The sequence below is a fragment of the Oratosquilla oratoria genome, chromosome 36 (genome assembly GCF_046742065.1).
Source record: "Oratosquilla oratoria isolate Oo_2021 chromosome 36, ASM4674206v1, whole genome shotgun sequence".
NCBI classification, from domain to species: Eukaryota; Metazoa; Arthropoda; class Malacostraca; order Stomatopoda; family Squillidae; genus Oratosquilla; species Oratosquilla oratoria.
In genome coordinates, this window is record NC_134812.1 from 32,057,875 (window position 1) to 32,123,434 (window position 65,560).

The 65,560-nt window shown below is 41.5% G+C and overlaps 2 protein-coding genes across 3 annotated transcripts; both read right to left on the minus strand.

The window, feature by feature from the left end:
• Nucleotides 1-32,498: 32,498 nt before the first annotated feature.
• On the minus strand, nucleotides 32,499-53,108 carry LOC143018934 (arginine-hydroxylase NDUFAF5, mitochondrial). 2 transcript variants are annotated; one of them, XM_076174526.1, is made up of 10 exons: nucleotides 52,823-53,108; nucleotides 52,604-52,719; nucleotides 49,772-49,895; nucleotides 48,288-48,392; nucleotides 46,772-46,929; nucleotides 45,195-45,345; nucleotides 44,809-44,895; nucleotides 42,041-42,185; nucleotides 41,723-41,802; nucleotides 32,499-40,452 (listed from the first exon to the last, which is right to left on the minus strand). In XM_076174526.1, exons 2-10 carry the CDS (start codon nucleotides 52,711-52,713, stop codon nucleotides 40,297-40,299), a joined length of 1,116 nt encoding a protein of 371 aa, XP_076030641.1. In that variant the 5' UTR covers nucleotides 52,714-52,719; nucleotides 52,823-53,108; the 3' UTR covers nucleotides 32,499-40,296. The 2 variants fall into 2 exon arrangements, with proteins under 2 accessions (XP_076030641.1, XP_076030642.1); XM_076174527.1 differs by having other exon boundaries at nucleotides 52,604-52,745; nucleotides 52,823-53,076.
• Atg2 (Autophagy-related 2) lies at nucleotides 52,897-59,618 on the minus strand. Its single transcript, XM_076174525.1, has one exon. The coding sequence runs from the start codon at nucleotides 59,546-59,548 to the stop codon at nucleotides 53,114-53,116; it is 6,435 nt and encodes a 2,144-aa protein (XP_076030640.1). The 5' UTR covers nucleotides 59,549-59,618; the 3' UTR covers nucleotides 52,897-53,113.
• Between the last annotated feature and the right edge of the window lie 5,942 nt (nucleotides 59,619-65,560).

A 65,560-nucleotide genomic window follows, 5' to 3' on the forward strand; every position in this document is an offset into this window, starting at 1 on the left:
GAAATGCAGAACAGTTATCTGTATTGTATTTGTACTACAGAGTTTGAGAAGTTGTGTGAAAGAAGGAAGCTGAAGATAAATGTGGGCAAAAGTAAGGTGATGAGATGTACAAGGGGAGAGAGTGACAGCAGGCTGGAAGTGAGCATAAAGGGTGAGAGACTGGAGGAAGTGGATAATTTTAGATACTTAGGGGTGAATGTGGCAGGAAAGGGAGGAGTGGGGGTGGAGGTAGAATGTAGATTGAGAAAAGCGAGTAAATGCCTTGGTGGATTAAAAAGTGTAATGAGAAATAGACATCTGGGAATGGATGCTAAGAGGAGGTTATATGAAGGAGTGATTGTGCCAACAGCACTGTACAGGGCAGAAACATGGAACATAAGAGAGGAAGAGAGGAGTTTGAATGTGTTTGAGATGAAATGTCTGAGAAGTATGATAGGGGTTACTAGGCTAGATAGAGTGAGAAATGAGGAGGTGAGGAGTGGAACAGGGGTGGAAAGGGAGCTGGGAGATAGGGTTGATGAAAGAGTATTAGGATGGTTTGGACACATGGAAAGAATGAGTGAAGAAAGATTAGTAAAAGAGGTGTGGAAGGCAGAGGTGGAAGGAGTGAATATGAGGGGGCATCCTTGGATGAGATGGATGGATAGGGTGAAAGGGACATTACAAAAGAGAGGATTGTCTGTTGAGGAAAGACAGAAGACAGGGGTGAATGGAGAAGGGTTGTGTATAGATGATGCTGTGATGCATGAGGGGGAGTGGGTGGGGGATGTGGGGTGAGAAAGTATGTATGAGAAAAAATTTGATGCAGCCCGAAGGAATTTCTCCCTGTCTTCTCCTTTTCTGCATGAGGGGACGGAGAGGGTGGGTTGCCGAATTTATGAAGCGGCCTTGCTGTGGATGTGCTGTGTCTTGTGACACTGCTTCTGACCCAGGGCAGTGGACAGGATGCAGGGATGACCCGTCATCCAGGAGGTGCCAAGATAAGAGGGAGGGAGGAGGGTGGAGGGGAGTGGAATGTGTAGGGAGTGGAATGGTTGGGAGTGGTTTCTGTACCTTTTTCTTTTTGGCTACCCCCCTGTGTAAGGAGGAAAAAGCCTTTGGTATTGGTATGGTATACTACTGTGGGTCTGTTTTTTGTAAGTAGAAAGAGGGGGAGCAGGATGGAAGCATTCACCAGCTTTTAGATATCCTTATGTTAAAAAGTGGTGGAAAAATATTTTTAAATTATTAGAGATCCAGGACCTGATATAAAAACTGAGTGCCAGACCCTTAGGGTTTAAGATAAGGGTGTCAGGTTTTGAGGATAAACAGCAAGGAGATAGCTCTCTTTGTCATTCATCCCACAGGACCACAGTGTACAAGTACCCATCATTGGTCCCTGTAACTACATTGACAAAGTTAATAACTGCAATAACTACATCCTTTACAAGAAAAGGCCTGTGTGCATAATTGTATGCTAACATGGTGAATGTGGCATGGGCACAATGATTTTCTAGCTTTTACTTCATTGCTTCTACTATAGCCATTGTCATTTTTCCCTGTGTACCCATAGACCCATAGTTGAGGTGAAGTTTTTATCCCAATTTTCCCAGTATAGGGTAAAGTCAATAATGGTTTAGCACACACAAACTTGAATGCTGAGCCAAATTATAAAAAAAAATCAACCTAAAAAGGGAAACAAAAAATAAAGACTTTACACCAGTGGTGTTTATCCACAAAGTTCACATTCGTCCTATATACTCAGACCCAGAGCTCATGAAATTACTAGTAATCAGTGGGGAGTGAACACATGTCTACATAGTTATGAGGAGTGTGAAATTTGCCACACCATGATAGATGATAAGCTAAAAGCCCCAAAATAGCTGTGGGTTCATAAGTACATATCCGCAGGGGTAATGAATGTTGGTTTAATTAAGGAAACAAAGTGAAGGGCAGCCAGCTAGACATGCAAGAATTTGCAGTACTACGGGTCCACAGGATTTTTATAATGTTTATATACTAGGTTGTGGCCCCAAAACTGCCGCACAAAGTGCTATATTTACAGTCAGTCCATATTCTCATCTATCATGATGAGCCATCGTACTGGAGCTATGCCTGCCCCAACTCATGATGGAAACAACAGGCAACATGAAATCCAGTTCATCAGTAACACCAATAAATTACCCATAGTGGTTATACAGGACTGAAAAAGAATCTTGGTAATGTATCATTCTATTTCAATTTTCTGCATTCAAATTTACATCAGCCTTTGAATTCTCGAGTTCCTCGCATGTCTCAAGAGTCAGAGGCTGAGATTGTGGTATGTGTGACACCCACACAAAACTTATCCCATCCATTTTTCCAAAATGTTTGGAGGGGATGGAGTGACTGTGCTTATAGCCAAAAGGCATGACAGGAGAGGTCCCAGCCAGCACTAGGGCCTTTATGATGACACTCTTGCCTGCCACCAGCAGCTCCCCTATGGCTAAGTTGCATCAAAAGCCAGAGGTTGCTTTATTTTATGATCAGTATTATGTTTTGTAATTATATTTTAAGAGACTGTCATATGAGAAATATAATCAAAAGATGATAACTTTGTTTTCTTTGACTGTTCCCACTTATGACTTTTCTTGCCATCATTTGCCATAACTAGAAGTTACCCACCAATCACTATTAAACCAGTCTGTGGAACTGTTGTGCCACCCTTTTTATCTTTCAGAACTATGATTCATTCAGCCCATGCAATATATGCCCTGTTTTGTCTTTACTTAATTGGGGAACTGTACACAACAAAATAAAGAATAAGATAAAACAAATTGGTAAGCTACTAAGAAAACTCAAACAACAGGAGGTGTACAAGGAAGGTTATTGAAATGGATGGAAGATTTCTTGAATGGGAGAAAAATGAGGTTGGTACTTAGAGACACAATCTCGACATGGGAAGAAATAAGTGGAGTCCCACAAGGTTCTGTATTAGCTCTGGTAATGTTTGCCATATATATAAATGACATGGATGAAGGTATAGAATGTTATATAAACTTCTTTGCAGATGACACAAAACTACTAATGAAAGTAAGTACAGAAAAAGACTGTGAATCACTTCAGAGAGACCTGGACAAAGTCTGGGAATGGAACCAAAAATGGGAAGTGAACTTCAACATCAAGAAATGTAGTATAATGGAGTTTGGAAAAAGTAAAAATAGAATATCAGAGCAATACAAAATTGGTACAAAGGAAGTAAAAAAGTTAGCTCAGAAAAGGACCTAGGAATAATTATTAACAGACATGTCACCAGACAAGCATATTAACAAAATAGTTGGAGAAACCTTCAATTTACTAAGATCAATAAAGGTGGCCTTTAACTACTTGGATGAGACTTTTGACCGAGGAGGCTCCTAAGGGAATCACCCATGGGCCCAGCTGCATGAATCATGTGCTGTTTGGCCGCGTGACTCAACCAAAGCTTCCGAGAGGACCATGGGTTGGAGAAACCCATGGTTTGCCTGAAGAGATGCCACACCACACAATGGAGCGGGAGTATTAGGGAGCTGTCGGAGCTGTAGGAAGGATATGTTATCCAGGCGGAGGTGATGGAGTTCTCCGTCATTAGTTTGGGAGGCTGCGATGAGTGCATAGTTGATGGATCGGTGCTCAGGGATGACGCTACAGGTAATCCTGGACAGGGCATCAGCAGCATGGCTATCTTTTCCCTTGATGTATTTGATGTGAGTGTCAAATTGGGACAAGAATGGCAGCTGCCGAGAGGCTCTCCGTGAGTGGTGGTCAGATACCCTGTCCAGTGCGTTGGTGAGAGGCTTGTGGTCGGTAAGGATGGGGAAAGAGACGTCCTTCTAGAAGGTAGAGGAAGTGTTTGACGGCCGAAACAATGACCAGAAGCTCTCTATCAAAGGCACTGTAGCGCATCTGGGAAATGTCCAACCGTTTGGACAAAAATGCGATTGGCTGGAGCTGTCCGTTGACTCTCTGCTGGAGTACTGCACCTATGGCTGTAGAGAAGGCATCAGTGGTGAGGACGGTAGGAGCATTACCCATCGGATAGGACAGGCAGGTGAAGTTTGCTGTTGCAGCCTTAATCTGCCTAAATGCTTGGGTTGATTCAGGAGACCACCTAACGGGTACAACCGACCGTTTGGAATGGTTCTTGGTGAGGTTGTTCAGGTTTAACTGCAGGTCATCCGGCACCTTGGAGAGATGTATTGACCGAAGAAGTTCCTTGGGAAGGTGCACCTTTGTACGAGCATTGAGTGTAGCCATTCTCCTGAAAAGCACTGATGGTCGGTTGTCCCCGTGTTGGATTTGCTGTATTCCCTGGTAAAGTTCCTCGTCAGATCTAGCGTAGTGGTTCAGCAATGCCGCCTTGAGGGCGTTACATTTCCGTTCCGTTGGTGGTGTAATGATAACGTTCTGGAGGGAGATAACTTCCGTCGGTGGTGCGGCTATATACGCTCCGAAGGCTTGCTGATCGGTCACCCCAGTCTGAGTGGCCAAATATCCTTGTGCGTGGGTTGGACCGGCCAGGGAAGCAGACAACTCTGGTGTGGCCGACGTCGGCGGTTGAGACGTCACCACAAGATGTTTTTCATCTCGACCCAAGTGTGCCAGTAACAGGGTAATTATGGCGATTTGTTACTACTAAATAAAACTAATGATTCTTTACACAAGTTAGATACAATATTTTAGATGGTTTACACACTGTATAAAAACGAAAGCTTCACTACAAGTATCACTAAGAACAAACCAATCCGTTCCAGCAAGTGACGTTTTTTTTTTTTTGTACTTATTCCTATACTGCACTTCCTATCTATTGTTTTCCCTTTTGTTATATTTATCCTATGTAATTTCTGTCTTATTTACTTATTATTTCTCTTGTTTTTATTTTTTAAGCCTATCTGATGAATTTGATAAATAAATATATATCTCATTTGTTTTTCATAATGTTGAGAAAAGGCCATTTAGTATTATTGCAAGAGAATCTAGCCCCATCATTTAGCAATCTGTGTATATTCTGTACGTGAATTATATGATTGTTGGTGGACAGTTATCATAAGCTTTCTTCTCCTGTCTTCCTCTCCATACGTGTTCTATATGTTATAACATATTATTACCCTCCGCCTATTATCCCCTATTATTTTCTTCCTAATCGTGTCTTTCCCTTAATAGTGCTTTCTTCATTTTCACAATTCCTAAATATTATATTAAATAGCCTGCGGTACTATCCATCAAACACAATGACGATATATGAAGAATGAACAAAATTTATGATGTCTCTGCTAAGGAGATGGTGTCACGGTTTTATGCGAATGGCTAAAGCAGTTGTGAGGATAAAATCAGTAATTTCAAATTGCAACAGATAGAGATAGAGAGCCTGGGATGCCCTCCACTGCAATCCCACACCAGTCGGGCACACGGGATCCCGGCCACAGGCATAAACGTCAAAAGGCACAACTTTGGGGGGCTCTCAGCGCCACACCCTTGGTCTGACGATTCTCCTGCCTACGCTGCCCTGCACCCTATCCCACCCTCTACTTGTGGCGCAAGTTTGGACCAAATCGCCCACCTTCGGATTTCCCCCCAAATTCCATGGGGCCCCCCCTTTGAGTTTTTTTGGGTTTTGGGTCATTATGGTCACCTCCACCGATTTACCCGCTATCACACCCACAGGTCCGGCAAGGCCTGGGATGCCCTCCACTGCAATCCCACACCAGTCGGGCACACGGGATCCCGGCCACAGGCATAAACGTCAAAAGGCACAACTTTGGGGGGCTCTCAGCGCCACACCCTTGGTCTGACGATTCTCCTGCCTACGCTGCCCTGCACCCTATCCCACCCTCTACTTGTGGCGCAAGTTTGGACCAAATCGCCCACCTTCGGATTTCCCCCCAAATTCCATGGGGCCCCCCCTTTGAGTTTTTTTGGGTTTTGGGTCATTTTGGTCACCTCCACCGATTTACCCGCTATGACACCCACAGGTCCGGCAAGGCCTGGGATGCCCTCCACTGCAATCCCACACCAGTCGGGCACACGGGATCCCGGCCACAGGCATAAACGTCAAAAGGCACAACTTTGGGGGGCTCTCAGCGCCACACCCTTGGTCTGACGATTCTCCTGCCTACGCTGCCCTGCACCCTATCCCACCCTCTACTTGTGGCGCAAGTTTGGACCAAATCGCCCACCTTCGGATTTCCCCCCAAATTCCATGGGGCCCCCCCTTTGAGTTTTTTTGGGTTTTGGGTCATTTTGGTCACCTCCACCGATTTACCCGCTATCACACCCACAGGTCCGGCAAGGCCTGGGATGCCCTCCACTGCAATCCCACACCAGTCGGGCACACGGGATCCCGGCCACAGGCATAAACGTCAAAAGGCACAAATTTGGAGGGCTCTCAGCGCCACACCCTTGGTCTGACGATTCTCCTGCCTACGCTGCCCTGCACCCTATCCCACCCTCTACTTGTGGCGCAAGTTTGGACCAAATCGCCCACCTTCGGATTTCCCCCCAAATTCCATGGGGCCCCCCCTTTGAGTTTTTTTGGGTTTTGGGTCATTTTGGTCACCTCCACCGATTTACCCGCTATCACACCCACAGGTCCGGCAAGGCCTGGGATGCCCTCCACTGCAATCCCACACCAGTCGGGCACACGGGATCCCGGCCACAGGCATAAACGTCAAAAGGCACAACTTTGGAGGGCTCTCAGCGCCCCACCCTTGGTCTGACGATTCTCCTGCCTACGCTGCCCTGCACCCTATCCCACCCTCTACTTGTGGCGCAAGTTGGACCAAATCGCCCACCTTCGGATTTCCAAATGAGAAGTATACTGGTAGTGACATGCTTATATGCTTATGCATGCCTAAACATTTGTAGTGAAATATTAAGATCAAATTGATAACTGATTAAACTGTAATAAGATACTGGTTCTATTCTAGTAGCACACTAATAAAAAAATTTCATCAGTATCTTTTTTTATTTATTTATTTTTTTGAAAGATTATTTTTTTCTTTGGAATTTCTTTTCAATATAATATTACCAATTATATATAATAATGATGCCATTTTATTCTAAAAATAGGCTAGGTTAAATATCTGCACTTGTGTGTTTCTGAAATTTTACAGCACATCCCTAGCAGAGCCTCTTTTTTACATGGCACACATAAATACATCAAGTGTATTTGAAGAGAGAAGGGTCACTTAATAAATGCCAAATATTGTTAGGGTTTTCTAACAATTTTAAAATCTAAAGTAGAGTCTAATTTATAAGTACTGTTAACAACAGAACTCCTGTAGACATGACCACAACCAATGCATTCATCAATCAATCAATCTGTTGCTCCAGGTCTCTTGCAGGAGACACACAGCTCCTAGGTATCTGGCTTGGGTCACCAGGAAGGCCCATAATTCACTCAGGGAAGAAATATTGTGTTGTTGTTTAGGAATTGTTATTGTGGGGTGAGGTGCTCTGTGTCTTTTGTGTGGTGGATGCACATAGGACAATGGAAATAAGCTTACATGCTTTTTTGTTATCCTCTGCATTTGTAATTGTTACTTCGAACTATGTGTTCTTTTCATTATCTGCATTTCATGTATATTGATTCATTGCCAAATAAACTTTATTAATTATTACTATCATCATCAATTATCATCATCATCAATTATCATTATCATCAATTATCATTAATTATCATTATCATTATCATTAATTATCATTATCGTTATCATTATCGTTATCTTTATCATCGTTATCTTTATCATCGTTATCTTTATCATCTTTATCATCATTATCTTTATCATCTTTATCATCGTTATCTTTATCATCTTTATCATCGCTATCTTTATCATCGTTATCTTTATCATCATTATCATTATCATCATTATCATTATCATCGTTATCATTATCATCGTTATCATCATCATCGTTATCATCATTGTTATCGTCATCATCATCATCATCATCATCATCATCATCATCATCATCATCGTCATTGTCGTCGTCATCATCATCATCATTATTATTATTATTATTGTTATTATTATGTGTTAGTACTGTTTTAATACTAGAAGGTGTCCTAAATGCCATATTATTTCTGCAGAGGTCTACCATATGCCCTGTCATTTTTTCTATTCTAATTGAATTTACCTCATCAATTACACAACTTCTTGTTGACTGAAGATCTTCCATAAAGGTATGCTTTTTCTGACAAAGTATTTTTGTTTGCATAATGTGTGTATGCTCCCCTTTTTCACTATATATTTTCACTTAATGATGGTGGAAAGATGAGTAGCTGAAGTAAGTGTAGTATATTAATTTTGTTATAAAATAGTGCTCTTATTATTTATGTGGCAATATCTTCTGAACAAAAAAAAAAAGTTTATATGAAAAATATCTTTAAAAAACAAAAATTAAAAAGTGAAAATACATGCGAGTTTTTCATCTTTTACTTAGATTATGTTAGGTTGGGTTTGAGTAGGGTAATTTATTTCTTACCCAAAAATGAGAGTAATCAGTATTTTGATTTCATTCATGGAATTCTGGTGATATTTCACTCATTCTTCCTGCCAACCCTGGGGGTTGGGGTGCAGGGCTACACTGTGAGGACATAATGCGGAACTATAGGCACACAGTGAATGCTTTTAAGTCTAATGTGTTTTCCTGGGGGTACCCCTGGTCCTATAGTATTTCATGTGATTCCAGTGATGCTGATATTCATTAAGATTGCAAACCATTTATCTGGACACTCCTCTCCCCGTAACCTGACCATGTTTGTTCTTTGGAGTCTACCCCAGCCTCTGTGGAGGTGAGGGGAATCATGAGGGAGAGTCTTATATTTATTTAATTGTAGTATACAGGAAAGGAGCAACGCTCATTGGGTCCCATCTCCTATTCCCTAATTTTCTAACATCCCTAGACTCAAATTCATGTACAGTTCCAACTTAATCTTTATCTTTGATTTCCAACTATATTTAGCTTTGAATTCATGTACTGTTTGAGCTTGGGCTATATCACCTTCTAAGCTATTCCACATATATATACATCTCTCTTCACATCTTTTATTAATTTACTTCCATGACCTTTTAAAGCCCTCTCATCTTTAATCAGATCTCTTCTATCTTCTTTCATGACCTGAACACTGTAATTATGTCATCTCTTTCTCTTCGATCTTTCAAAGTTGGTAGGCCCAGTACATTTAGTCATTCCTCATGGCTTATCTACCAGACTGAGGACCAGTTTGGAGAGGGCGGGGGTGAGGCATGCAAGTTAAGAATCGAATAAATAGGCATAATTCCACTCCCGCCCATTCCATCCCCACATACTCCATTCCCATCCACCCCCCTCCGTCCCTCCCTCTTTTCTTGTATCCTACTGGATGATGGGTCATCCCTTCATCTCACCCACTGCCCTGGGATTGCATGTAACAAAAAGTCTTTGGGGAATCTCACCCATGACTTTCTTTCCCCGTAACAAGAATGTCTGTGAATTCCAAAGACAGTAGTGAAGGATGCAGCGTTTGTACCAACAAACTAGCAGTTCACTGTAATATACCTTGACAAAGGTCTTCGAGAACCTACCTGTCGGGCAAGTTTGGACCAAATCGGTCACCTTCAAATTTTCGGCTAAATTTGAGATTTTTTGGATTTTGGGTCATTTTCGTCACTTGCTCCGATTTACCCGCCATCTCACCCACAGGTCGAGGGCGGCTAGGGCCACCGTGGAATCCAATTTGACACCACTCAGGCCAACGGTATGGGTGCCAGAGGCCAAAAGGTGATTACTGGGTGAAAAGGCCCACATTTGGAGGGGTGCCACTGCTACGCCCTTGGGCTCAGGTTGCTCATGTTTACCTCGCTGTGCACTTTGGCCGACTCTCTCCCTGTGGGGCAAGTTTGGACTAAATCGGTGACCTTCGAATTTCCGGCTAAATTGATGGAGTTTTTTTACGTTTTGGGTCATTTTGGTCACCTCCACCCATTTACCCGCTATCACACCCACAGGTCCGGCAAGGCCTGGGATGCCCTCCACTGCAATCCCACACCAGTCAGGCGCGCGGTATCCCTGCCACAGGCATAAACGTCATTTGGCGCAACTTTGGAGGGCTCTCACCGCCACACCCTTCGTCTCAGGATTCCGCTGTCTGCGGTCATGTGCACCCTATCCCACTGTGTACTTGTGGTCACTTGCTCCGATTTACCCGCCATCTCACCCACAGGTTGAGGGCGGCTAGGGCTGCCATGGAGTCCAATTTAACACCACTCAGGCCAACGGTATGGGTGGCAGAGGCCCAAAGGTGATTACTGGGTGAAAAGGCCCAAATTTGGAGGGGTGCCACTGCCACGCCCTTGGACTCAGGCTGCTCATGTTTACCTTGCTGTGCACTTTGACCGACTCTCTCCCTGTGGGGCAAGTTTGGACCAAATCGGTGACCTTCGAATTTTCGGCTAAATTGATGGGGTTAATCCTTTGAGATTTTTTGGATTTTGGGTCATTTTGGTCACTTGCTCCGATTTACCCGCCATCTTACCCACAGGTTGAGGGCGGCTAGGGCTGCCATGGAGTCCAATTTGACACCACTCAGGCCAACGGTATGGGTGCCAGAGGCCAAAAGGTGATTACTGGGTGAAAAGGCCCAAATTTGGAGGGGTGCCACTGCCACGCCCTTGGACTCAGGGTGCTCATGTTTACCTTGCTGTGCACTTTGACCGACTCTCTCCCTGTGGGGCAAGTTTGGACCAAATCGGTGACCTTCGAATTTTCGGCTAAATTGATGGGGTTCCTTTGAGATTTTTTGGATTTTGGGTCATTTTGGTCACTTGCTCCGATTTACCCGCCATCTCACCCACAGGTCGAGGGCGGCTAGGGCTGCCGTGGAGTCCAATTTGACACCACTCAGGCCAACGGTATGGGTGCCAGAGGCCAAAAGGTGATTACTGGGTGAAAAGGCCCAAATTTGGAGGAGTGCCACTGCCACGCCCTTGGACTCAGGCTGCTCATGTTTACCTTGCTGTGCACTTTGACCGACTCTCTCCCTGTGGGGCAAGTTTGGACCAAATCGGTGACCTTCGAATTTTCGGCTAAATTGATTTTTTGGATTTTGGGTCATTTTGGTCACTTGCTCCGATTTACCCGCCATCTCACCCACAGGTCGAGGGCGGCTAGGGCTGCCGTGGAGTCCAATTTGACACCACTCAGGGCAACGGTATGGGTGCCAGAGGCCCAAAGGTGATTACTGGGTGAAAAGGCCCAAATTTGAAGGGGTGCCACTGCCACGCCCTTAGACTCAGGGTGCTCATGTTTACCTCGCTGTGCACTTTGGCCGACTCTCTCCCTGTGGGGCAAGTTTGGACTAAATCGGTCACCTTCGAAGTTTTGGCTAAATTGATGGTTTGAGATTTTTTGGATTTTGGGTGATTTTGGTCACTTGCTCCGATTAACCCGCCATCTCACCCACAGGTCGAGGGCGGCTAGGGCTGCCATGGAGTCCAATTTGACACCACTCAGGCCAACGGTATGGGTGCCAGAGGCCAAAAGGTGATTACTGGGTGAAAAGGCCCAAATTTGGAGGGGTGCCACTGCCACGCCCTTGGACTCAGGCTGCTCATGTTTACCTTGCTGTGCACTTTGACCGACTCTCTCCCTGTGGGGCAAGTTTGGACCAAATCGGTGACCTTCGAATTTTCGGCTAAATTGATGAGATTTTTTGGATTTTGTGTCATTTTGGTCACTTGCTCCGATTTACCCGCCATCTCACCCACAGGTCGAGGGCGGCTAGGGCTGCCGTGGAGTCCAATTTGACACCACTCAGGCCAACGGTATGGGTGCCAGAGGCCAAAAGGTGATTACTGGGTGAAAAGGCCTAAATTTGGAGGGGTGCCACTGCCACGCCCTTGGACTCAGGCTGCTCATGTTTACCTTGCTGTGCACTTTGACCGACTCTCTCCCTGTGGGGCAAGTTTGGACCAAATCGGTGACCTTCGAATTTTCGGCTAAATTGATGGGGGTTAATCCTTTGAGATTTTTTGGATTTTGGGTCATTTTGGTCACTTGCTCCGATTTACCCGCCATCTCACCCACAGGTCGAGGGCGGCTAGGGCTGCCGTGGAGTCCAATTTGACACCACTCAGGCCAACGGTATGGGTGCCAGAGGCCAAAAGGTGATTACTGGGTGAAAAGGCCCAAATTTGGAGGGGTGCCACTGCCACGCCCTTGGACTCAGGCTGCTCATGTTTACCTTACTGTGCACTTTGACCGACTCTCTCCCTGTGGGGCAAGTTTGGACCAAATCGGTGACCTTCGAATTTTCGGCTAAATTGATGGGGTTAATCCTTTGAGATTTTTTGGATTTTGGGTGATTTTGGTCACTTGCTCCGATTTACCCGCCATCTCACCCACAGGTCGAGGGCGGCTAGGGCTGCCGTGGAGTCCAATTTGACACCACTCAGGCCAACGGTATGGGTGCCAGAGGCCAAAAGGTGATTACTGGGTGAAAAGGCCCAAATTTGGAGGGGTGCCACTGCTACGCCCTTGGGCTCAGGTTGCTCATGTTTACCTCGCTGTGCACTTTGGCCGACTCTCTCCCTGTGGGGCAAGTTTGGACCAAATCGGTCACCTTCGAATTTTCGGCTAAATTGATGGGGGTTAATCCTTTGATATTTTTTGGATTTCGGGTCATTTTGGTCACTTGCTCCGATTAACCCGCCATCTCACCCACAGGTCGAGGGCGGCTAGGGCTGCCATGGAGTCCAATTTGACACCACTCAGGCCAACGGTATGGGTGCCAGAGGCCAAAAGGTGATTACTGGGTGAAAAGGCCCAAATTTGGAGGGGTGCCACTGCCACGCCCTTGGACTCAGGGTGCTCATGTTTACCTTACTGTGCACTTTGACCGACTCTCTCCCTGTGGGGCAAGTTTGGACCAAATCGGTGACCTTCGAATTTTCGGCTAAATTGATGGGGTTAATCCTTTGAGATTTTTTGGATTTTGGGTCATTTTGGTCACTTGCTCCGATTTACCCGCCGTCTGACCCATAGGTCGAGGGCGGCTAGGGCTGCCGTGGAGTCCAATTTAACGCCACTCAGGCCAACGTTATGGGTGCCATAGGCCCAAAGGTGATTAATGGGTGAAAAGGCCCAAATTTGGAGGGGTGCCACTGCCACGCCCTTGGACTCAGGCTGCTCATGTTTACCTTGCTGTGCACTTTGACCGACTCTCTCCCTGTGGGGCAAGTTTGGACCAAATCGGTGACCTTCGAATTTTCGGCTAAATTGATGGGGTTAATCCTTTGAGATTTTTTGGATTTTGGGTCATTTTGGTCACTTGCTCCGATTTACCCGCCATCTTACCCACAGGTTGAGGGCGGCTAGGGCTGCCATGGAGTCCAATTTGACACCACTCAGGCCAACGGTATGGGTGCCAGAGGCCAAAAGGTGATTACTGGGTGAAAAGGCCCAAATTTGGAGGGGTGCCACTGCCACGCCCTTGGACTCAGGCTCCTCATGTTTACCTTGCTGTGCACTTTGACCGACTCTCTCCCTGTGGGGCAAGTTTGGACCAAATCGGTGACCTTCGAATTTTCGGCTAAATTTTTGGATTTTGGGTCATTTTGGTCACTTGCTCCGATTTACCCGCCATCTCACCCACAGGTCGAGGGCGGCTAGGGCTGCCGTGGAGTCCAATTTGACACCACTCAGGCCAACGGTATGGGTGCCAGAGGCCAAAAGGTGATTACTGGGTGAAAAGGCCCAAATTTGGAGGGGTGCCACTGCCACGCCCTTGGACTCAGGCTGCTCATGCTTACCTTGCTGTGCACTTTGACCGACTCTCTCCCTGTGGGGCAAGTTTGGACCAAATCGGTGACCTTCGAATTTTCGGCTAAATTGATGGGGTTAATCCTTTGAGATTTTTTGGATTTTGGGTCATTTTGGTCACCTGCACCCATTTACCTGCCATCTCACTCACAGACCGACATCACTTAGCCCGTTCGCGGGGTCCCACACCACTTTCAAAGGCGGGCTGGGGCACGTCGTCTGGAAGGTGCGGGCTGGGGCACGTCGGCTGGAAGGTGCGGGCTAACCCCACCCATCGTGGACCAGCAGTCGGCCGACATCATTTAGTCCGTCCGTGGTGTCCTCCGCCGTGTTGGGCGGGGGTGGGGGGCACCCGGCCTCCCGGCCGGGGATATCCACCCCCTATACTTTATACGCGAGATGCCAGAGTTGCGGATGTCGCGTCCCGGATTTCCCTTGCCGACCAGACAGCGGCTGCTCCACCTCCTCCACTAACCAGGCACCAGCTGCTCCACATCCTCCAATAACCAGGCACCAGCTACTCCACCTCTTCCACCAACCAGGCAGCTGCTTCTCCGCTTACCAGGCACCAGCTCCTCCTCCACTAACTAGGCACCATCTGCTTCACCTCCACTACCCAAGCACCAGTTGCTCCACTTCCTTCTCCGCTAACGAGGCAGCTTCTCCACTAAACAGGCACCAGCTGCTTCACCACTAACCAGGCACCAGCTGCTCCACCACTAACCAGGCACCAGCTGCTCCACCACTAACCAGGCAGCTGCTGCTCCTCTTCTACTAACCAGGCAGCTGCTGCTCCACTTCCTCCTCTAAATAGGCACCACCTACTTCACTTCCTCCACTAACCATACAGCTGTTGCTCCACCTCCACTACCCTGGCAGCTGCTGCTCCACTTCCTCCACTAACCAGGCAGCTGCTGCTCATCCTCTTGTTCCTCTAACCAAGCAGCTGCTGCTCCACTTCCTCCACTACCCAGGCACCAGCTGCTCCACTTCCTCCACTAACCATACAGCTGCTGCTCCACCTCCACCACTAACTAGGCAGCTGCTGCTCATCCTCTTGTTCCTCTAACCAGGCACCAACTGCTCCACTTCTCCACTAACCAGGCAGCTGTTCCTCTTCCTCCACTAACCAGGCAGCTGCTGCTCCTCTTCCTCCACTAACCAGGCAGCTGCTGTTCCACTTCCTCCTCCACTAACCAGGCACCAGCTGTTCCACTTCCTTCTCCACTAACCAGGCAGCAACTGCTCCACTTCCTTCTCCACTAACCAGGCAGCTGCTGCTCCACTTCCTCCTCCACTAACCATGCACCAGCTGCTCCACTAACCAGGCAGCTGCTGTTCTTCTTCCTCCACTAACCAGACACCAGCTGCTCCACCACTAACCAGGCAGCTGCTGCTCCTCTTCCTCTAAACAGGCAGCTGCTGCTCCTCTTCCTCTAAACAGGCAGCTGCTGCTCCACTCCCTCCACTAACCAGGCACCAGCTGCTCCACTTCCTCCACTAACCATACAGCTGCTCCATCACCTCCACTAACCAGGCAACTGCTGCTCCACTTCCTCCTCCACTAACCAGCTCTTCCACCTCTTCCACTACCCAGGCAGCTACTGCTCCACCTCTTCCACTAACCAGGCAGCTGCTGCTCATCCACTTGTTCCTCTACCAACTAGACAGCCAGCAGCCCTCCTCCTGTTTCTCCTTCTTTTCCTCAAACTAGACGTTTACTCTGAAGTTTTTAGGCAAAGAATTGCGCCCAGACACTCCCTCCCTCTGTCTGCTCGGCCAACCCACGCCAAAGGTATGAGAGCATGTTTATTTGTGATATTGTTATTTATTCTCTCGATTAAGAAAAAATGGATAATAAAGAATTACTCCAGATAGAAGTTGTTTGTGTACGTAGCAAAGTCCTCCAGCGTTTCATCATCAGTGCTAGTGTACTAATACTTGTTTACAAGCGTATTAATAGTACAAGTGTACTAGTATCAGGCACTAGTGAATTAGTGTACTAGTGTATTGGTATACGTGTACCAGTGTGCGTGTACTAGGGTACGTATCCCGGTGTTTTAATGTAGTGTTATGTTCCCATTCTCTTGGGACTTGTTTACTGAAATTAAAAAGCGTGGTATAGGCGAGTAATGCCGATGTCTTGTCGGCGAAACACAATTCTTTATGCAAAAATGACATATTACACATTCAGGAGCACCGCGAATAATTTGGTTTACGTATTGCACTAATAGTTACAGTCATTTACATATAGATATGTGGGACATAATAGTATAAATAAAGTTATGCTTCCATAATGCAAGTTTCAGCGGAGTGACAATATTAATACAGAAATTACCTGCTCCGATTTACCCGCCATCTCACCCACAGGTTAAGTGCGTCCAGGGTTGCCGTGGAGTTCAATTTGACACCACTTAGGCCGACGGTATGGGTGCCAGAGGCCCAAAAGTCAATACTGGGTTAAAAGGCCCAAATTTGGAGGGTTGCTACCGCCACGTCCTTGGGCTTAGGCTGCTCATGTCTACCTTGCTGTGCACTGTGTCCGACTCTCTCCCTGTGGGGCAAGTTTGGATCAAATCGGTCTCCTTCGGAATTGCGGCAAAATTCATGGGTTTACTCCTTTGATATTTTTTGGATTATGGGTTATTTTGGTCACCTCCTCCGGTTTCCTTCTGATGTTCGGCAAAATTCATGGGGTTACTCCTTTGAGATTTTTTGGATTTTGGGTTATTATGGTCACCTGCTCCGATTTACCCGCCATCTCACCCACAGGTTGAGTGCGGCCAGGGTTGCCGTGGAGTTCAATTTGACACCACTTAGGCCGACGGTATGGGTGCCAGAGGCCCAAAAGTCAATACTGGGTTAAAAGGCCCAAATTTGGAGGGTTGCTACCGCCACGTCCTTGGGCTCAGGCTGCTCATGTCTACCTTGCTGTGCACTGTGTCCGACTCTCTCCCTGTGGGGCAAGTTTGGATCAAATCGGTCACCTTCGGATTTTCGGCAAAAGTCATGGGGTTACTTTGAGATTTTTTTTTATTTTGGGTTATTTTGGTCACCTGCTCCGATTTACCCGCCATCTCACCCATCAGGTTGAGTGCGGCCAGGGTTGCCGTGGAGTTTAATTTGACACCACTTAGGCCGACGGTATGGGTGCCAGAGGCCCAAAAGTCAATACTGGGTTAAAAGGCCCAACTTTGGAGGGTTGCTACCGCCACGTCCTTGGGCTTAGGCTGCTCATGTCTACCTTGCTGTGCACTGTGTCCGAATCTCTCTCTGTGGGGCAAGTTTGGATCAAATCGGTCACCTTCGGATTTGCGGCAAAATTCATGGGTTTCCTTTGAGATTTTTTGGATTATGGGTTATTTTGGTCACCTGCTCCGATTTACCCGCCATCTCACCCATCAGGTTGAGTGCGGCCAGGGTTGCCGTGGAGTTCAATTTGACACCACTTAGGCCGACGGTATGGGTGCCAGAGGCCCAAAGGTCAATACTGGGTTAAAAGGCCCAACTTTGGAGGGTTGGTACCGCCACGTCCTTGTACTCAGGCTGCTCATGTCTACCTTGCTGTGCACTGTGTCCGAATCTCTCTCTGTGGGGCAAGTTTGGATCAAATCGGTCACCTTCGGATTTGCGGTTATTTTGGTCACCTGCTCCGATTTACCCGCCATCTCACCCACAGGTTGAGTGCGGCCAGGGTTGCCGTGGAGTTCAATTTGACACCACTTAGGCCGACGGTATGGGTGCCAGAGGCCCAAAAGTCAATACTGGGTTAAAAGGCCCAACTTTGGAGGGTTGGTACCCTGGAGATGGCGCAGACAGCAAATGTTGAAATCGGTGGCTTCACTGAAGTAGCGGCGTCGATCTGCGTCGCTCGTGACGTCCAATGCGGGGGAGAGGCCGTGAGGGACGTCAGTGGAAGCGCAAACTCCCTGGAGGCGGTGCAGACAGTAAATGTTGGAAGCGGTGGCTTCCCTGAAGTAGCGACATCGATCTGCGTCGCTCGTGACGTCCAATGCGGCAGAGAAGCCGTGAGGGACGTCAGTGGAAGCGCAAACTCCCTGGAGGCGGTGCAGACAGCAAATGTTGGAAGCGGTGGCTTCCCTGAATGTAGCGACGTCGATTTGCATCGATCGTGACGTCGAGCGAGGAGGCGGTCGTTACGTCGATTTCTAGCGATCGTGACGTCGAGCGAAAAGGCGATCATTACGTCGAGCGAAGAGGCGGTCGTGACCTTCGAGCGAAGGGGCGGTCATGACGCCGAGCGAAGAGGCGGTCGTGACGTCGAGCGAAGGGGAGGTCGTGACGTCGAGTGAGGAAGCGGTCATGAGGGACATCAGTGGAAGCGATAACCTCCTCGTCGGGGTGACGTTAGTGGTGTGTAGGGTGCAGCAGCTAGTCGTTGTCGGTCGTAGCGCGTCAAAACTCCCGGGGGGGGGGGGTACCAATGTAACAAGGCATGTATGTTACTTGGACTATGGTGGTGAGAAAGTGAATGAAGCTCGAGTGGGTTGCTGGATTTTATCTGGTTAGTGCGAGTGTCGACCTAGGCTGGGTCGGCGCTCAGGCTCCGAGGCGTGCCCGACCGCAAAGTGACCGCGTGGGTCTGAGGACGAGCACCGCTGAGTACAAGTGCTATAGAGAACTGCCCATGGAGACCAAAGCCTGGCTCCTTATATACACATCTTGCGTACGCTACAGTAGCAAAGGACCCAGCCTCACTGAAACATGGCTTGGCAGGGCCTAGGTTGTGCTTTCATGAGGAGACAAATGCCTGTACTACAGGCGTAATATGGACTTAACCTACACAATAGTAAAACAAGGCCGAAGGCCAGCTGTTTCTACACCACATATACATACCTTGTCCATCCCATTTCTGCAGCGACCATACTATAAGCCAAAATGTCGCATAGACGTACATATGGGGGACTGTTCACTACAGGGGTGCCACAGCCACGCCCTTGGGCCCAGGCTCCTCGCGCCTACCTCCCTGTCCACTGTTGCTGACTCTCTCCCTCTGGGGTAAATTAGGGCCAAATCGGGCACCTGCCTATTTTGGCTAAAATCAATGGGCAAAACCCTTGCAGATTTTGAGGGGCCATTTTGGTCACCTACTCCAATCTACCCACCATCTCACCCACAGGTGGCGGCTGGTCAGGGCTCCTGTGGGCACTTGGACACCGCTCAAACCAACAGTAAGGGTGCCAGAGGCCCAAAAGTGATAAATGGGAGAAAAGGCCCAAATTTGGAGGGGTGCCATAGCCACACCCTTGGGCCCAGGCTCCTCGTGTCTACCTCGCCGTCCTATATGGCACCTGCCGATTTTAGCCAAAGTCCATGGGCCCCCTTGCAGATTTTGAGGGGGCATTTTGGTTACCTGCTCCAATCTACCCAACATCTCACCCACAGATCTCAGCTGGTCAGGACTCCTGTGGGGTCCACTTGGACACCGCTCAAACCAACAGTACTGGTGTGGTGAACAGTCCCCCGCAAGAACATATTGAGGCATGTGGTGAGCAGCCTCTTGGGAGAAAGTGTAAGGACAACTAGCCTTATGCGTCAGAGCATGTATGTTTGGGCTACGGCCATAATACTCTTGTAATATATTTGTAGGCTACCAAAAACACAATTCCGGGCTACGCCCAGCAACCCTGTCCCAGCCTGAGGGACGCTACTTTTCGGTACGCCCCGAGGGTACTTAAAGGTGTGTGAGGTCAGGTCACGGTCAGTATTCTTTCAGACTCGGGCCTGCCAACATGCGTTTATGTGTGTATTCCAGTGTCCTTTCAATAAAGTACCTAACCTAAACCGACTGTCAATCTCTCCCTGTGTCACTAGCCCAGTAACAGCTCACTAGTTACACGGGCGCCAGAGGCCCAAAAGTGAAAAATAGGAGAAAAGGCCCGAATTTGGAGGGGTGCCACAGCCACGCTCTTGGGCCCAGGCTCCTCGCGCCTACCTCGCCGTCCACTGTGGCCGACTCTTTCCTTTGGGCTAAGTTAGGGCCAAATCGGGCACCTACCGATTTTGGCCAAAATCCATGGGTACCCTTGCAGATTTTGAGGGGTAATTTTGGTCACCTGCTCCAATGGACACACCATCGCATCGACAGGTCACGGCTGATCAGGGCTACTATAATGTTCACTTGGACACTGCTCAAGCCAACAGTACGGGCGCCAGAGGCCCAAAAGTGAAAAATGGGAGAAAAGGCCCAAATTTGGAGGGGTGCAACAGCCATGCTGTTGGGTCCAGGCTCCTCGCGTCTACCTCGCCGTCCACTGTGGCCCACCCTCTCCCTCTGGGCTGTTAGGGCCAAATCGGGCAACTGCCGATTTTGAGGGGTCATCTTGGTCACCTGCTCCAATCTACCCATCATCTCACCCACAGGTCGCGGCTGGTCAGGGTTCCTGTGGGGTCCACTTGGACATCACTCAAGCAAACAGTACGGGCGATAGAGGCCCAAAAGTGAAAAATGGGAGAAAAGGCCCAAATTTGAAGGGGTGCCTCAGCCATCCACTGTGGCCGGCTCTCTCCCTCAGGGCTAAGTTAGGGCCAAATCGGGTACCTGTCGATTTTGGCCAAAATCCTTGCAAATTTTGAGGGGTTATGTTAGTCACCTATTCTAATCTACCCACCATCTCACCCCCAGGTCGCGGCCGGTCAGGGCTCCTGTGGTGTCCACTTGGACACTGCTCAAGCCAACACTACGGGCGCCAGAATCCCAAAAGGGATCGGAGAAAAGGCCCAAATTTGGAGGAATGCGACAGCCACGCCATTGGGTCCAGGCTCCTCGCATCTACCTCGCCATCCACAGTGGCCGACTTTCTTCCTCTGGGCTAAGTTTGGGCCAAATCGGTCACCTGCAGATTTTCGAGGATCATTTTGGTCACCTCCTCAGATTTACCCACCATCTCACACATAGGTCGAGGGGGGTTAGGGCTCCTGTGGGGTCCACTTGGACATCACTCAAGCCAACAGTACGGGCACCAGAGGCCCAAAAGTGAAAAATGGGAGAAAAGGTCCAACTGTTGGCCTGAGCGGTGTCCAAGTGAACCCCACAGGAGCCCTGACCACTTTGAGATGGTGGGTAAATTGGGGCAGGTGACCAAAATGACCCGAAATGGAAAAAAATTCAAAGAGACCCTTGAATTTTGCCAAAAATTGGCAGGTGACCAATTTGGCCAAAACTTAGCCCAGCATGAGAGTTTGGCACAGTGCACGGCGAGGTTGACATAAGAAGCCTGGGTCCACTATTATCCTTCACCTGCAAGGTTGTACCAATACCATCTGGGCTCTTTCCTACCCCCAACTTAATATACAAAATACATTACCACGCTACCCTAGGGTAGCGATGGGAGAGCAGATTAGAAATCTGCTTTGTTCGAGGGTTGGAAAGTGAGAGCGAAAGAGAGAACCCCATGCCTTGAAGCTGGGGCACGGTGACTTCTCCTGACTCAGTTACCGATTGTCACCATTCTTAGTGACTACATCTATTTCCGACAGTTTACATACGAGTTAACACGAGTAAAATAACATAATATAGACAAGAATTACAATAAATAATTGACAATACCATAACTAGCTAAGCTAACAAAATTACATAAAATTTATACCAGTACATCATAAGTGGTAACCACTCGCGCATTCATTGAATCAATATACATGAAGTGCAGATAATGAAAAGAACACATAGTTCAAAATGACAATTACATTTGCTGAGGATAACACAAAAAATCATGTATGCTTATTTCCACTGTGGTCCTCATAAGGAGAAAGATTTGGGAGAGTTAATAAAAGACAACCTGTCAGCACGAGTCAAATTCTCGTGAGCAGCACCAGCTGCCATGTGAACAATGCATCACACTAATCACATTATAGAATAGTGCACAAACTTGACCTATTGCCCACATACTAAATCCTCAGCAGAAAGCACCCCAACAGAAAGCAAACACATGCAAAAAATATTACAAATAAACTCAAGGCAACAACTATTATTTTCAAAACATACATTGTAGAAGTTAACTAGTAGCTACAGTACTTCTTTTCTTTCACTATAAGACTAATTTTTTCTTCAGGCATCTTTTTATTTACTAATGTTTTGGACTCATTTGAAAGAATTGTATAGAGGGCCAACTTGTTCATTTAAAATTAATTACTCAAAGATATTTAGCAGCGCTCGGCAATATTTCTGAAGTTTTTTTACACGTAATGCTCAAACTTCACAAAGGAAGAAGTCCAAACATTCAAAGTACAAGTTAAAGGACATTCATACACTTATAACCATACAATTTTATTACATTAAAATAATAATACTTATAAATCACTATCGAGAATTTGCTCTTTTCAACATTTTTAAGACATTTTAGTCTAACATTAAATCAATCCATTGCTCAATTCTCTCTTACAGGAGACTTATGATGCCCAAGAAATGGGCTACAGCAATCATTTAGCCCACAGACTACAAGTCATCTGGAGTGAGAGTGTAAGACTGTGTAATATAACTAGTGACATAATTGGAAATGTGCTGTTCTTGTATTCACTTAGTTGTGGGTTTTAAGTCCTGCACTTCTCTCTGATTCCCAGAGGTGACTGTTACTTGCCCCAAGAGTCCAAGCACACAAGGCAAAGGTGACAACTTTGGCCGCAACTATATGCCTACTGGTATAGGCTCCTCACCACCTGTCTTCCGTGTGTGATTGCATCCTGAGCACTTAGTGTCCGTTGGCATAGAGTACCATTATAAGTTTTGGTATTTGTGTAAATTAACATATGGTTACTTAAATGCCCAGATAGAATGAAGATTCACATATAGAAGGCACACAATGGAAATAAGCATTGAGGACAACAATGGAAATAAGCTTACATGCTTTTGTGTTATCCTCGGCAATTGTACATACTTTTGTGTATTATCCTCTGCAATTGTAATTGTTATTTCGAACTATGTGTTCTTTCCATTATCTGCATTTCATGTATATTGATTCAGTGCCAAAATAAAAGATTATTATTATCATATTATTATCACCTGAGTGGGTACTCACATGGCAATTCAAATATCCAAATCGAAAAAATGAAGATACACAAGTACATGTGTGAGGCTTTTCACTAGTGTGACTTTTTCATATGACGATTCAGATCACCATCTTGAGAAAATGAAGTCACATGAGATGCATTTATGAGACTTATAACCAATGTGATGTCTTGTATGCATCTTCATATTCTTAGGGAAAACCAATGAAGATCATTTGTGCAAGTTCTCTTCAAAGTTGGGGGCCAAGTAATAACTGGAGACTCAAGAACATAATAAAAACTTACCATCCATGTGAATTCTTGTATGACAATTCAGTTCTTCAGATTGAAAAAATAAGATTCACATAAAGTACACTTATGAGACATATCATCAAAATGGTAGTGAAAGACAAGGAGAAGGCAACACAACCAGCAACCAAACTGGTCCTCAGTCCGGTAGATAAGCCATGAGGAATGACTAAAAGTACTGGGCCTACCAACTTTGAAAGATCGAAGAGAAAGAGATGACATAATTACAATGTTCAGGTCATTAAAGAAGATAGAAGAGATCTGATTAAAGATGAGAGGGCTTTAAGAGGTCATGGAAGTAAATTAATAAAAGATGTGAAGAGAGATGTATATATATGTGGAATAGCTTAGAAGGTGATATAGCCCAAGCTCAAACAGTACATGAATTCAAAGCTAAATATAGTTGGAAATCAAAGATATAGATTAAGTTGGAACTGTACATGAATTTGAGTCTAGGGATGTTAGAAAATTAGGGAATAGGAGATGGGACCCAATGAGCATTGCTCCTTTCCTGTATACTACAATTAAATAAATATAAGACTCTCCCTCATGATTCCCCTCACCTCCACAGAGGCTGGGGTAGACTCCAAAGAACAAACATGGTCAGGTTACGGGGAGAGGAGTGTCCAGATAAATGGTTTGCAATCTTAATGAATATCAGCATCACTGGAATCACATGAAATACTATAGGACCAGGGGTACCCCCAGGAAAACACATTAGACTTAAAAGCATTCACTGTGTGCCTATAGTTCCACATTATGTCCTCACAGTGTAGCCCTGCACCCCAACCCCCAGGGTTGGCAGGAAGAATGAGTGAAATATCACCAGAATTGCATGAATGAAATCAAAATACTGATTCCTCTCATTTTTGGGTAAGAAATAAATTACCCTACTCAAACCCAACCTAACATAATCTAAGTAAAAGATGAAAAACTTGCATGTATTTTCACTTTTTAATTTTTGCTTTCTAAAGATATTTTTCATATAAACTTTTTTTTTTGTTCAGAAAATATTGCCACATGAATAATAAGAGCACTATTTTATAACAAAATTAATATACTACACTTACTTCAGCTACTCATCTTTCCACCATCATTAAGTGACCATATATAGTGAAAAAGGGGAGCATACACACATTATGCAACCAAAAAATACTTTGTCAGAAAAAGCATACCTTTATGGAAGATCTTCAGTCAACAAGAAGTTGTGTAATTGATGAGGTAAATTCAATTAGAATAGAAAAAATGACAGGGCATATGGTAGACCTCTGCAGAAATAATATGGCATTTAGGACACCTTCTAGTATTAAAACAGTACTAACACATAATAATAACAATAATAATAATAATAATGATGATGATGATGACAACGACGATGACGATGATGATGATGATGATGACGATGATGATGATGATGATGATGATGATGATAATGATAACGATGATAATGATAACGATGATAATGATAACGATGATAATGATAACGATGATAAAGATAACGATGATAAAGATAACGATGATAAAGATAATGATGATAACGATAACGATAATGATAACGATAATTCATAATAATGATAATTAATTATAATGATTAATGATAATTGATGATAATGATAATTGATGATAATGATAATTGATGATGATGATAATTGATGATGATAGTAATAATTAATAAAGTTTATTTGGCAATGAATCAATATACATGAAATGCAGATAATGAAAAGAACACATAGTTCGAAGTAACAATTACAAATGCAGAGGATAACACAAAAAAGCATGTAAGCTTATTTCCATTGTCCTATGTGCATCCACCACACAAAAGACACAGAGCACCTCACCCCACAATAACAATTCCTAAACAACAACACAATATTTCTTCCCTGAGTGAATTATGGGCCTTCCTGGTGACCCAAGCCAGATACCTAGGAGCTGTGTGTCTCCTGCAAGAGACCTGGAGCAACAGATTGATTGATTGATGAATGTATTGGTTGTGGTCATGTCTACAGGAGTTCTGTTGTTAACAGTACTTATAAATTAGACTCTACTTTAGATTTTAAAATTGTTAGAAAACCCTAACAATATTTGGCATTTATTAAGTGACACTTCTCTCTTCAAATACACTTTATGTATTTATGTGTGTCGAAAGTTATCTATTTTGTTGCTACCACAAATACCTAAAATCACATCATCTTTAATTTCATCATCTTTTCATTCATGACCCTTTCACCCCATCCAAGGATGAGATCAATGGATGGGATGAAAGGGTCTTTGAGCAAGATAGGAATGGCTGTTGAGCAAGGGAGGATGGAGGCAGGTATATGGGTGAGTGGAGGATGGTTGTGTATGAATGATTTTTTTTATGCAACCTAAAGGGATTTCTCCCTGTTTTCTCTATTTTCTGCATGAGGGGACATGGAGGGAGGGGAGGGGTTGCCATGTAAAAAAGTGGCTCTGCTAGGGATGTGCTGTAAAATTTCAGAAACACACAAGTGCAGATATTTAACCTAACTTATTTTTAGAATAAAATGGCATCATTATTATATATAATTGGTAATATTATATTGAAAAGAAATTCCATAGAAAAAAATAATCTTTCAAAAAAATAAATAAATAAAAAAAGATACTAATGAAATTTTTTTATTAGTGTGCTACTAGAATAGAACCAGTATCTTATTACAGTTTAATCAGTTATCAATTTGATCTTATTACTTCACTACACATGTTTAGGCATGCATAAGCATATAAGCATGTCACTACCAGTATACTTCTCATTTGGAAAATCAACCACAAGGTTGCCAATCTGTGAAATCCTTGTATCAATAATGGGAATGTCTTTCAATACCTCTGTATTGTGATTCTCATCAGTACTCGTACTAGAAAGCTCAGTCAATTTAATATGGGGGCAAATTCAACTATTCACTGCCTCCTGCAGATCATCTACCATCTTAGGTTATTTAACTTGCACAGAGTACAGATCCATAACATTTGCTGAATGCTGTATTTTCATAAATCAACCTTCCTAATACATATTTCAAGTCCAAACTTGTAACCAAACCATTTATCAAATTCTCCACTAGTTAAATCTTAGAGCAAGTATCTTTCCTTCCTTCTGCCTTCTCCTTAGAACCTACCATTCCAATCTTCCCCATTCATTAGTAATTATACTTTAAATTATTGCATCAAACACTATATTACTTAAAACCAATGTAGCTAAAATGCAATCTTGCTTGGTTACCACCTTAGGGCCATCCTTTTGTTCATCTACTACTTGGACAAAATTTACATAAACTTTGTCTTGTTCTAAAAAAATACTCAAACATGAAAATATCGTAAAGATATCTCTATAACTAAATCTCTAACTCCTTTCCTAACTTTGTTGGTTGAGGTGACCTCTTCAGTACGGACCAAAATTTCACGGGCAGCGTTACCTGCTAGACGTACGATGTGTCGTAATAATACTCGCATCATAAAATATAGTCACCGCTTATATTGATCGTTCTCTCTTTCACCCGTGAATATTGATAACCATAGAAAATGTGCTGAAGACAGTTTAGAGCAGTGGTTCCCAAACTGGGGGAAATTTCCACCTGAGGGGAAATTTGAAGCTACCAGGGGGAAATAATTACACTACCTACTAACTAAAAAAAATCTGATGGATTTTCTCATGTCTGAGAGAGAGAATGCCTGTTTATCAGTATATTTGTAATTTGAAAAATAAATTAGTAAATAGTCACAGTGTATTTTAACTACTCTTTCCCTGCTACACATGAAGGGGGAAATCTGGATAGTTGACCTGGGTGCAGGGGGAAATGACAGAAAAAAGTTTGGGAACCACTGGTTTAGAGAGTATGTCATTACGCAGGGGCAACTACAATAGATATAATCAAGACGCCGATATGGCAGCCTCGCGTATCCACTTGCTCCTCATGCCGCCTACGTATGCGGCACCGTATGGAAGGGGTTAATAGTGATACGTCAATATTAGTAAGTTCATTTTATCCAGACATAATTTTTCGAATTTGCTTAAATCAATCACACAAGCATATAATATAGATGTAAAAAGTCATATATACTATATACTACAAAATCAGGAGCAATTCATTAACAAAGTTTTTCTCAAGACACACACATTTGTTGGTTTCAATCCCCTTATGTATAGGGTGAACAAGTCAAAGCACACCAATAGCAAGACACACACCATCCTTTCTTATCATTGTGGGGATGAAAGTCAACCACCCCCTCCCAACATACACTCACCTCCACCCCCATTATATTGTTTGGGTAGGGCCTATGAGAAAGGGGGCGGGGCCAGATGTACTTTGTTCCAGAGTCCCACAAGATAAGAAGGGCCCCCACAGCAACCATGCAACATCCCTCCCCCCTCAAGAAGCACTTTCTACTACCTCCATTCACATTCACATACATCACAATACTTATCACACCATACTTGATTCTTTTTATTAATGATTATTATTATCATGTATATAAAGCATTTATGAGAGTAAACATGTAGATTTACTGGACATCAAATCCTCAATTTTGAGGAAAATATTTGCCTGCCTCAGGGACACAAAGGGGTGTTTTACCACCTTGCAAAATGCATTGCTTTGAGGCATCTCATCCACTGTAGGGCTTGGCAGCTAAAGATGCCTTACCAAACACTATTGAAGCCTATTCTATACCACAATCTGTTTTTATTCTGGTGAGGGAAACCTATGTCAATTGACTGAGTTTCTATTACTATGATTTTTCAAGTTATACCCATCCATCCATATACCAAGGGCTTTTTCCCCTTACAAGGGAAGTAGCCCAGTCCTACCCATTCCATTCCCCTCCACTACCCTTTCCTTCCTCTTATCTTAACTCTTCATGGATGCCAGGTTATCTCTGTATCCCACCCACTGCCTTGGGTCAGGAGCAATGCTGCAAGACATAGCACAACCACAGCAAGGCTACTTAACTGGTGACCCCCTACTCTGCCCCTTCATGCAAAAAAAGAGATGGGGAAAAATCCCTTTGGGCTGCATCCAAATATTCACATATAACCACTCCCTTACCCCATCCCCTCCCTTACTTGCACCACAGTATCATCTATATACATTCTCCACTCACCCCTATACCCTGCCCTCTCCCTTCCTTGCTCAACATTCCTCTTTTGCTCAATGCCTCCTTTCACCTCATTCATCCACCTCTTCCTTGGTTGTCCCCACAAGTTCACTCGCCAAACCTCTGCCTTCCACATTTCTTTTACTAATCTTTCTTCACTCATTCCTTCCATGTGTCCAAACCATCCCAATACTCTTTCATCAGCCCTGTCTACCATCTCCTTTTCCAAACCAATTCTCCTTACCTCATTTCTCAATCTGTCCAACATTGTAACCCTTATTATACTTCTCACGTTTAAACTTCACGCTGCATTTCTTAAATTCCAGGTCTCTGCCCCATACAGTGCTGTCAGCACAATCACCCCTTCATATAGTCTCCTCTTTCCATCCATTCCCAAATGTCTATTTCTCATGGCATTTTTTAATCCCCCAAGGCATTTGTTTCTCTCAGTCTACAATTTACCTCCACCTCCATTCATTTTCCTGACACATGCAACCCCAAATATCTAAAGCTATCCACTTCCTCCACCCTCTCTCAATACCATCCTCTCCCCTTGTACATCTCATCACCTTATTTTTACCCACATTTACCTTCAACTTTCTCCTTTCACATAACCTCCCAAACTCCATCACTAACTTCCTTAATCCCTCCTCTAACCCTGCCACTAGGACAGTGTTGTCAGCAAACAACAACTGGCTCACCTATCTCTTTTCTCCATTTTCTTTAACCATCTCCAGTCCCCTGCACCTTAACCTTGCCTATACCTCCTGCACCACCTCATCCATGTACACATTGAACAGTCATGACATATCCCTGTTGCAGTCCCACCTTTACCTCAAACCACTCACTCTCTCCATTTCAAATTCTAACACAGGCTCTACTACTCTTGTAAAAACTCTTGAATGTCTTTTACAGCTTTCCCCCAATCCCATATATCTGCAGTACCTCCCAGTGCCTTCCTTTCTACCTTGTCGTAAGCTTTTTCTAAGTCCATAAATGCCCAAAAAAACATACTTACCTTTTGCTAATGTTCTCACATATCTGCCTTACCACAAAAATCTGGTCCACGCAGCCCTTACCTTTCATAAACCCTCACTGCTCTTCACCAATTACTCCCTCTGTTCCTCTCCTAATCCTTTCAATTAAAACCCTCCCATATGCCTTCCCAACTACACTTAACAAACTAATTCCTCTGAAACTACTACATTCACATTTGTCCCCTTTTCCCTTGTAAAGTGGAACTATACAGGCACTCCTCTATTCCTTTGTTACTCTACCCTCCCTTAGACACACATTAACCAACCTTACTAGCCTGTCCATTATTACTGTACCTCCCTTCTTCAGATGCTCTGTATGACATCTGTCTAACCCAGGTGCTTTACCTGCTCTCATCCTTTTCAAAACTACTTGAACCAAATCTTTTCTTATTTCTCCTCCATTTTCCTCTCCCAATACAGTACTGTAATTTTCTAAGTGCCTCCCACTGCTACCACCAATTACTTCCTATCTGTCCACCTGCATCTTATATCTTTTCTATTTGACTCACCTCTGCTTCATCTCTTAACTTCCTTCCAAAACATCTTTTTTATTATTTTAAACAATTTGTCATACTCTTCCCCCATTATATATCTACTCTCCTTTTTGCCTCTTTTATCTTTTCTTTTGCTTCTCTTCTTTTTTTGTTGTACCTCTCATTTTTATCTCATCCTATTTTGCTTCTCATCCTCTACCTTCTTCGCTTCATCATCCCACCATTCACTACCCTTCCTTCTATTCCCTTTCATCCTCATTGTTCCACATAACATCTTTGCACACCTTGTCACTCCCTCCTAGAAACACCCCCATTCCTCCTCCACTCCTACCTCTACTCTATCCTTATCCACCTCCCACATTTCTCTCAGCTTCTTGTACTCATGCTTCTTTCCTTTCTCATTTAAACAGTTTACTCTTAGCACTTCTCTACCTTTTACCCTTTTCCTCTTTCTCCACTCTCAACTCACTTTCCACTAAAAAATTATCTGATATTGCACCAGTCTCTCCCTTACAAACATGTACATCCAGAACTCTTCCTACCCTTTTCCTGGATACCACTGTATAGTCCATTAATGCTTTATCAACCACTCTTCCATCCACCACCCTCTCCCATGTGTACTTATACTTGACTTTTTTCCTAAATGTGATGTTAGCTATCATCAACTCTCTAAACATATCTACACCATTAACTCTCTACCATGATTTTTACTTAACACTTCCCCACTCTCTCTATTAGTTCATATGCCCTTGCATTGAGATCTTCAAATACCACTACATTGACATTCCTCCCAAAACTCTCTATGCACTCATTTAAATCTTACCACCAGGCCCATATGCTCTCACAATGACCTACATCTCCCTTCCCAGTTTCATCTTCATCCACATTAACCTTGAAGAAACCTCCTTCCACTCCACATGCTTACTTATCATCTTACTGGTAGAGCCACCCCCTCCTTCCCTTGTCCTCTCCTCACTCCTGACACCCTCCCAACTACTCCTAAACTCAGACTCACACCTCCCTTTCAACAAACATACTGCCTTTCTTTTCCATCTTACTCTCATCTGTACCACACCTATGCACATTAAAAGGCCCAAATCTTAGAGTTGTAGATTATACCCAAGATATAAAAAAGAATACTATGTGTGTTATGGCATTCAATAAATCCCATGACCCACATTCTGGTTATCCTTTATAATTTGTTATGAAAGACTTGATCAGATATATTTGGAATCACTGTGCACATTGTAGAAAATCCAATCATCTCTTTGGTGATACAAACAGATTGTGTATAATTACAAGAATGATAGCCAAGATGTGCAGTTACAATGTTCTTACTTGTTGGAATTTGACCAACATGCACAATGTTTCATATTAGAAACCCTGTTTTTTATATGTCCAGACCCTTTCTAGACAACTTGCTTTTTTAGATTGGCTTCCTTGCCACTCCAATTAGCCTGCCATACTGTATGGATTTACCAATTAATACCAGTTTTATTAAGGGCATTGGTATATGTATATCAATTTTTTTTTTTTTTTTAATTGGTAGACAGCATAAAAGTTATCTGTGCCAACTTTTATGGACATCCATTAAAAGAAAAAAATCACGTATTTTAATCTTTTTATATGCAACTAATAGAAACTGTGATCTGTTTATCTTTTTAAGAAAAATAGAAGCTTTGATAAAGACTGTCTTGTTAACTTGTTATTCTATGTCTAAAAGTTACACCAAATTGGATTTTTTTTTGTAAATACCCAAATTTCATAATAAAAAGTTTGTATATTTTGAAAAAAGGATAAGTATTGTATGAAAAAAAAAATTCTATAGAGAAGTTTCTGAGTTAAAAGCATAAATGTGACAAAAATACTGTTACTGAGATATTGAACCATAAAGATAAGACAAAAATCTTCATCCTCTGTATGAATCTTTTTAGCAAAATAGATGAAAAATGCATGGATACTGATCAGTTAGATACAAAAATTTAAGTAGTGTTTTGCAAGTGATATATTTGACATTTACATTATTTGATCCCAAAACTTTTATTGGCTCTTACTGGATCATTACCCCTAGGACATTACAGAAACAGTGATTAATGAAAATCCATGTGAACAAGTTGTATAGACACGGTAAAGGAAACATGGACTGGAGGTGAAGCTTTATTCCTGACGTTTCGTCTAACGACTATCTCAAAGGAATGAGCATACTAGAAACATACAGAGATTATAAACCCGCCTTATGGCTCAAGGGGGTGTACGAGCGTATAGCGCTGCGTCCTGATTGGCCCGCTGAGACAGCCAATCACGAAGCGCTATATTCGCTGAAGATTTGGCCCAGGTGAAGCTCCCAGCCTTATTGTTGATATTCGGACGAGTGGTGATGTACGCAGCTTCTATAGATTTTCTGATCTTCTTATCCATACCTTCGTGTAGAATCTCGGCTCGGTTCCATTGTGGGAGGTGCCCAGACTCGTCAACATGCACCACCATTGCGTTGGTGAGTCTATGGTGACGGAGGTCGGCCTTATGCTCCCTGATTCTAGTGTTAAGGCCCCTCTTAGTCTCTCCGTAGTATGCTTTATCGCATGATGTGCATGGGATCTTATATACGACGCTGTCTTCTCTCCCCCTCATCTTAGTCCCGCTTTTTAACATGTCACCAATCTTCGTTCCCGAAGACGAAACGTCAGGAATAAAGCTTCACCTCCAGTCCATGTTTCCTTTACCGTGTCTATACACAGTGATTAATATTGGGGTTTTGTTTCACCACAGATTACCCACTTCCCAACACTCAACACATTCCCTAGTTACATAATGATCCACATGAAAAAGGAAAAAAAAAAAGTCACCAGCAACACCCAAGCAATACAGTGAATTATTACTTCACATTTCTTACCTTCACATCTCACTGTCAGTATATGTTGACAGACATATACCCTTCTAAAATTTCATATAAATAAGAAAAACATCAAATGTTAAGTCAAATAGAAAGCTAGTCTTATGCCATGTCCTTTTAAGTAGGGATATCACCCACTCAAGATATCTTCTTAAAAAAAATAATAAAAAGTAGTAAATGATGCCGTACAACACTCTTACCTCACCAGTATGTGCATACTTCAAATTATTTTCCAGAAGTTTTTGCAAAATTATAAAAGAAAATTAACTTTTGGTGTTCTGATGTCCTTAATAGTGCAAAAAACACTTCTGCTCTTTCTAATTACCTTTTTTTTTTTACCTAAAATTTGATCTAGTGCTGATGTAAAACTCTTGCAGGTCATTGGCTTATTTGGCACAGTTTGTAAGAACTTTGGTTAAATTGAATATAAAGAGCCAATGCTTGTACAAGTATACTAAAAAAAATGCATGAAAAATTAGTCATTCTGTTCAGTTTGAAAATAATGTACCTTCAAGACGAAGTTTACCCTGATGACAGGGATTGGGAGAAAGATTAGAACAAACCAACATTGGTCAGTTTGGTCAAATTATGAGAACAAATATCCTCAAAAGTATTCATGAGTCAGTGGTGGTGCTGGGAGTGGGAGCAACAGGCAGATCAACAGAACTGCTCAGCAAGACAGTCTAGGGAACAACAACAACAGGCTGATCAATAAAGGGGGTCGATGGGGTAAATAAATAAATGTGGTCAGGATGTCAAACAACCATAACATGTATATAACAGTGGGTTTGAGAGTATATTGACTAAAGTAACAATCTGTTCCATGAAAAGGGTATACTGAGGATGAACAGGTAGTAATGCCGAGAAAGAAATGTTTAAATTATCTACAAATGCGAGAGTTTTGAAGTTATGCTCTAGGTTTGGGGTAAGGTCATACATGAAAAGGTTGAACAGTGTTGGTTACAGAATAGCTCCTTGGGAGAAGACAGTAAGTTTTTTGGTCCCTGACTGAAGCTGACTTTGATAAACTAAGGACTGCTGTATATTTCAGTGTCTGAGATCTTTTCTGAAAATATGTATCGCAGGACTGTGACTAAGCTTTATTTACTGTCACCATTACTGTTCTACCAAATGGTGCTTTCTTGTTGAAACCATCCAATATTTGCTGGGTAAGTTTTGTGAGCAGTGTGTTGATGGAATGACCTTTGAAATCAAGCTGAGTGGGGAGGGTATATGTTACATTCTTTTCAGGATCATCCTTCCAGCACCTGAGATATGATAGAAATATTGATCTATAACATGCTGGGTTCTCAGGCAATTTGCCTCAAGATGTAGATTACAGGTGCTCTTTTCCAGATTGTTAGGATGTTATGTGACAGACAACCCTACCCTCATCCTAAGGCAGAGCCCCAAAGAGCAGGTACCTGGTCTTCAGAATGGGCCCCAAGTTCAATCATATTTTCTTCATACTTAACAATGCCATGTGTCAAGAATTCAAAAATGTACTTATTCTTAGTTTAAGTTGCTCATCCACTGGTTCAGGGGAATATGTAATACTTTTTTAAAAGGAAGAACTCAAAAACTATAAATATGAACAGCTATAATCAAAGCTGATGCTCACCTGTGCTAGCTAATGGAAGGACACACAAGTGAAACTGGTACCATAGATGGATGTTAGATTACTGGTAAATTTTATACATTTATAATTAAAAGTGAAGTTGTGCAGTCTTGAGGGTCCACTCCATGACAAACCTGTCCACTGCGAAACAACATAGCTTTTGTGCTTCACCATTTTCACTACTGTATATGGACGAAGAGATGATGAAGAAAGTCACAGGAACCCTAATCTCTCTAGACTAGAGTATGCAGCAGTAACATGGTTCCCACACACAGTAAAATATGCAACATTGGGAGGATACAAAGAGTAGTGACCAAAATAGTTCCCAGATTTGCAGGTAAATTGTAAGAAGGTATGCTGGAAGCACTAGACTTACATACATATACCAAGGCTTTTTCCCCCTTACAAGGGAGGTAGCCAAAAAGGGAAAGGCATAAAATCATTTCCACCCATTCCATCCCTGAATACACTCCACACCCCTCCACCATCCCTCTTATCTGAGCACCTCCTGGATGACGGGTCATCCCTGCACCTTGTCCACTGCCCTGGGTCAGAAGACTTGCAAACATTAAAGAAATGAAGAGAAAGAGGAGACAAGATTATAGTGTTCAGAGCATTGAAGATGACGACAAAGGTGACAAGATATCTTGGTATAGGATACAAGAACATTGAGAGGTCCTTCTCACAAACTCAAAATGACCACCTGTCTGAAAGATGTGAAAAAAAAATTCCTAAACAGATGCATGAATTCTTGGAATTGCTCAGAGAAAGATATACTATGGGCTGGAATATGAAAATAGGTTAGGAAACAAGAACCCATGCACTAGGTATATACAGTAGTTTAATATTAATTGGTAGTTGTATAGATGGTGCAAAGTCCATGTGAAATGTTGAGCACTGGAATGGCTATAGTTATGAAGAGTTTGAAGCCAGTGCTATGACCTTGATCATACTGATTTGATGTCAGGAACAAAATCTAACATCAGTATACTGCACCTTTGATGTCTGCCATTGCAGAGAGGGGTTGAGAAGCAGTGAAGTGCAATTTTACACTTGTCTAGCACCTCTCAGTGACTAAACTCAGATCTCCCTTATTTGAACCAGGAATACTAGCTATTGCTCTACAAGGATTCCACCCATATTCTACTGTTTTGCTTTTGTTTCCTTTTTACTTTCATTTTTATCTTAATGTGTGTTTGTTCATATATACTGTTGGGTATTGGGGGTTAGGTTATCACAGATGTAACCACCACACTGTAGAAGACACAGTACCTTGCACTACATTGTCCTACATTTTTTCCATGGTCTTATGGGCTGAACCAGTGAAGATGACCTGAGGGCCATAGGGCTCCTAAAAAAAGGAACTGGAACAAAGGATTGACCAATTTGCTCATTTGGTATATTTAGATTGGAGAATTGGTCTCATAGACTTCATCATCTTTTTGATCTGCTGACTCCGTATTTATATGGAGTGGTGTGCATCCAGGTCTCCACCCAGTATGTGGTTTGTCGTCATCGAGTATTTCTATCATGGGAGTGGGGGTTGGTTTCTGTATACATTCTCCAATATATATTTCTAGTAAAACATCTTCTATGAACAAGTGATACACTAAGTATTATTATACAAAGTATATCAATAATTTTTCATTATATTTTTGTTTTATTGTTTATTAGTCATTATTATTATCAGTATTTTCATATTTTTCTATGCACTTCTGGGACTTTTTCCTGGGTGGGTGGGGTGGGTGGTTGGGATGCTATGCATACCCACCACCCCATGCATACAAACCTGGTTGAGGTGTGTATCCTTAGGCTGTTCATATTGTAAGTAGTACATAGATGTTTGTGATATTGTTTTCTTTATTCATGTTTGATTGATGATTATTTTTATTGTACTGCCTGAGTGAATATTAGCAGTGAATACAGACAGAGCAAATACTTAACTTGATTTTTGTTGGAGAATTCTGTATTTTGTCTTCTGATTGCAGTGTACTTTATGAAGATTAGTGGATTGGTTTGTGATGAGTTTAGTTTGTGTGTATCAAGAAGGAAGTTCTACAGCCCTGTGTGAGAGATTGTGATTCCAAAGAGGTATATTTGTAACATGCTTTAAGGTGTGTCTGTTTTTGGCTCAAGGTTTAAGTGTGTGTGGAGAACAGGTTCAGTTTGTTTTCTGTATTGTTTGTAAATGCAGTGTATTCTAAAGAGCCCCATGAATGGCACTTGTGTCAGTGAAGAGATTAGCACATAATCAACAGATCTTGATCACTTCAGGCATGTGGAAGGGCCTCGATTTATTTCTTTGTCACCAGTTTATAAATGTGGGAGGGCAGGTGTTAGTGTGCTGTTCTTCTTAACAAAAAAAAATATAATAGTTTATGATGGAAGGAAATTGGAATGTTGTGACAGAATACATGAACATTAGACCAGTTCCAATGACAAGGTACTCTCTGGGTGGAGAGACGAGGAAAAGGAAATGGAACAAAAAATGTAGGAAACACAAGAAGCATCAGGGGCAGTGAGAAAGGTGTGAGAGTGAGAAAATATAAACTGAAACAAAAAAGGTATGGCTGACAGTATAATGGAAACCACAAAGTTGTATAGAAGCAAGTTGTGGAAGAGTAGTAGCAATGATACATTGTTGTACCTAAAGAATGGACAAGAAAACATATAAAAAATATGAAAATTTGGAGAAAAAATGCTTTAACAGGAAAGCAGAAACCTCTTCAGCATGAAGAGTGCAAAGGGGGGGATGCTAAGTATACCCACTACCCCATGCATACAGAGCTGGTTGGGGTGTATATCCTTGGGCTGTTCATATTGTAAGTAGTACGTAGATGTTTGTGATATTGTTTTCTTTATTCATGTTTGATTGATGGTTAGTTTTACTGTAGTGTCTGGGCCAAAATCTTGCGGGCAGCATTAGCTGCCAGACGTGCGATGTTGCGTCATAATACTCGGATTATAAAAAATAAAGTTATAGCTGTATTGCTCGTTCTCTTTCACCTGTGAATTTTGATAACCATAGAAAATATGATGAAGCCAGTTTACAGAGTATGGGGGTCACGCAGGTACAACTACAATATATATAATCAAGACGCCGACATCGGCATCCTCGCGTACCCACTTGCTCCTCATGACGCCTACATAGGCGTCATCGTATAGAAGGGGTTAAGTGTGAATATAGATAGACTGAGTGAAGTGTAGAAGAAAGGAAGCCTAAACAGGGATGAGTGCATAGTGAAGTACAGTAAGACTTCAAAAATCTGGACTAATTAGGGGTGTAACCCTGTCTGTATCTAAAAATCTGGATTTTCCCCAAGTTAAAAGACTTGAACACACTTTTATCTAACCAAATACATATGTAAAAAAAGTGTCACACTAATTCACTCCACATTATACTTTTATGCATTGATGGCATAAATATTCAAGACAAAGGATTATATATACAATCAATTAAACACACATTCATGCATATGTATAAGCCTGGGTTGGTTTCTGTATCTCTGGATAGAAATTGAAGGAGGGCATGTACCAGAATACTGACCTCAATATGTGAAGAAGAAGAAGAAGAAGGAGGGGGAGGAGGAGGAGGAGGAGGAGAAAGAGGAGAAAGAAGAGGAGACTAGTTTGAAGGAGGTGAGAGTAAAGTGAGTTTTTGGGCTTGATATGGAGACCAGATACTTGCCCCTTGGAGCCATACCTCTTTGTGGAGGTGGGTAATGTGACTATGAACAGTGTGGTGGGTGCTCTCCTGGGATGTACCTACTATGTTCATATGGTGACTTGGAAACTGTCCCGCAATAATACAACACAGACAACAAAGTTTCTTCCCACAAAGATCTGTGGGCAGGACAATTGCCAGCTGTTGTGAGGCTGTGGGTTTCCAGTCAGTGAAATGCAAGGCAACACGTTCTTTGAAACCATTCCTCATGTGCATGCCCCATTTCTACCACCATAATCCTCACCTCTTCATTTCACCATTCATTGTCTTTTCTGTTATAACCCATACTCTTCATCTGATTTTTTTTTTATGGTGCCCCTACAGTGGACTTTGAAGCTTGGAATTTAAGTGAACCATGCCCTTAGCTCAACTCGCCCTGTGCAGGGTTCCAATCATCATCATTTTAACCTTTGCCACAAGTAACGATGCCCTAACCCGCTTGGAGTCTTACTTCACTTTAACATTTCTTCCTTTAAAAACACATTTTCTTTCTACTCCCATTTTCCCATTCCCTTTCACTATATTCCACACATCTTTCAATTTTGTCTACAAAATTGATCCTACAAACTTACATAGACAAACTAGCTCAGAGATAATAAATTGGAAGTCTCACTTCAGAAATCATCAGAAAACATTGCTCATCCCCAAAAAAACCATGAAAATGTGAAACTTAATGGGCAAACCCTCCCATTGGAAAAGAACCCTAAAACACTAAGGCTGACATTTGACACTTATATGACATTCTGCCCACATGTCAAAGATCTGACAGTGAAAATCGATGAGAAAACAAACCTACTAAAATAAATCACATGGACAAGCTCTGGACAACAGAAGGAAACTCTAGTCACAGCCTACAAACAATTCATTAGAACCACACTCAACTACACCTCCACAGCTTGGTTCCCAACAGTCAGTAAAAGACGGACACTTTATAAATCATTAAGAATAATAACAGGATGCACTAAAACAATCACAATCAAACACCTACACTCCCTGTAATACATCAGATGGAAATAATAGACACACAGTTCTATGATAGATCACTCAACCCCACTCACCTATCTCATTACATCACACAAACATTTCCAGCAGAAGGGGGAAAAATGCATACTACAAAACCATATACAACCTACCATCAGTACCACACAAAACATCTACACAAAAACATATTCACATTCAGATTACAAAACACAGATTTTCAAGATAGACCACCAAACTCAATACTACACCAATCCCCCCTCTGCCCACCAATATCTGCCCCACAGAAAAATCTCTCTCAAAAGAATAAGGCTGACTTGAATCAATCTCCCCTAAATACAACCAACACACAGAGAACATTGAACACCTAATCTTACACTGCCTTCCACTATCCCCAGACAGCACATTATTTCTTTCTTTGGCATCATACAATCTGGTGGCCATTGCCAGTTACTTGGGAGGTGTGGGTCTCCTGCAAGATATGAAACAACGGATCAATTAACTGGTTCATTTTTGCCAAGTATCTCTCATTCTACTTACTTAACTTGCTCACTTTCAGCACCTTCCTACCTCCATCCTTTCTTTTTTTCAACTCATTATCTACTCTCAATCTTCCACCAGATGATGAATCAGACATTCCACTCTCTTCTGTAAACACATTTATATCCAGACCTCTTCCAATCCTAATTTTGGGTACCACTACATAACCTAATAATGCCCTCCTGACTACAAATGTAGTCCATCTACAAAATCAGTGTCTATGTACCCAGTGTTTCTCCCTTATATGGGAAGTAGCCAAATCAAAGGCATGCACCCACTCCTACCCATTTCACTCCCATCCACTATCCTTGTTTCCCTTTCATTTTAGCTCCTCATAGATGCAAAATCAATGTAAAATAGGTAAAACTGATGTTCTGTGCATGTGTATATGCTTACCATATTCACACATGTATAATTCAAATAAAAACTATAAATATGAAAGTGCAAAAGAAAAAAAATTCATTTTTCATAATTTAATTTTAATATACTCTCTACCACCCATGAACTTTTATATTTCAAGTGATAAATTCATGCCCATAAAACTTATTAGAGTGCTTTCCTCTAACATTGCAAAAATATTCCACAGATCTCATCAATATGACATCAGATTTGGCTTAGAGGGTATATTACAAATATTTCAATTAAATATTTGAAATGCAAAAAATATAGTGCAAATACACAAAGCATTATACAAAAGTCATTTTGTGTACAAAACAGAACCTAAAATAATTATTGATAGTGTTTAAACAAATCTATGTACAGTATATTATATACAGCAATAGAAAATAAAAATAAATCTTTTATTTCTTTGAATCCTTATCACCATCTGCATCATCTGATAACTCTGACATAAACTTTATTCTCCCTTCCATTCCTGATTTTTTAATCATGTCATCCAATTTGCCAATGTCCTTGAGAGAAATTTGAGCACTGCCTCGCTCCGACTGCGACACTCTCTGAAATACAATAAAAAGATTATTTAGTAATTACAATATACAAAATAATGGCAAATTATCCAAGTCTTAAGGCATTTATATCAGTTTTATTCATTGACATTTAGTAGTAAACTTTGTAATAATAAGGATTTTTTCATCTATATTACTCATCCCTTTCACTCCCATTACATTCATAATTCCCAGCATATTTATTTCCCTAATAATACTGCTATTTCATCTCAAAGACATCTGTCCAAGATTTAACCACCAAATATAAGACATAGAATTCTTCATTCTACCATGCCCACAATAACAATCACTAGACACAGTATTTCTTCCTTGAGTGACTTATGGGCCTACCTAGTGGTAGTAGCCAGTTACCTGCAAGTTGTGGGTCTCCTGTGGGAGCTGGGGCAAAGGACTGGCTGACTTAGCATTGAGAACAATAAGAGGATGCAAAAACAAACAGAAACCAAAATCCTCCCAATATAACTTCATATAAAAATGATAAGTAGTTCTATGAAAGAACACTAAATCTTACCCATCCATCTCATTACAGAACACAAGTAAACCCAACTGAAACAACAAAAATCAACTGGCAGTATACTACTCATATGCCTATAAGAACAAATCCATGAAAGCCTTCTATCTACCCCCAACCCACCTACCCACACTCTTTTCACTTATTTCCAAAAGATCTTTTTATTCTTTGCAAAATTCTCTGTTAACAACCCAGTCTATGGGATTCTGGTTGGATTCCTCCTCTAACACCCTCTTATGCCTTGACTTTTTTTTATTTGAGAAAGATAGAGAGAGATACCTAGTCCCCTAAATCCGTCCTATTTGGTAGCCATCTATGATATGCGAGGGAGCATGGTGGTAGCATTCTTAGCCCCCAAAATCAGCACAGAGAGATCCAGAGAAAGAAGTAGTAGTCATAGATGTGGTAAAGAACAGGTTCAAGGAGAAAGCATACAAACACATATCATCATTCCATTATGAGTAAAGATTTCACCCTAACAGAGTTGAATGATGTGTGGCTCTTGTGTATCGGAATACACCCAAAACAGTCCCTATAGTACTGACTGCATGTCAGCCACTCAATACCCATGTTTGGGGATCAGTCTTTATCATTACTACATACATACATATACCAAAGGCTTTTTCCCCCTTATAAGGGAGGTAGCCAAAAAGAAAAAGGCATAAAAACCATTCCCACCCACTCCATCCCTAATACACTCCACTCCCCTCCACCCTCCCTCATTACTAATGGATAAATAAAAATAAATACCTGTGCTGGGTCTGGTTTCCACCCTATCATGTATATTATCTGAAATGTTGCTGGCACACCCTCCTCTTGTCCATACATTTCTGAAAAATTGCATAAACTTACAGTTATTGGATTCAAAATAATATTCATCTATTGAATATACATTTTTAATTTACATGTATGCTGCTATCTATACACCAAAAGGCTTCTTCCCCCTTATACGGGGGGTAGTTACCCAAAGCTGCACCCACCTGCTAACAGATATACATATGCATATAACAAAAATCCTTTTCCCCCCATTGGGGATAGTAATTTCCTTAGAAGACAAGAACAAGTTACCTTGATAGATAGCACTCGCTGCAAGAAGTGTGTCCCGGTGTATGTGAAGCTTGCGATTTATATTTGCATTGTTTTCAGCCATTCCTTTCAGGTCAAACATAAGCTCAAACAAGGAAGGGTAACCAACAGTGATTTCATCTGTGTCCTGTAAGCGGTTAAATATTCAAATATTATTTCAAAATCAATACAATGATATATATAGTAAATATAATCATACATACATTGATAGACAGACAAATATTGAAGTGTCTGGGTGTGACAAGTGTTATAAGAAATTGATATCTATCAATCAGTCCTCATGTCTATTATGTAGAAGACCCATGGCTCCCAAATAAAAGACAGCTGCCACCAGACTGCCCCACAAGTCACTCAGGGAAGAGATATTGTGTGGTCAGTGTAATGCTTGAGTAGAGAAGTGTACAATGATGTTTTTGGTGTTTTCTGTGTGGTGATTGTATCCAAAAGAATTTGTTTCTGTGGCCAGGCTTATCCTGTGTTGATCCTGTTTGAAAGCTGGATAGTAGCTTGTGAACATAAAACAGGACCAGTGACAGGTTTGCGGTGGTCCTGCAAGATGAATGGCAAAGAGAATCACCTCCCCACTGTCCACTTTCAAAACCTATCAACCCTCAATCTGGAGGTGCAGCCCCATGAGGTTGACACATGGTCTCTAGACCAGCCCCAAAATTTTTCGTTATTAGCTCGAGCTATATTTCTTCCACATCTTCACATACAGACAGCTGACAACTGGTAGCTGCTCCCCTCCTCCTACCTTCAGCCTGGGGCATATTAACAGTTCCATACCAATACAGTAAAATTCCTTTTATCTGACCTTCGAACATCTGACTAGTCTGAACATCCGACTTTTTTCTTCAATGTCCCAAGTCGGATAAAAGTTGAACGTGTCCAAACATCTGACCATAGAAAGAATGTTTAGTTGTTGCTATTGGCGCTACCTACTCATGGCGTTTGGCCTATGGTGGTTATTTCTCCTCCATTCAGTTTTGTTTATTATGCTTTATTGTACTGTAAATAAGTGACAATGTCTGAAACCAGTGATTCTTTTAATCTTTTCATGTGCATCCAAACATCCGACTTTTCCAAACATCCCATCTAGGGTAGGTCCCACCATACATACATATACCAAGGCTTTTTCCCCCTTACAAGGGCTGTAGCCAAAAAGAAAAAGGCATAAAATCATTCCCACCCAATCCATCCCTGAATACACTCCACACCCCTCCACCCTCCCTCTTATCTTAGCACCTCCTGAATGACGGGTCATCCCTGCACCTTGTCCACTGCCCTGGGTCAGAAGCAGTGTCGCAAGACACAGCACATCCACAGCAAGGCCGCTTCATTAAATCGGCGACCCCCCTTCTCCGTCCCCCCCATTGCATAAAATGAGAGGACGGGCAGAAATCCCTTCGGGCTGTGTCAAATTTTGCTCACACATACTACCTCACCCCCCATCCACCCGCCCATTCCACCTCATGCTATCACAACATCATCCATATACAACCATTCTCCATTCACCCCAGGTCCCACCCCAGGTCCCACCAAGGTCAGATAAAAGGAATTTTACTGTACATCACAGACAATAGTCCAAAGTTTCTTCCCAAAAAGATGTAAGAGAAGGTCCAAGGATCACTGTCAGCCACTGTGGGACTGTGGATTTCCAGTTAATGAAACTCAAGGGAGCAATAATTATTCTTCTATCTATCTATCTATCTATCTATATATATATATATATATATATATATATATATATATATATATACATATGTATATATCAATAGGCTTTGCCCTTATATGAGAGGTAGCCTGCCAAAGCAAGCGCCTACCCCACAAATCCCACTCTCATCCATTTATTTATCTTTTTTTTTTTTTTTTTCATATAATTTTTTAAGGGTCATCCCTGTTCTCTACCCACTACCAGGTCAGAGGTAATGTTGCAAGCCACAACACCCACAGCAGGGCCTGTCACTTCGTTTACATGGCAACCCTCCCTCCTTTTTCATCAGAAAATAGAAAAAACAAGAAAACCCTTTGGGCCACATCAATTTACATTACATTCACAACCATTCTCTACTCACACCCACCTTTTGCCTTCTCCCATCCCTGCTCACATTACAATATGAAAATAACCACCAAACAAACCCCTTCTTAAAGGAAACAAGACAATCAATAACAATAATTCTTGTCTTGGTTTTCACTCTCTGGGAAGAGATTTTGGACTGACGAGTTAAACAGCATATGAGGACGGAGCCTTTATTTGTATGACGTTTCGCTTATTATTGAAAAAGCTGTAATAAGCGAAACATTGTACAAATGAAGGCTCCGTCCTCATATGGTGTTTAACTCGTCAGTCTTGTCGGCAACTGCTACTTTCATGAAGATTTTGGACTGTTGGCAGTGTTGCATTTAGTGGGCAATTGTTTCTATGTCACCAGCTTATATCAGTTGGAGGAGGGGAGCAGTCACTAGTTGTTGGCTCTCTTTATGCAAATAGATGGAGAAAATTCAGTCAGTTATTAGAGAGACATACAGAGCCCAGTCCAAATACATAGTGTCAGCTCTTCTGATGGTGCAGATGTTGATGGGCGGAAGGTAATAGGGAAATGATTCTCACTGATGTTCATCTTGTAAGTAATTATTGTTTCTCCCATAGAATACATGACTGAACATAAAGCCAATAGAATTATTTCATACTAACAAAGATGAGACTTTTCAATTAAATACATGCAACTCTTTTGAATACATTTACTTACTATTGTGAGCATTGTAAAGCCAGCACGATTAAGCAGACTTCCAATATCTTGGATTTCAGTGAAAGGTGATACGTGAGATGCAAAGCCCTGCAATAAAAATAGAATAATTTATTACTTTGAATAAACTCACAAATGTAATGGACTCAATACCTTTGTATACCAAACATAAGCACATCTAAAATAACACAAGCAAAACCAAATCAATATAACAATATGAACAATTGCCTAGCAGTTCCCAGTGATTAAACCTCAGCCTCACGTTTGGGACAAGAATGTTATCCACTGCTCCATGACAGCGCATGGTAATCATGGAGTTATAAAAGCATATCATAAGAGTGGACTGGAAGAGCATCATGTCAAGTGTTACTGAAAAGTTTACTACATACCCCTTCTCTTTCTAATTCTGCGAGGACTAATGAAGATCTGAGCTGAAAGAGTGTATCACCTCCAAATATAGATGCTAAAAAGACGCCATCTCTCTTCAAGATCCTCTGCACTTCTTTCAAACACCCTGGCAGATTATTTACCCAGTGTAAACTGGAAAAGAAAAAGATAGAAGATCAATGATGTTGTACTTACTATTCACATTACCTCTATATGGGACAAACAATGGGTATCTTTTCATAGTAGTCCTGCCATAAGAAGGATTGCCTCCCTGTCATTTACTTCTACTAGAAGATGCATGGCACTCAGTCTTTGAACCAGGACCAAGCTCTCTATCAACTAAGATTATCTTCACTCCATTATTTTAATTATATAAAGCTGGAAACCAGTTGGTGACACAGAAACAAACCCACACTCTTACAGTGAGATCTATGAGAGGGTTTCTTGTTGCTTACTATTGTGCCACTAAAGACTTCTAGTTAGTGAAATTCAAGACAACAATTACTTCTTATAACAGTTCAGCATAAGGGTAGGGAATGAAGAGTGAGTAGTTTCTGGTAAAAAATGAAAGTGATGAGTCTTGCTGCATTCCTTCTGATCCAAGTAATGAGTAAGAGACAGGGATGATCTTTCATCTACAAGGAGCTTAGATAGAAGGGACAACAGATGTTGAATAGGTGAAGAGTGGGTGTATATCTTGATTACACCATCCTCTTAGGCTGTGTTAACACCAAGTGAATCAAATCAATTCAATTCAAGCAGAATCAACACGATTCATGAATTGTGCTGATTTGAATTTACTCAATTCACCTGGTGTAAACTGTTACATTGAAACTAGTGTGGTGAATCAACACGATTCATGAATAGTGTTGATTCTTCATGAACTGAACTGATTCAATTTGCTTGGTGTAAATGCAGCCTTATAAGAGAATGAACCTCTTGGTGTATATAGTAAAAATGAAGGAAAAAAAAATTACATATACAAAATAAACAAAGTCCAAAGGATCCACATCCTAAGGTGTGGAATGGGTGTAGATTGGGTGTATGACTTGACTAGACCACTTCCTTATAAGAAAATTGGGCCTTTTGGTGTATGTAGTAAAGTGGCCTTGCTGTGGATGTGTTGTCTTGTCACACTGCTTCTAACCCTGGGCAGTGGATAAGATGCAGGGATGACCCATCATCCAGGAGGTGCTACGATGAGAGGGAGAGAAGAGGGGAATGGAGTATGTAAGAGGTGGAATGGGTGGGAGCGGTTTCTATGCCTTTTTTTTTTGGCTACCTCCTTTGTAAGGGGTAAAAAGCCTTCAGTATATGTAGTAAAAAGAAAAAGAAGGCAAAAAAAAAAAAATCTATATTTATATATATACCAAAGGTTTTTTCCCCTTGTAGAGAAATAGCCAATACAGAAAATAAACAAATTTTAGAGGATCCATGTCCTACTGCCCATGGGACATGATACCCTTAACTAATGTACATTACCTCTAATAATGGGCCCCCTTTGCTGCAAGACCCAATTGGTAAGAAGCCAGTGGGGATAGGTTACACAGAATTGGATATGGTATAGCAAATACCTTACCTAAGATTTGATATAACCAAATCTAAGGAGCAGTCATCAAAAGGAAGCTGCTGCTCTTCATCAACCACTACTTTAGAAAATGGGAGACTTTCAGGTGGAACAGCAGCTTCAAGCATAGCTGGAGAGATGTCTGCCAATACAACATGTTCTAGATTAGCCTGAAAGAGAAAAAAATATATATATATAGAAATTGCAATTGCAGTATCAGCTTTCCAATATAATTTCAGTAGTGTGATCACTTCATTACAATGGTTTACTTTTCAAATTACATAAAGGGAACAAAAATAAATGCAAATGGCAACATAAATGTGACCACATCTTCCTCCACTATCATACATCTACACAATACAAAAACAATGCAATCTTTTTTCTCTGAGAGAGATCTGGGATAACCCAGGAATTGTTGCCAGCTACCTTGAAGCCATGGGGTATGGTAGAATAAGTAACATATCTACAAACAAACATGGGCATATCACATTACCCATCCTCCCACTTCTCAAGAAATATATGCAAGAAAAAGACATCTTGAAGTCATGTGTGAAGTAAGGCAAGCAACACAAATACATTTATATTGTTATAATACATTACTATCCCTATCTATCTATCTATCAATAGTATTCTTTCCCGTTATAAGGGATGTTGCCAGCCAAGGCATACACCAACCCCCACCCACCCTACACACATTTGTCACTCATTTCCTTTCGTCGTAGCTCTTCGTGGATGAAGGGTCTTCACTGTCCCTTGCCCATATCAGAAACAGTGCAGCAATACACAGCTCATCCAAAGCCACTTCATTTAAACTGTGACCCTCACTCCTTGTCCACAAACTAGAGAAGACAAGGAGAAATCCTTCCATGCTGCATCAATTTATATTTCACTTAAAACCCTTCTCCACTCATACCTATCCCTTGTCTTCTCTCTTCCCTGCTCAACAGACAGCCTCCTTTTACTCAAAGCCCTCTTCAGCCCTATCCATCCATCTCATTCTTGGTCTTCCCCTCAAGTTTTCCTTCTACATTCATTTTGCTAGTCTTCATTCATTCTTTCCATATGCCTAAACCATCCCCCACTCTGTCAGCTCCCTTTCCACACCCACTCTCCTCTTCTTTTACTCTATCTATCCTTGCTGTAGATTTGCTGTGTCTTGTGACACTGCTTCTGACCCAGGGCAGTGGACATGATGCAGGGATGACCCATCATCCAGGAGGTGCCAAGATAAGAGGGAGGTGAAAAGGGGTAGAGGGGAGTGGAGTATGTAGGGGATGGAATGGGTGGGAGTGATTTCTATGCCTTTGTTTTTTGGCTACCTCCCTTGTAAAGGGGAAAAAGCCTTTGGTATATATATGTATGTATCCTTGTTACACCCATCATACTTCTCAAACACTTGTTCTAAAACACATTTAAATTTCTCTTTTCGGATTTCCTGAAATTCTAAGCACCTACCCCATACAGCGTACAATGCTTTCCTCTCAAACAAAATAATGTACAAGAGAAACAACAGATGAATAAATCTTACATCTGAAAGATGTCTGCTTAAGTAGCCTCTTCCACATCCAAGATCAAGAGCCTTTTTCAATTCTCGCTTAATGTCAAATGTCCTGTCTGCAAGCCTATATCCAACCTGGAAATAAGAAAATATGACATTCTTGTCATGGAAAATAATTCTGAACATGATTTTGCAAGAATATAGTCAAAATTTTAAAAGAAAAATAGAAAATTGTGCATTATACATACCTCTGACAGGGATAAGGCAACCCCCCCCCCACATAAAAAAAAAAAAAAAAAAAAAATTAATTGGTAAAAAAAAAAAATCTCAGCACCTTGAGGACACAATGGAAGACAGCTCCTCCATTCCTCATCCACTTATCTTCAGAACAGATGCAGAGAATATCTGTTTCAGCAATATATATTCACTATCTCCTTCCACACATTCTTATCTCTTCCACTCTCTTCCTTCAGCTGGCTAACACACTGATGCACCCAATTACATGAAACCAGTTGATTATGATGCCACAGCCAATTGCATTGCTTTTATCCATGAAGACAATATCACACCAAAAATGACACTAATAAGAATAGCCATATACTTGAGAGTAACAAGTAAATAAATAATTAAATAATGATACTAAAATAAAATGTGTGTGATCAGTTGCATACAAATGGTAACATCAGTGTGCAAGGTGCCTAATGATACATCATTTGTATCCCAAATTCTTTTCACATTCATCCATTTACATTCTAGGTCTTTCCACACCTTCTTCACTAGTCTTTAATCATTCATTTTTTCCATATACCCACAACCTGAACTACCCTATCAGAAAGCTTTCCATCATCTATTTCCTACCTCATTTCCACACTTCTTATTCTACCCATTCTTAAAACATCCATCATATTCCTCTATCATATTACCTCAAAAACAATCTCTACATATTCCTTTCAGCCATTACTATGCTCCAAATTCCAAAGAGAACTGTGGTCACTATTACTCCTTCCTTCTTTGCATTCAATCCCAAATACCTTTCACTCAACACAGTTTATGCTTGCTGGCACAAAGGCTTAAAGCAAAGCTACTTGCATGAGAGGTCAGGAGTGGAGGGAGTTCAAGGATGCCCAATAGAATAAGTTCTTGGTAAGGACTTACTACATTAGGTTCCCTGCTTCTATAAGTCCTCCATGATGAGACATCATCTAGCTCTCTCAGAGAGGGGAAGTTTGTGACCACAAATCATAAACAAATCATTTTGAAGTCCACACACACAACTCATCTCGACTTCTCCATCCACTGCTACATGTAAACCTAGATCTCTAAAACTCTGTTTCTTCAAGTATCTTGCCTTTCACTTGCACGTTCATCCTCCCAATGTCAAAATTCTTCACCCATCTCATAACTACTATTGTCCATATTCAATATCAATTTTCCTCATTTTCACACCCTGCCAAACTCCAGTCATCTGATGCTTCAGTCTCTCCTCAGATTCCCACTAAAAGTAAAACCTTTACCTCTTCCTTCAAATAATCATACAGTTTAGCTTCAGGATCTTTAGCTGCCCGTTCCTTCTGCATCAATTTAGTTCTACGATCAAACACAGTCATGACTTCTTGATGGCACACCGAAGTATGTAACCTGTGAGGTAATAAAGCCAAGAATGAATGAAGTACAAATGAGAGAGGGAGAGAGCAAAAAAAAGAGAAGGGGAGGGGGAAGAGAGAGAGAGAGAGAGAGAGAGAGAGAGAGAGAGAGAGAGAGAGAGAGAGAGAGAGAGAGAGAGAGAGAGAGAGAGAGAGAGAGAGAGAGAGAGAGAGAGAGAGAGAGAGAGAGAGAGAGAGAGAGAGAGAGAGAGAGAGAGAGAGAGAAGGGAGAAGAGAGAGAAGGGAGAAGAGAGAGAAGGGAGAAGAGAGAGAAGGGAGAAGAGAGAGAAGGGAGAAGAGAGAGAAGGGAGAAGAGAGAGAAGGGAGAAGAGAGAGAAGGGAGAAGAGAGAGAAGGGAGAAGAGAGAGAAGGGAGAAGAGAGAGAAGGGAGAAGAGAGAGAAGGGAGAAGAGAGGGGAGAAGGGAGAAGAGAGGGGAGAAGGGAGAGAGGGGAGAAGAGAGAGAGGGGAGAAAAGAGAGAGGGGAGAAGAGAGAGAGAGAGAGAGGGGAGAAGAGAGAGAGAGAGAGAGGGGGAGAAGAGAGAGAGAGAGAGTGGGGGGAGAAGAGAGAGAGAGAGAGAGAGAGAGAGAGAGAGAGAGAGGGGAGAAGAGAGAGAGAGAGAGAGGGGGAGAAAGAAAGAGGGGGAGAGAGAGGGGGAGAAAGAAAGAGGGGGAGAGAGTTTTTAGTCAAGATTATACTTCGTAGTCTCCCACTGTGAAGCAGATTTTGCTCTCTAGGTACAATTTCCAGTAACATTGTAGTACAATTATATTCCACTATATCCTTCTTAGAATCTGAAACATGATAAAAGACTTTATGTTTAGTTCTAACCTAAGTCCTTATTATTTGACTCAGCTGACATAATTCAGTTTGAGATAAACCCAAGTTTGCAAGATCAAACTAAAAATGAAATAGAAAAAAAAAAATTGAAGTAAAAAATAAATATAAATAAAAACAAAACACAAAAAAAATTACTATCCTGAAAGAAATGAAATATCAAAATAACCTCATGTAACTTACTCTGCTACCTATTGCCCCAAGTTGAGAAACAAGATCTACAATTGCTTTATTACACCTACCATATTTCTAAATTGACCTCCCACACCATGAACAGTTGATTTAATTCCCAAATATAAACTATTATACATCATCCTCTATTGCTGTTTGGACCAGTGATGAGACAGATGTCCTATATGATTATTCCCTTTCTGACTATCTCCAAAACCGTTCAATGCCCTCACCTCCACTAATGTAGTTCCAAGAGGTTGGAACTCAAATTCTTGTGCGCAGCACCAGCTGCCATATGTAATTTGCATCGCACTACTTGCATAATAAAATATAAAGTCACTGCTGTATTACTCATTCTTTTGTACTCTGAGTAATAATAAACACAGAAAATGTGATCAAACCAGCTCACAGAATCCTGGAATAACTTATGTACAACTACAAAAAAATATATATATACAGTGAGACCTCTCATTAACGGACGTTAATTAGCTGCGTTTGCGGTGTTTTTGCTATGTTTTCGGTGTTTTGGATTGGTTTTTGGGTGGCATAGTGATTGCACGCACTAAACAACAGCACCAAAACCACCGAAAACACCGCAAACGCAGCTAATTAACGCCCGTTAATGAGAGGTCTCACTGTATATAAAATTGTGTACCCATTTGCACCTCATGACACCTATGTAAGTGTCATTGTACCGAAGTGGTTAATACTGGGTATTTTTCTACCACATTTTCACACATGGAGAGCCGACAATCAGTAACTGCTCCCTTCCTCTTCCTACTAGCCAGTGACATGGAAAGTCTCACACTTAGATAGACATTGCAGTCACACATTTCTTACTAGAGACATATGGAGTAGCCCAAGGTCTACTGCAGGCTACCATGGAGTTCCAAGTTTCAAATCAGAGAAGCTTAAAGCAACAAAAACCATAATCTCTTGATATAGGACCAATGATGAATATCCGAGTGTGGTGATCCTATGAGATGGATGTAGTAGAGAATCAACAATGCCAATCATCAAAACCCATTAACACCCACACTTCCATCTATGGCACATATGGAAATATAATGCCAGCATCTCTCCCTCTCCTCTACCATAGAGGGAATGAGAGAAGAAGAAAAAAAAAAAAAAAAAAAAAAAAAAAAGTGGAACTTTAGAGGTGGTAAAAGATAGGTTCAAAGAGACGGCAGAATGGCAGGACAGTTTTAATGGAATCTAATTATTATTTATAAGTAATGATTTTTCTCTAACACAGATGAATGGTAAATGAATGGTCTGTTGGGATGCTCAACAGTCACTAACATACTAACTGCACATAACCATGCAGTCAATACCTCAGCATGGGTTTATTAATAATTATTACTGTTGCCTTCAGTTTCCCTGACTTGAAACCCAAATCCCCCACCGTGGCTGGCAATGATCCTCATGCCCTTCCACTGATCTCTTCAGGAAGAAACTTTGGACTGTTGTCTGTGTTGTATTAGTGTGGGACTGTTTCTATGTAGGAGGGAAGCACCCACTGGCTGTCAGCTCCCCATATGTGAAAAGGTGTCAGAAATACAGCTGACCAAGTGGTTGCCCTGAGAGCAACACATGCAGATGAAGGTGCATGACCCCCACAAGCGCATATATACCTAACACTGATCCCCCTAAACTGCCATTAAAATCAATATAACTGAAGTCACAAAACATTTACCTTCTATCAAAATTTCCTCTGCTGCTACAAAGTAATGCCATGGACAAATGCGAAGGTCCAGCAATAAGCTCTGATTTCTTCCATACTTGAAACACTAGCTGGCGAAGCATTTTCTTCTGAAAAGAAGAGAGAAAAAAATGTACTGATATGATATGCATTCCACTGTAACATATTACTACTACAACAAGAGATTATGGAACTATCACCACAAATATTCACCTTAATCCCATTCCCAGTTTCTTCTACTGGAAACCAGCCCTCTCATGGAAGCAGCAGCACTAGGATATTCTTACATAAATGAAAGCGTTGCGTAGGAGTAAGGTAGGTTTCAAATTTCACAAGACCTCCAACAAATTGGACAACCTTTTCTTAAGAAAACTTCAAGCACAATTATATTTCACTTTAAAGGCACAATTACTCTTATTTACAAGGTTTATCATGGTTTTTCAGCTAGAGAAGCCTAAATCACAAAAAAGCACATCTTCTCTAGTATCACCTTAAGTCTTTACACTATGGTTTCCATTTGTCATATGACTCTTTTCGAGCATCTGGGTGGAGCTGATTTTTTACACCACCTATGAGCGTAGTAGTTGCTTGTGGAATGGTGATTAGAGGCTGAACCATGGTAGGAGGTATTTCTCTTAGCACTGCCCCAACAGCTCCTGAGAATCCTTTGTGGTGATGTTCCTCAATGGCAGCCTTGGTAATATTGGAGGCAGTGCTACTGAACCCTTCAACCACAATGTCCATAGCACCAACTAAACCATCCCTAATGTCTTGAGGGTGCCCTGCTATCTGATGTTTCCGTCTCATCCGCACACTAGGACCAGGAGATACCATGTCAAACAACATCTCAGCCGTCGTCTGTATGCAGCCAACAAAACGACTTGTGAGATCTAAAGCTGCATGTGCAGATGATGTGGTGAAAGCAGATGCCCCTCTCTGGAGACCACGCACAACTCTTCCATCCTTCTGGTACTGTTCAATGGGCATCCAGACCAAGTCTCGCAGTCCACTGAACAACTGTACAAATGAATGAACTGGACCAACTCCACCAAGCAGGGATGGAAGCTGATTACTCTTAATATCTTTCAACCACTCACCAATGATGAAAGAAATTAGTTTATCAACACCAAGAAGCCCAGATTTTAGCACAACACTTTTCAGAGTGAGTTCAGAATTATTCAATTGCCCTAGGCCAATAAGTAATCCTGCCAATGGTCCATACTGAGAGTTGATATCAATGTGCTTACCATGATAATCAATCTTTATAGATACATCAGGTGAGAAAATAAAGGATTTGAAGTATATTGGAGCATTTTCTTGTGTTGTGCTGATCAACTCTTCTGAAGATGTTGGGGATAATTTTTCTTCGATGTTAACAAGAAGCTGCTGATCTGATACAGAAGTTAGCTGCGCTGACTGATTTAAGTTGACAGTCATAATGGGTGGGTCCACAGATTGGAATGTCTGAGGAAATTCTTCTTCTCCAACATCAGACTCTCTGTCTGCTGATAACAATTCTTCAAAGAACTGGGAAAGGAAGAGTAACGCATCCTGGTCAATATGGAGTCTGACTGGTCGCATGGAAATCTTCATGCTCGTTTCTTTTCGTTTTCTTGTATCATCCCACTCTGTCATGGCTTTTATCTGGAACATGTTGGCATGGGCTTGACGTGGGCATGATTCAGATGAGTACTGATATAGGAACTTGTTTATCTTGGATGTTGACAAACGATCTCTTATCTCAACATCATGCACAAGCAGAACAAATCTAGATGCTTGCTTCTTATCAGCTGGGTACACCTCATGTTGAAACCTTACTTTTGAAAGCTGCAATTCCATGAGAACGTCATGTCTTCGGTTTAGACCTCCCATAACCTGCCAGGAGGTCTTGGCTTGCTGCCCTGGACTATGAGGGGGTGTTTCAGGCATATTAGCTGTCTTGTAACCAACATGAAAGTGACCATCTGCTGTCTGCTGGGTAAAAATAACATGCTCTGGCTTTGGACTTCGGCTTAACTCTGTTGTGACATTATTCTCATTAATAGTTACCCTTCTCTTCTTTCCATTCCCTTCACTTGCCTTCCTGAAATCTGATCCACCATACATATGCCAGACCAATGTCAATTCATTCAAAGTATACCTGAATGATGGCTTGGGAAAGTGCTTTGGAGCTCGTAACTGATCAAATTTACTAAGAGGAACAAAGAAATGATTGTCCTGAACCACAACAGGTTCATTTGTAAGAATCTTAACCTGTGGTTCACCTGAAGGAGATCTGATGCCTGTACCTGGAGCATCATCTAATATACAAAAATCTTCATCTGTGCTTGAGTGGTTGTCATCATGTGGCTGCTCTGAAGGTTCCTGCTGAGCTTCTTCCAACATACTTCTTGTGTCCATCTGAGTTTCATCTTGTACTGTCATGGTTTTTGGGGGCTCAATTTGGGTTTTCACCTTATTTTCATTGGGAAAGAAAAATACTTCCACTCCTTTTTGCATGTAGTGTGCGGGATCATCTTGGTCTTCATATGACGATGAAGATGATGATTCTTCCATTGCATCTTGCATCATGTTTTGAACCATTTCGTGTTGATGAACTGTGCTTTCTCTGTATGGTGGAGTGAAAAATCCTTCTTCAGGTTCTGATGGAGTGGCCGAATCTTCTGGGACCTCTGGCACACTTTCTGCCTCTTGGGTAAGGTCCCCATCACTGGCCATGTATATCAAAAGCTCCATGAGAGCTTTGCATGAATCAGCACATGTACGAATGTGAATGACATTATTAGAGGCACACAAATCAATCTTGGGTTGTGAATGGGTCTTGTCATCCACTTGACGTAGGCACAATTCAAAATACCCTAAGTCCGCAATAGCTACATAATTTTTTCTTAAGTCTACACTTCTTGCATTTACTCTGTCAGACAAAAAGAGTTCAGCATCTTCAATAAGGAACCTAACTACAGATGTGTTGCTTGCAAGGGTAAGGTTACTTGATATAGAAAGACCATCAACTGTCAAAATGGCACACAAGGGAAGGTGTAAAGGCCGATAATCCACTGCACAGCTCCAAAGATGGAAATTCATTTCTGTTAATACATCTGGAGGCTCATAACCTTCTACAGCATAGTCCTGCACATCAAACATATCACTGAGTTGAGTGAACCAACTCTCAGATGGATGTGACATGTAATGTCTCATGGTAGCTCCTCTGACACCACCAGCCAATACAATGGTTTTCATCTTGCTCGCCTCATCCAGATCCATTTTGATGCTTACAGTGACCATGTCAAGTGTGTCCTCCCCTTGCCCAACTCCACCTCCAAGCTTTGTTACAACACCAACATCATTTGGATAGAGGATGGCATCAAGGTGTGCAGTTGACAAAGGACACGTGCTGTCCAGGAGGGGAGGCTGGTCAGGAGTGGTATTTGCAGCTCGGTGATAGATGTAACCTTGATTTGCCCATATACATGTGTAGCCAAGATTGACATCTCCCTGGTACCCAGTTGCAGAAAACACTGTGCCTTGATCAACCACAACCATGACTTGGCCATTCTGTCCTGGGACAACATTGTTTTTGGAATCTCTATATGGAGTATTCAAAGAAGCTATTCCATGACCCACACTTAAAGTAACTGCTGCTACAGTTGGACGTTTTATGCCACTGCATGACTGTTGATGCAACTGTTGCTGCTGCTGCTGTTTCTGCTTTTGCCGAACCTTGTGCTCATACACTGAGTAAAACTGTGAATCGTCATCACTTTCACTTTCACTTCCCACGCCTGAACGGCATGCTGAAAACTGTGCCATACTCTGATAGAAAGACTCACTCATAAAGGTTGAAGCAATATCAAGACCACCACCCACAGCACCTGTCATACCTTGACCAACTCTGTTCATAGGTTTAGGTGCTGATGATTCCCACAATAACAAGTCTGTAACAAGTCTGTTGTACACAACCTCATATATATGTTTGGATGGCAAGACAACCTGAACATCAGGAAGATGAATTTGAATGTGCATTTTCACATTCTTGAGAGTATTTTCCATAAACTCTTGAATTTCTTCTTTATCAGAAGGTATCACCAATTCTTCTGTTGCACTTTCTTTTGCCTGTTGAGAGGCCACTTTTCTTCTACTGAATGGATTAGCTTCTGTTTCACTAACTTCTTCTAAGAACCCCATCATTGATTTTGTCATAATATTATCACACACTGGTGCTTCCTCTTCTAAACTGGTAAGTGGTTGCTCGGGCTGTATTTGAATAAATATTCTTGGAAGATCAAAACCTTGTTCAGCACCCTTCCCTGCACAAGCTCTTAACAGAGATACTGGCATGTCACCTTCTCGTTCTGTAAAAAGAACATGAATGTCACTACTTCTCAATTCATACGAGCTCTGGGATTGTAGTGGATCTGTGATTGTTACAAACTCTAAATCCTTCATAACAAAAGACAAGACATCCTTCCTGATGTTTCTCTTCCACCATGGCACTCTTTTCATATCTGACATTGGCCGCAAGTCTGGGATAGGAAATCGTAATTTGAGAGTAAGCTTTGTTCCCATCAACATGAAACAGCTCTTTGTTTCAGGTTTAAGCACAGCATCATCCATGGCCTGTTTAAAACATGTCTGGGTTGTCATATAACTTGGAGGCATATCTGGAGAAAATGTTTCTTCGTTCTTCTTCAAGCACAGATCTGGTTTATTTAAGAGAGCACTGATTCTATCGACAATGGAGAGATCCAATTCTGATGCACATTCCTGTAAGCTAACCTTTATATTCAATTTAGGTATCCTAATGTGGTGAGATTTGCTTGATGACAGGGAATGTGCTTGTGATATTTTTATTTTCAATTTAGGTTGGGCAGCACCTAACAAAAATTGGGTAGCATGTTTCTCACACTCAGTGTCTTTAAACACGAGTAACTCAGAATATTCTGCAGCAAGTGGGTGCACTGCTGAATCAACAAGGCATTCTATAAATTCGGCACAGCCAACAGAAAGGCACAATTCCATCTCCCATTGATTACTTAAGCTTTTTTCACTGCCTTCTAGAGTACATGGAGCTGCCACAAGGTACAAATGATTAACAGGACAAGCTTCTAAAAACTTTGGACGAATCTCTTTAAAATGTTGGGCACTGTATCCTGATAATGATAGAAGACCTAGATTTCTGAAAAAATCTCGACTTTTATTTTGCATATCTTCAATGGAGCTTTTAGACACCCTTCCATTATTTTCTACACCTGGTGTGAGCACATCTTCATGCATTATGACCACTGCTAAACTGCTTATCTTTACTCTAAAATGGGTCATAACAGCAGACGGATCATCAATAAGTCTACCCCCTTGATCCCCTTTCCTCTTAGTACCAACATTTCGATCACTGAGTGAAGGAGTAACGACACCAACTCCAGTATAGCGGTATGGAGGAGTATTTGAAACACCAACAGAGGAAGACTTTACAGTATTACCAGCAACACTTGAGCAAATGGATCCATCCATATCGGAACACCCTGATAGCTGACTAGAGTACATTGTGTCATGACCAGTATTTGAGCTTTTGACCCCCATGGGCACAAAATAGTCATCACTATCTCCAAGGGGTGTAGACGACCAACCCTGCTGAACATTTAAAGAATGTGTAGGTACAGGGGCTTGAGAATGTAGCTGCTTTTGTAACTCAATTTCTATACGCTGATAGTCCTTCGGGTCCATTGGTTTCTGCCGTCCATGTTCCTGTCTAATCACATTACTATTATCAACTGTATCTGGGCTAGAGATACCTCCTGCTAATTCTAATAATAGGTAGATCTGTCTTGGAGATAAGAACATCACTAAGGAGCCAAAATTCATCTCCAGATCAAATTTAGGACTTGTAACTATTTCTGCCTGTTTCAATTTTATTTTGATTTCTTGCCGCCCAGATAGCTTTGCAAAGAGAATTGGTTCCATCGGAAGTGATGAGCACATTTCTATCTTCCCCATCGTCTTCTCCGGATTATAATCAAATTCCTTATTTTCTGTGGGTGAAGTATCTGCCGATTTAAATGAAGAATCTCCAGAACTAGAATTCTTAATTTCACCACCATCTGAACTACAATTAGACCCAGCACCTGGTGTAGGAATTATCACAGATCGCGAAAAAGTTCTGCTTTCATATGGGAACTCATCCGTATACAAGGAAACACCTTCAATAAACAGCTTCTTTGTTGCAAATGCTGCTGGCTCATACACCAACTTCCCAGATTCATTGGAAGTCACTCCCGTATCAAGACCTGCTTCATCGAAATAATCCACCTTTTCCACCCTCACCTCCACCGCTACACCCGATTGACTCGACTTTGGCACATGCTCCATTCTTATGGTAGTTTCTAGAAACCGTACTTTGATTCTATTTAGAACAGTATCGATGGCATGGGCAAAGTGTTCAATTCCCTCAATAGTCTGGGCTCCTTTGTCTCCCTCTGTTTTACACTCTGCCTCGCTGCTCATTTGATTCAGACATTCTTGGGCAATTTGCATGGAAGACGTCATTGATTCAATCATGGAATCCACCATCGATATGTCTTCTGCGCGCTGTTTGGGTTGCACAGTCATCATCAACTTTGACACCTCCACAAAACAATTTTCCGATAATAAAGTAGACCATGGCACAGTAACATTGATTTCACCAATATACCCATCTACAAATTCGATGGGTAAATTCAATTGGTCTGCTACTTCATTCAAAGCATTTACATCTACAGTGAGATCACGTATGGTCCCTGTCCCATTGTACAAGTTTACGGTCAGCTGTTCAAGGGACAATTTCCCTTCCACAAATTGTCCCAAATATCTTTGTAGCAAATATCGCACTATCCTTTTCTTGAAGTCTTCGGGTATAGGAATATACCACGGCATCTTAGAAATCGTCTCAAGCCCACGACGAATCATTTTGGCTAGTTATTGCACGTCATAGCCACTTTGCTTTGTTCATTTACTGCGTCACAGACACACACAAGGCCATTACCTCTTGTAGTCAAAACAACAAACTATGACTGGGTTCCAACAACGCCATCAGCTGATTCGAAGCCTATGGCAACAACAATAAATGCCTATTATATATCAGCTCTACATGTGTTTTACAAAATATTTTGCCACGCAATATTATGGAAATATCAAATGTTGGGATACACTAGAAAACTATCGCATTTCGACCCAACATATGCGTATTAGTTCTTTCCATTTACATACTCTACACTTGTGGAGTATGCACCCAAGCGAATTAAAGCCAGAGTTGTTTGCAGGTATAAAATCCAATAATGTCTACATTAAAATATATTAAAAGTAAGAGCATTTAAGTTAACTACAGACTAAATACATGCATTAATATATAATGAAAAGGAAATTTTATTCAAATACTTCCAGAATGACTTGTGCTATAGTATACGTGTAAATAATACGCATTACGTGTAAATTGCGATGATAATTATATGTATCATTTTCCATTTCAAAAACTTGTATTTTATGCCATTACTGTTTTCAATTTCTTATTTGTAAAACATATTTTAAAAATATGAAATTAGTTGCACTGGGCAAACCATTCAAATAAAGATATAAAAAATAAAAACGTAAATCTATAAAAGATGCTAATAAGAGCGAAATTAGTGCAATGTGCCATATGTCTTTGGTGTGGCAGTGGTCGTAGCATATAGGGTATTAAACTAATAATTGTCTGTTGCCAAGCCGATTCTGCGTTGGTATTTTGTGATACATCAGATGTGATGAGTCTGCATGTGTTTTTATGAATTTGGGATAAGTTCTTGCAGAAGTGTGAAAAGAATACTCTGCTTGAGATGATTTTACGTTGCTGTTGGGATGATTTTGCATTTGCCTAATGTATATAGGGTTAGAAAGGTACCTATCCATTTTCCATATCGCCATTTATTTAAACTGATATTAAATTGATGTTAGTCTGTTCGCCTAACTTTTCATAAACAGATGCATCAACGTGGAAAATATGCTTCCTCATATCCATTCCATCTTTCTACTATATAATTATTATATTTTTATTAATTTCCTTAGTAATATAGTCATTAATATATTTTCTATGAACATTTGGTGTTCTTTCATCTCACATCAGCATTTTTTCTTCTTTTCACCATTCGAGGGCTGCATTTTCCAGCCTGGAGCGAAATAGACATATTTTTGTCACCATGTCCTTGGGCTTATCCATGAAATGAAATATCACTAATATTCGTCAGCAATGTCTCTCCCGTTACTCTCTACACATGTTATTTTTTCGGCAACATCAGTTTTTATTAAAATTCCTAAATAATTTTCCCTTTTTGTCTTTGCAATTGATTAATTTTATACTGTATAATTTTTCGACAGTGTATTCTTTTTATGGGCCATGTCCAGGATTTTGCATTTCATTGAACTGAATCCCATCTTCCACCTCTAATTCTACTCACATTATGTAGATATTCTTATAGTAATTTACATCCATTCTTACATTTCACTATTTTCAAGATTTTGTCATCGCAAGGAAGTGAATTTGCATAGCTACTTATTCGATCCATCATAGTAATACACACAAAGAACAATAATGATGCCAATACCGGGCACTGATATTTCATCTTTCAGTAGTGTTTGCATACATCTGTTATAAGACATCTTATCTATTCCAATGTACCCCCTTCCAATTTCCGTATTATCATCTTATTTGCTCATTGTGGCATCTTGTTGAGAGTCTATTCTTGTTCCACTCCACCCAGACCTGTCTCATCACTCAATAGAAAACTTGGCTTGGCTGCCTAAACGGAATTTTGCTTGATGTGATGTAGGTTCGAGGGCTGTTTCATAGATCTGTGCCTAGTTATCCTTCTCATGCTGTTCTATTAAGAGGATTTTGGTTTCTGAGTATAGATGTTATATTGCTGTTGTTTTAGTGCAGTTAGTTATTTTTCTTAAAGAATGCATTTTGTCAACATTAATCATCGCCTCTGCTCTTCGAGACACTATCGCAAAGAGGAGTCGTATTGACGAAAACAGTAAAACAATAATGAAGTATAAACGCGATTAAGAATTTTTCATTTATTTATTTGTTTTTTTACATTTTGTGGGCATTTGTTTGCAATTATAAGATATTAATAAGGAACCTGGTCCGCAGGGTTGTTCCTAAGATATCAACTGCATATTATAATTATGTGCAGTCAATGGTACATACGGGGGTTATTATTCTTACGGTTTTATTTTATGATGTTAGTGAGTTATCTTTCTTTTACCGATTTTTTTTCTCGATACTATGGTGTGTACGCACAGACAAATATGGGTTTACTTTTGACTTGTTTACAGTAATTTGCGTTTTCCTACCCAAACCCTGTGTTTGCAAATGTTCCAATTATATTATGTTTTTAATTTGCCTACAACATAAAGTCTTTCTAAAGAAGCTATGAAAACAGTAAATATCTTAGAATACCATCCGAATCCCCAGTGACTAATGCGTGAGATTTCTTATACCGTTGTATTCTTTTAAGAAATTACTACACATCATAAAGGAATCACAGTCGGTAATCAATAGACTGTAAACATGGGAATGAGGGAGAGGAGAGGCGGACGAGTTGTGTACTGGCCGAGAATGTCGCCCGTTCGTTCCACTAATATGCCTAATTTGATGCTGTCTCCTATACAATACCAGTGACCATTATAGACGCACTGGTTTTGTTTGCATGTTGTAATTCACTTATTATTTGTTTATGTGTTTATTCATTCATCGATTTGTTTATTTGTGTGTCTATGTATTTATGTATTCGTGTAATGTATCATTATACTCATTTATTTATTTGCACATTTGTATATTCTAAAGTCATACAAATATTTTTTGTTATTTTCTGTTCGTGACAGAGGTTGGAAATGAGAAATAAACATCACGATTTCTTCAGCTCAAACATGCTGATCATCCGACTCCCTTTCAGCCAACTAGAATGAGCTAGGAGTCTTCTCTCTTCTGTGGAGGGCACCATAGTGATGAATGAAATAGCCTGGCGGTAGTCAGACCCAAAAGTGGAACTCTATATGGAAGGTGTTAAAAAAGAGAAAATATCTACACAAATTAAAACACCAGGTGAAGTCACTTGTTTTGAATTTCCAGCTGCCGTGAGTTTCCAGTTGTCAATTTTTTTTCTTTTTTTTTCTAAGGTGATCATTTTTTTTCTTTCAGTAAATCGTGGAATTAGTTGTCGAGTATATCGACTGTGTGTGTGTGGTGTGGGGGTATCTTAAATGTTTGATCAGGTATACATTTTGTCACAACTTGCAATCTTATATTTAAGCCCATCGCAACCGAAGAAGTCACGCACATCATCATCAGTATTGCCTTCGTCGTCGCCAGCGTCACCAATAGAGAGCATATGTGTGTCCCCACGCCCACGCCATTCCTTCACAGTTTGCCCTGAGCTCTCCCTGGTCCATCCCCCTCTTCCCATTCTAAACGGCTCTCGCCAGGATCGATCGACTGGCTCTGGCCATGAGTTCTGCACAGGGCGTCCCCTTCCCTCTCCTCCACAGATGGATGTCCTTTGTGGAGATCCCACCTTATAAGTGGGATCACCATCAGGGGACATGAGAATGGAGGAGACGGCAAGAGACCATAAGGCTTACACTAAGCAGTTCCATGTCCTTTACCACCAATCATCCCCATTCATATAGATGTCCATTCTTCTCTGAAAACAACCGATAGTTTCATCACACACTACATGGTTACTGAGTCTATTCCATTCGTTAACCACCACTCTATTGGGATTGACTTCACGAATTATGTTGATTGCCGCCATAAATAGATACCGTGCACAATGCTTGGAGTCCAACCTTATGGCTGGACAAGCATTCGCCCAACCAACCCTAGCTTTGGACAAGTGGTTAGACTGGTTTAGGCGTGTCCAACTTTGCCGTTTGAGATTATCAAGTTTCTGCTTTTCCAACGGTGTCAAAACAACCAACAGGCCACAAGAAGAAGAAGAACACTCCTTTGCTAAGAGGCGAGCTTCTTTCTCTGAAGAAGGAAGACAATGGAAGACACTACCGCAGTGAAATTGTGACTTGCTACAACCACTCTTGCTGCTGATGTAGTAGCCTCAATGAATGCCGAAAAGAAGAGACCCAGGCGATATTGGGTGAAGCCGTGGATAACTAGAAATTCCAAGAATGTTTTCAACAACTTGTTGAAAGAGATGAATCTTGAAGATGAGCATGGCTTCTGTGATTATCACCGAATGTGAAGGAAAAACTTTGCTGAAGTGCTGGAATTAGTGTCACCACTCGAAACAAGACACCAAGATGAGGAAGCATGGATAATCTGTTTTGCGCTCCAGGTCGAGAAGCTGTAGGCGCGTAGCAAGCAAATGTTTACTGCGCAGAGGGAATCAAACGACTGTTTGATTATTGCCGTAATATACATTCCATAAATTTTAGTTTCTATCTCAAGATACGTTTATACAATAAAATAATTTATCTCTTATTACTGAATTATTTGTATAATTTTTTTTCTTCAAATATGTCGTAAATATGAATAATGTTACAACTTCATTTTTCCCCTTCGATCTCATCCAAGTGAAAGACTCCAACGGTATGGTTGGAGGCATCTTTCCTCCCAAATATACACTTGGATCTCAAACCAAATCCTCCAGCCTCGGACGAAATCCAACTGAATTGTTGGAATCCAATGTTGACTAAAGTAACCGTAGGCCATTTGCAGTGAGATGGCTCTCAAAATCTTCAACGATTCCCCTGAAGTACTTCTAATCCCTCTCCTAAAGGCATCTAACCCTCCATTTCAGGGTTCTGTATTGGTCCAAGTCCTCAGCCTACCATGCAGCACGACTCATCTCTATGTTTTCCAGTGTCACACGCGACGCCACCACTACTCGACATCGGACGTTCTCCAATGCACTCCTTGACAGCTATCATTTTTATGTTTGAACGTATCCCACAGTTATTCAGGCTACTTGTGGGAGCAAAACACTTAGTTGCGTGGAACTCCACAAGCTACAAATGTACCTTTATTATCCTTTTTTGTTACAGCCCAACAATTTCATTGAAGCATCGACGCATGTAATTTGATCCAACTCCAGAACGAGTAGCAATATTCTTAACATTCTGGCTGTCGCCTGACAATCTTATTCAGTCTTGAGAGTATTTTTCATGCTACCTACCGCCAGACTATTTTATTCATTTTAACTTCCGTACTGGGTTAAACTTTTCCTTTCATTCTGGCTGTCGCCATGGGATTTTGTTCGTCCCTGTGTCCACACACATCCTACAACAGGAAAAGAGTTATGGGCAAAGCCCTCATCGCAATATCAGACGGGACCCAGAAAATTGAAAACATAAAATTGAATATATTAACACAATAGATAGATACATAGATGGATGAATAAACATACTAAAAACAATTATATAAATAGATAAATAGGTAAATAAATAAACAAAAAAGTACACAATTGAATAATAGATAAATAGAACAACTAATATATAAAATAAACAATAAATAAAATAAATATACAAATTAATAAACATACTAGTAAACAAGTATATAAATAAATAGGTAAATAAATAAACGAAAAAACAAGTACACAATTGAATAATAGATAAACTAATATACATGCATATAAAAATAAACAATAAACAAATATAGATACAAAGGAATAAATATTAAAAAAAAAAGGTCGGCCTGCCAATGGTTCGCCATTTTCAGGCTAATGCTTTTACACTCTTATCGCTTTCATCAAGAATTGAATTTCGAAATGTGCAATCCTTAGTGGCATAGGAAGAGTCCATTATTGTGAAGGGGGAGTACAGTTGTTTTCCTGGTGGAACCCTTCCAGTTCCGTGGTCTAAAATTTAAGACTAAATGAAACCTCGAAACTAATTATTGATATAAGCAAGAAATCAATTAAATAATAGATA

What these genes read in the sequence shown, in the direction of transcription:
- Atg2 (XM_076174525.1), bottom strand. Translation starts at nt 59,548, where the DNA reads ATGATTCGTCGTGGGCTTGAGACGATTTCTAAGATGCCGTGGTATATT.
- LOC143018934 (XM_076174526.1), bottom strand. Translation starts at nt 52,713, where the DNA reads ATGCTTCGCCAGCTAGTGTTTCAAGTATGGAAGAAATCAGAGCTTATT. An exon ending in TTGGTTATATCAAATCTTAG is followed by an intron (nt 45,346 to 46,771) that starts GTAAGGTATTTG and finishes TTTCTTTTCCAG; the next exon opens with TTTACACTGGGTAAATAATC. An exon ending in GCTTTACAATGCTCACAATA is followed by an intron (nt 42,186 to 44,808) that starts GTAAGTAAATGT and finishes AACCGCTTACAG; the next exon opens with GACACAGATGAAATCACTGT.